The sequence below is a fragment of the Micromys minutus genome (assembly GCF_963924665.1).
Source record: "Micromys minutus genome assembly, chromosome: 5".
Classification (NCBI taxonomy): Eukaryota; Metazoa; Chordata; class Mammalia; order Rodentia; family Muridae; genus Micromys; species Micromys minutus.
In genome coordinates, this window is record NC_137974.1 from 26,682,147 (window position 1) to 26,754,235 (window position 72,089).

A 72,089-nucleotide genomic window follows, 5' to 3' on the forward strand; every position below is an offset into this window, starting at 1 on the left:
ACAGGTATAGTGGCTTCTGCCTACATAATCTCCGAGTTTGTGAAGCTAAAGCAGAATAATTCTGGGCTACAAGATTAACACCCATCCCTAAAATAAACAAAGTAGATTTAAAAAGAAGAATAGCATATAAGAGAGAGAAGTAAAGATTCAACTATATTCCAAAATTTGTTAATAAAATTTTGCTACCTATCTAAGAATTCAGAAGGAAAGGAGAAGAGAGAATTTTCTGATTTTGATTCAGATTTTGAGGTTCTGAGTTTATGTATTTAGGCTTTGTTTTCCTTCAGAATAGTATGGTGATGATGATGGAGATGGTGGTGGTGATTATACTGAGTAAAACATGTAAAGTCATTTTATACAGATACATAATGTACTTTGAAGCATATTTTCTGCCCCACACTCCTATGCTCTCCCCTTTCTCACTTCTTTGACACCCTGTTAATCCTGAGAACAACTGTTTCCCTGAGAAGTTTTAACTCTACTCTCAGATCATATATACATACAGAGTTTTGTGTAGCTATATAAAATTACACAATCTTTGTCTCCCTGAGACTGGTTTAATTTGCTTAAACTAATTATCTCTATTTGCATTATTTTTCCACAAGTAACATTAAGTCGCTTTTTCTTTATGCCCAGCCCCCAAGTTCCATTGTGTGTATAAACCACACTTTCTCAGATTCAACTTTTAGATATGTTCCAGTACTGTTGGCATCCACAACTGCTTCAGGATGCTTGAGCAGATTACTTTTCCATTAGATTTTTGTATGGGGGTGTGTGATCAGCATATCTCTAGGACTGTGGTGTCAGGTCACATGCCCACTCAGAGGACTCTGTTGCCTGTGTTCCCTCGTTCTATGTCACTTAAGTCCACAATGTGGCTCTTGTGACCAGCTCGCAGACTTTCTCAACATGGCTGGTAAGCAAAGCAAGAAACATTTTCAGCCCTGAGACGCACAGACTATTTCAGTTCATGCCCACTGTAATCTGATACATCCCAGTGAATCTGCTGTGTGTATTAGTAGATCCTCATACTGAACACTAGGCCTTCACCCTTGGATCCAAGAGAACACAGTATTCATATCTCAAGTTTCTACTTAAGGCATCTACCTCAGACCCAAACAAGGCTCTTTGGCAAATACACTGCTGAGACCCAGAATGAAAATACCTCCATGATCTCCAGCTTCATAAACAACAGGATGCTGGAACTTCCACCAGACTTCTCTGTTGGCATGGGACTCTAGAAGCCAAGAACATACTCATTCATTGGTTGGGTATATGCCATTAGCCTCGTCTTGGCTCAGTATTTTACAGACTTACCTCAACAGCTGAAAGGTGACTCTTCCACAGCACATGTCCTAGGATTGCCCAAACCTTTGCTATCATGATACATAGTCATCTAAAAAGTTCACACTGGAACAATGTTTGACTGAGTTACCAAAATACATGATTGCAAAAGTGTCTTGTTATAAGTAAATTTCCATCTTCCTTTGGAGTCATATTCATCCATCTCCTAAACCATGTGCAGTTTGCTTGGATATAGGCTTGTGTATAGCTGAGATACATGTAGTAGAATAGGTCTGTTAATATGCCAATAACTATATAACTATAAATAACATAGCCCTTACTTCATAAAAGCAGGGCAGCAGCAAGAAGAAGCCTACCATTTGCAGTTTCTGTATCCTTGTTAAGGACAATCATTTACAATTTGGAATTTCAAATAAGCTAAAACTTTGTAAGGGAGTAGATCTCCCCTAAACAGTAAGGCATCAAATTCCTCATTCCAAGACTTAAAAGAATCTGTTCCTTACATCGAGCTACTATATAGCAAATTAGCAAAAGCTGTGTCTCTTAATTATGGAGGAGCTAAGATGTAATGCATTTTTCATCATTACAAGGGAGCCAACTTAAAGAAAAACATGCTCTACACAGTCCAAAGGGATAAACATGAAAGTAATGATACAGATTAATAAGAAGTAAGCCTACACTCTTTATCTGCTATAGCATTTTTCTCCGGTAGGGACAATTTCATTTGCCTTTTAAATTAATACAAAAACAGCATTTTTCCTTGGCAAGAAAGAAATTGTTTTTGTATTATTTACCTAGACTGCATCTGTGTTTCTACAAAGAACAGTAAATACATTTCTGGAGCAAGACATGTTTCTGTGATAGTGTGAGTAATGCTTCTTAAACACTCTGGAGAGCCTTAGAATGTTTCCCAACTGCTGCTATTCAATGCAGGCAAGATTACTAAGGACACGGGATGAAGATAAAGGTGCTCTCAGCATCTGTCATTCGATTATCTGAGGTAGAATGTAACTGGATGTCTGCCAAAACAGCAGCCATGAGAAGGCAAGGAGCAGGACACTTCCTGGCATTTAGAGGACAGTCCGGCTCCGACCTATTCCTGCAAGATACATACTTTAGTCTGATTTCCTTAGGGATGCCCCCAGAATCGGCAACCCAGCTTGGATGACATGGTCACCAGCAACACTGGCTTAATTTTCATCTGCCCCAAAAAATTCTTACTAGAGCCATTACAGCAGCTGCTCAAATGATGTTCTGAACTACCTAACTGAACAATTGATAGGGCATTTCTTGCATGTATATTCTCCCTAGTCCAGCCAGATAAGAGAACTGCTTTTTAGCAAGTCTATGGTCTCTCAGACCCCCTTGAGCAACTGCACGGTGATCATAACACTCTTTCTTTAAATAACAACTTATTCATTCAATGCATATTTTCTGAGTTTGGCTGTGCCTGCCTGTAGTAGATATCCTTGTGTGAGAAGGAAAGAGACATGCCAATAAAAGGAAAATTACCAATATCATTTGATAATAGGCTATGAGAAAGTAGTTCCAGTTCCTCCCCAGGATCTCTTAGATGATTGGTATCATCAGTTTCACGCATCCATACATTATAAACTCTAAATATAACATACATTCACTTACACATACTTTATAACTTCTAAATACATTGTTGCTATTATTAATTTAAGCCATAGCTGTTAGAGAGCCAGGGACAAATGTGTAAAGAGCTTGCTGACCAAGCATGAGGTTCCTAGATGCCATTTAAATACACATGTGGTAGTACATTCCTGTTATTTCAGCACCAGGAAGTAAGGACGGGATCACAGAGGCTCAGTGGCCTACAGGTATAACACAGTGAGCACCAACTCTCAGGCAATGTCTCAAAACACAAGGTAGAGAGTAATAGAAAAAGACAGACATTTCATGTCAGAGACAACCTGCACCACAACAACAAATAATACAAATAAAAATTATTATTATTATTATTATTTTATATATTATATAAATTTTCTATATACACATTGATTATATATTTACATATTATAAACTTACATTTTGATAAATATGTAATAATATGAGTTATATATATAAATAAGTTTATATTATATTATATAATTATTTTATATTACATAATTAGGGTATAATATTTAATAATTGTGCTATTAGATTACCTACTGAAACCTACAGTGACAGTAAATAGCCCAATACACAACCTGATAGGTATAAACCTTCATGCTGAAGACTTAGGATTGAGGTTGGAATTATTAGATATATTGTAATTTTAATTGTTATGTAACATATAATTATTTATTTATAAAATATAGTAATATATTATTATTATTATTGGATAGATTATGTATTTACATTTTAAATGTTATCCACTTTCCTAGTTCCCTACTATTCCACCCTCCATACTCCTGCTTCTATGAAGATGCTCCCCCTATCACCCACCCACTCCCAACTTAACACCCGGGCATTCCCCTACACTGGGAAAATGAGTCTTCACAGGCCCAAGGACTTCTTCTATTGATGCCACAATGTCACCTCTGCTACATATGCAGCTGGAGCCACTGGTTGTCCTATGGGTGTTTTTTTGTTGGTGGTTTAGTGCCTGGGAACTCGGGGGCGGAGGGGGTTGGTTGGTTGATACTGTTCTTTTTATGGGGTTACAAACTCTTCAGTTCCTTCAGTCCTTTTTCTAACTCCTCCATTGGGGTCTATGTGCTCATTATGATGGTTAGCTGCAAGCATCTTAATCTATATCCATAAGGTTCTGGCAGAGCCTCTCAGAAGACATATACATTAGGCTCCTGTCAGCAAGCACTTCTTTGCATCAGCAATAGTGACTGGGTTTGGTGGCTGTATATGGGATGGGTGCCCAGGTGGGACAGTAATGGATAGCCTTTTCTTCAATCTCTGTTCTTCTCTTTGTCCCTATATTTCCTCACATGAGTGTTTTATTTCCCCTTCTAAGAAGGATAGAATCATTCATTTGATCTTCCTTCTTCTTGAGCTTCATATGGTCTGTGAATTATATTGTGAGGGTTCTGAGCTTTTGGGTTAATAACCATGTAACAGTGAGTGCATACCATATATATTCTTTTGTGTCTGGGTTACCTTACTCAGGATGATATTTCCTAGTTCCATTCATTTGCCTAAATATTTCATAAAGTCATAGTTTTAATAGTTGAATAGTACTCCATTGTGTAAATATATCACATTTTCTGTATTCATTCCTCTGTTGAAGGACATCTGGGTTCTTTCCAACTTCTCGCTATTATAAATAAGGCTGCTATGAACATACTGGAGCATATGCCCTTGTTATATGTTGGAGCACCTTTTGGACATATGCCCAGGACTGGTAAACCAGGGTCCAATTTCCAGGGGAACCACCAGACTGATTTTTAGAGTTGTTGTACCAGCTTGCAATCCCACCAACAATGGAGGAATGTTTCTCTTTCTCCCCATCCATGCCAACATCTGCTGTCACCTGAGTTTTTTTTTTTTTTTTTTTTTTTTTTTTTTTTTTTTTTTTTTTTTTTTTTTTTTAGCCATCTTGATTGGTATGAGGTAGAATATCAGGGTTGTTTGGATTTGTATTTCCCTGATAACTAAGGATGTTGAATATTTCTTTAGGTGCTTCTTGGTCATTCCTCAGCTGAGAATTCTGTTTAGCTCTGTACCCTATTTTTAATAGTATTATATGGTTCCCTGGAGTCTAACTTCCTGAGTTCTTTGCATTAGATATTAGCCTTCCATCAGGTGTAGGACTCCTAAACCTGATAAACAACTTCAGCAAAATAGCTAAAAATAAAATTAACTCAAACAAATCAGTAGCCTTCCTCTACTCAAAGGATACACAGGCTGAGAAAGAAATTAGGAAAACAACACTCTTGACAATAATCACAAACATTATGAAATACCTTGGTGTGACTCTAATCAAGCAAGTGAAGGATCTGTATGACAAGAATTTCAAGACTCAGAAAGAAGAAATTGAAAAACATCTCAGAAGATGGAAAGATCTCCTATGCTCATGGATTGGCAGGATTGATATAGTAAAACTGGTCATCTTGCTGAAAGCAATTTACAGATTCAATGGAATCCCCATCAGAATTCCAACTCAATTTTTCATGGAGTTAGAAAGAACAATTTGCAAATTCATTTGGAATATGAAAAAACCCAGGATAACAAAAACTATTCTCAACAATCAAAGAACCTTTGTGGGAAATCACCATCCCTGATTTCAAGCTGTATTACAGATCAATTGTGATAAAAAACTGCATGGTATTGGTGCAGAGAAAGGGAGGTAGATCAATGGAATAGAATCAAAGACCTACAAATGAACTGACACAACTTTGGTCACTTGATCTTGGACAAAGGACTTAAAACCATCCAGTGGGGGAAGAAATACAGCATTTTCAACAAATGATGCTAGTTCAACTGGCAATCAGCATATAGAAGAATGCAAATCGACCCATTCTTATCTCCTTGTACAAAACTCAAGTCAAAGTGAAACAAGGACCTCCACATAAAACCAGGTCCACTGAAACTAATAGAAGAGAAAGTGGGGACGAACCTGGAACACGTAGGCACATGGAAAAGTTTCCTGAACGAAACACCAATGGCTTATGCTCTAAGATCAAGAATTGACAAATGGAATGTTATGAAATTGCAAAGATTCTATAAGGCAAAGGACACTCTCAATGGGACAAAACAGCAACCAACAGATTGGGAAAAGATTTTTACCAATCCTATTATTATTATTATTATTATTATTATTATTATTATTATTATTACTAATAATGCAGATGCCACTTAAGCAAAATTGATTTATTTCTTGTTACTCTCTTGTTTCCACGAGAACTTCTTTATTGTACATTTACATCTATAAATCTTCATTTCTGAAAAAAAAAAAAAAACACGTTTCTTACACTGCATAGTCACTGGTGAAAGTCCTGTATTACTTCATATCATAGAGTGTTTTCACATCCTCCCTTCCTTCTATTCATAGATTTTTTTTCTTTGCCTTTGATAAGCTGGAAATGCATAGATCCTACTTAGTGTTCATGTGTTTAACTTCCACTTTGACATTCAAATATTTATCATGAACTTTGGAACCTTTCAGCCCCTGTCACTTCAAATACACACAACTATCCTGCCTCCCTGTTCTTCTCTGGTAATGCCATGCTGTGCACTGTCCTGAATGGATGTCCCACATTTCAGAGATACCCATTTCCTTTCTTTTTCATTTCTTTTACATCTTTGCATTTACATTTTAGAAGTTTCTATTGGTACAGTTTAAACATAGTACCGTTTCTCACAGGAATGTGCTCATGAGCCCTTCAAAACTCTTCCTTATTTTTGTTACTATTGCTAGAATTATTTTTTCTTACAATTTTCATCTCTCCATTTATTTTGCCCATCTGTTCTTGCATGGTGTTATCATTTTCCATTAGATCCCTTAGCTACTAATTCCTTATTTTACTTTTCTGACATGATAAATCCAAAACCTCTGCCACATATAAATTCAGTTCTGGGTTTTGTCTTTCAGAATATGATTCCTGACTTTCTTTATACTTTGATATTTCTGTTAAAAGCTAGACATGATATCTCAAGTGTCAGGAACTGGGGAGCTAAGTCTTAAGCATGAAGGTTTATACCTATCAAATAGTACATTGGGCTATTTGCTGTCTACTGCTACTGTAGGTGTCAGTGGCTAAACCACCTCTAGAGTAGTAATCAATTTTTAACCTGTGTGTCAGAACCATCAGAAAACACTTGTTTCCAATGGTCTTAGGAACTGAGACTCTGCTCAGTAGCAACAGTTATGAAGTAGCAACAAAGTAATTTTATAATTTGGGCACACCAGAACATGAGAAACTGTGTTTGAAAGGTCATGGTATTAAGGGACTTGCTCTCTCTCTTCTTTCTTGTGCTTTGGATTCCCTAGAAGGTGCTCCTTAAGTAGATTTGTGCTTTGCAGTTGTGTATAACTAGCATCCCATCTATGTGTGAGAGCTCTGTCCATGGGGTGCTGAGGTGTAGAGGTGAAGGGAGTTGGGCATTAGGCCTCAGTCTTTTAGTAAGCCTGGACCTTTCAGCTGAAGCTCTGAAGCTTTTTTCCTTTTTATTTTTATTTTTCTGTTTGTTTTCGTTGTCTTTCTTGGGCAAAACAAGGGGTCTAGTCTGAGATACAATTGGACACGTCCTCTCTCTTGTGGCTGGGTTAGTGTCTAAACTAAATCATGCTGGCTAAACACTGGTAAAGTGGTGTCTAATGGCAGGCCTTGTTAATAATATCACACTCTAGGTTTTAAAATGATTGCTTTTCACCTTCTTCATGTCAAAATCTGAGGGGATTTCCTTCAACCTGGACCCAGAGCTTCTTAGCAGCTCTTAGGGGTCAAATGCAAGACAGAAAAAAGTTTTTCCCTGAAGTCATAACTCCTGGAGGTTGGTTGGTTGGTTGGTTGGTTGGTTGGTTGGTTGGTTGGTTGGTTGGTTAGTTGGTTCGTTGGTTTGTTTGTAGAATCTCCTACATGAATATTGACCACATACCATTCTTACTCCTTTCCCTCCAACTTTCCCCATATCCTCTTCCAAGTTCATAATGACTTTTTAAATTATTAATGCATATTCTCTTCTGAGTCCATTTAACATTTCACATGTGTACATTTCCAGGCCTGTCCATATGGGATTGGGGTGCCAGAGCTCATCCCTAGAGGAGACTGCTCTCCCATCCTTCAGAAACCATTGTCTCCCTCTCTCCCAAACATACTCAACCACTCTTTCGTGTTTCTACAGGTGCTCCAATCTCTGATTCCTATTTGTCTCTCTAATTTTCACAGTAGTAGTTGTTCTGTGACAATGACTGTCTCATGAACTTAGGAAGAAGTCTTCCTTTTCATCTTAGCATCACTCTTGTAATGATGAGATTGGCAGCTTGCAAGTTTTTTGAATGTCAGTTGAGAAACATCTCTTTTGACCTCACGTATCTGAAGTAGCATGTGAGTCAAATAAACCCTAAAAACATTCCCAATAGTAAATGGGAGCTTTACCGATTAGTAAAAAAGAATTCAGTTATTATATAAATAGTTAAAATATTTTCCTTGTTAGTAGTAAATAAAATAATAATATTATATAAAAGTCAACCCTGTTTTTAATTTGGGAAATTGCTGTAGAGCACATAAATAGCTGTTGTGAAAAATACACTGAACATAGAAAAACAAGACTATAAGGAAGCAAAATATCTCAGAGAAAAAGACGGAATGATGACAGAGATACAGAGTGTATTAGAAGTAAGAGTGAGTTAGGTCCTGATACAAACTACATTCATGCAATGTCCTTTAGACTTTCATATTCATGACTATGGACAAAACAGGAGCTGAAGTTAATAATTTTGTTATCATTATACTACATTCCTCAAATGTATGTATGATAGGATTTTCCTTAACATAATGACATACCAGAAACCTATCTTCAGTGACAGGTGAAAAAAATTGAGGGTTTAATATCCTCAGCTAACTAATTATAGGTCATGAGATTACAGGTAATTTAGAGAAGCTACAAAATCCAACATCTCTATTTCCACTATCACCACGCACAGAAACCCCAGCGACAATGCTGTCATTCTCCTTTGTGAGACCAAGGCAGGATGGCAGGCACTAAATAATGCATAAGCTACCGACATTCATGCTCATATCCCTTTTCAAAAAATGGTGAAGTGTCTCTTTTATAGTCCACAAAGAATTGAAATCATATGGTGAATCCTGATAATTGCTTTCAGCAGGAGCTCTTGGCACCAGCTCCAGGTTCCTCAGCTCACTCATGTCAGGAATGGAGACTGTCCCTGAATATAGATGAGTCCAGCACCCAGGGAGCATCCCAGCTGCAGAGCTTTCCCAGGGCTGCAAGGATCCAGGCCAGCTAGAAATCCTGCCCCAACTTCTTTTTCAACAATTAACCTTTCCCCTACCACATCATGTCTTTCCTATGAAGTCAGATAATTTCCACAAGTCAATAGTATTCAGAAAAAAATGTGAGGCTCTTTCTTCTACCTCAGGATACATATCCCCAAATAGCTACATTGAAAACATAAGATAGAATCTAAGCCTACATCCATAGTAACTGTTAATTACTGGACCACACAGAGATACAGAGACGTTCTAATGTTATAAAGTCTGGTCATAAAGCTAATATGGAGGATATCTGATATGCAACCCCTAAAGGGATCTTGACTTACAGTTTGAGAAACACTGGTCTTAAACCAATGGTTGCAAGACTTATTTTTCATGTAAAGAAAAATTTATTTTCCTTATTCTTTTTTTTAAATTGAACAACTTTATTTTAAAAAACAAAGATAAATGTACAGTTTTAAGCATTTTTGCATAAAAGTATATGAGTACATTTTTGTCAGTACTTGATTTTTTAAAGGTTTGATAGTATGCATTAAAATCTTACTAGTTACAATAAGCATAAAGTACATGTAAAAAAAAGATGTAACCTGGAAATAGTCAAAGTTTTCTTGGTGTGTAAAGATTAAGCATCATGGTTTTTCATTTTCTTTCTTTTTTTTTTTTTTTTTTTTTGGCCTTTGTTTTTCTTGAACTTCATATAGTCTGTGAGTTGTTTCTGGGGTGTTAAGAGCTTTCTGGGGTTAGTATCCAATTATCAGTGACTGCATATTATGTCTGTTCTTTTGTGATTGGGTTACCTCACTCAGGATGATATTCTGTAGATGCATTCATTTTCTTACGAATTTCATAAAGTCATGGTTTCTGATAGCTGAGTAGTACTCCATTGTGTAAATATACCACAATTTTTTGTATCCATTCATCTACAGAAGGACTCACTGAAGACCTGTTGCTTGATTTCTGACAAGGTAGTTTTATAACAAAGGCAAAGTGTTTGAATCTCTGAAACACTGGCAATGGTGGTGAGTTGATGCTGAGAGTCAAGGATTTAAGAACCTGAGATCTACACCTAGCAGCATAAGATGAACACTCAAGATGTGTCTAGTATTACTGCCAAAACCTAGGAAGCACTTTTATTAAAAACCAGATAATGGAGCAAACAGGCATTCACAGGAGACATAGCCAAGACAAGTTCTGAAAAGGCAGAACACAGGTGGAGGGTCATCTCAGCCAAAGATGTCAGACTTTGGGAAGGAAGGATTGGTTTGTACATTTATATTTAGGCTGGGAAAACAAACCCTTCATCTTTAAAATGTCCTTTATAAAGAAATTTAACTGTTTTATATTAGACAGAATGGAAATGATTTACTTGTGCCTCTTCTTCCTCTTCACGTGTGACCTCTTCAACTGAAAGTGGTGAAATGTTAATGGCCAAAGGGTTGAGTGATTAACGTTAGAGGGAGTTGCCTGTGTTAATCTCTTGTGCATAGTTGAAGAAATGGGTATTTATCTGCTAAACTTTTCCAGATTTAGCCTTTACATGGGCTAAATACAATGGGCGTCAGAAAATCTCTGTAAACGTGTTTTATTTAACAGGGAACACATGGAAGCTGGAATGTTGGCTCTTCAATATGGAAATACTACAGAATATATAAAAATCATTTTAAAACAATGAAAGCGCGTAGTCAGTGGCAACAGGAGAAAAAGAACTGCCTGGAGATATTTTTTTTTTTAAATCTCTTTTGGAACATTATAGTAAGAGGGGAAAAAAAGCAATTATTGAACAAAATTATGTTTGAGATTTGGGGCCACACCTGTGCTCTATATTTATATGAATTCTCCCACTCAGCAAAAGTTTGAAGAAGCAATGATAACACAGACAAATGTTCCAGTGTATATCTCTTCATCTCTAAGACTAACTGACCAGTCCTCCAAACATCTTGCTTTTCTCAAATGGACCCTCATTTTCCATTTCTACTTCCTCAGTTCAGAGCCTGATTTTCTCACATCTGGATTATCTCAATCACTATTTAATTCTTCTGTGTCCTCTAGTGGTACATTTTTACACCTGTGTCCTCTAATATTATCCAGTCTTGCCAATCATTTGTCCACAAGGCACTGACTTTCACAGTATAAGATATAAAAATTGGAGATAGCCTTCCAACCAAGGCACCCATGGTCTTGCTGAACACATTCCAAACTGACTTTCTAATCTGTTACATTCATTTCTCACTTTCTATATTGAACAAGCATGGCTTTGGCAAAGCATGAACTTTTTGCTCTCTTTTCGCTCTCCATATTCACTGTCTAATTACTAATGCAGGCAAGTACTTCGTTATTTAGATAACAATTCTATAAGAATAACATCAGTTGATTCTCAAATGATCAGACTTACACACTAGCAAATTTGCATTTAACAGAAATGTAAACAGAGGTGTAGGTGCATTATTTATTGGTAAGAATAAAAATTTGGCTAAAATAATTATAAAGCAACACTGAGTACATAAAGAACATTATACAATGCTCCTGCATAGGACCTGAGTTCAGTTTTCACAACCCATATGGGACAGCTCACAACTGCTTGTAACTCCAAGTCTTTGAGATTATGTGCCTTCTTCTGGCCTATGACGATACACACATATTTGGCATTTATTTACACAGACAAGCACATATACACATCTAAAAATTAAGTAAAGTCAACCTGAATACAAATATATACACATGCATCTGCACATATATGCACACACAAACACACACACATACACATACTGTGGGGGGAAGAAGATTATTATAGCCTTGCATATTCTCATTCATAAGTCATAACAAGAAAGTTGCATACATCAAAATATTAATCTAAAAATATCTTGAGGGAAGGCGAATAAATTCAATGATAGTTAAACTAATGACAGGTTGTCATAAAATAAATTCCTATGTCCTAAAGATAGATTTTCTATGGAACTACCAAAAATTTCCATAGAAAAATTCACAACAAATTGGTTATTTATTAATTTCAAACCTAGGAAGTTTTACACTCCAATTAAATATAATTTCTTTTCATTTTCTTTTCATGATAAGTTACTATTCTCCAGGATTTTTATTCTCTTGTCATTCAAAGACATCTGTGACAATGATGCTTGTCTTCTTACAGTTTTAACACTCTTTAATAAAAGATGACCTCACTACACTAGAAGAGTTAGATGTTTTTAGACCTATATAATTTTTGAGATGTAATTTGATTACAGAATCATGTCAAAGCTATCTTGTACCTTGTTCACTGTGGCGATACCAATGAGAATCTTCGGATATTGGGCCTAGAGGGATCCTTTTTCAAGCACTTCACATGCTTCCCATGCCCTCTAGACTTGTAGAAATATCAGAAATCGTCCACTTACATCAACAACGGAGTACCATGAATGAAACCAAGTTCTCTCCATGATGGTAGACAACCATGAAGGAGACATGCCAGGCTGAAGAGATGGCTGAATGGTGAAGAGCTCCTGATGCTCTTCCAGAGGACATGGGTTCAATTCCCAGCACTCACAAATACCAGTCACTCCAGTTCCAGTAGCTCAAATGCTCTCATGGACAAATAACACATATGCAGTACAAAGACTTATATGTAGGCAAAACACCTATAAACATAAAGTAAATATATGAACCTAAAAGAGGTATGTAATACATAACACTAAACAGCATCTGAGACCAGCTAAGAAGTCCTAGACTGAAGGCAGTAACCACCAGAAGAGAAGCGGTGGACACTTATAGTAAGTCCCACTTACTATCATGGTTGCTGGCAACTTACACTCGAAGTAAACAATTCAACTTGAGAAATTCAAGCTTCAAAATGAAGTTTCATACAGTTTTTTTTTTTTTTTTTTTTTTGGAATTCAGAATTCTGAAGAGAACCAGGTACCAGGGGAACAAAATTCGGGTCAAATCAACAAAAGAGAAGAATGGCGGAGAAGTGAAAGTGAACTGGTGTGTCATGTGGCCTCTGCCAATGATATTGATGACAGGATAGAGCAAGAAATGGAAAACTGATAAACAAGAGAAAGAACAATTCTAGAAACACTTCTCCAGGAATTAAATTCAGCTTGCCTGACCACTGGCTGAATCAGGGTGAGTAGACTTTCTGTAACTGCCCGCCACAAAGAAGGAAGGTGACATTACCAAGACCTCTGAGGAAGTTTTCACACAGTGCTGTGAATGCAAACCCAAACTACCAGCTATTACAGGAAATACATGGATACAAGGGGAAATGAATAGCGGTTGCACAATCATTGACATAAACCAAAGGAGACATTCCAATCACTATTACTTGTGTGTTAAAACAGTTCAGTGCTACAGAGATAATCCAATGAATAAAGTGCTTGCTGCACAATCACAGGCCTGAGATTAGCTGCCCAGTGCCTGCATACAAGTATGGTGCAGAGAGGCACATCTGTAACCTCAGCACTAGGATGGGAAAGACAAGATGATCCCCCAGAGTTACTGATGCAGAGATATATTACTGTTCATCGTGCTGAGACGAGGCAATTTTGAATGCTCAGGCACAGGCGGATCAATCTCGATTAATCTCCCTCTACCTAGCCAAGGCTCAAGTAGCATAACAAGAGGGGCCAGAAAGAATGCAAGAGCCATAAAGTAGGAGTGCTCTGATATGGTGTCTTCTAGACATCTTATGCCATGTGCATAGGCACTCATACTGCCTATAATAACTTATATAAGACCTACACAAGAGCAAGCCAGTTAACAACTGTAACATGAAGAGGGGAATAGATCCCAAGGCCCCCAATTCTAGCTGAGCCACTTTTGGCAGTTGATACTGCGATACCAAACATTAACTTGTAAGACTCACCTGCCCAGGAACCTAAAAACTTCTTGGGATGCTGAGAATTTTGGTTTGTGGAAAATCACAAAAACTCACAGGAAGGTACAATGGCCTATAGGTTATAAACCCCATCAACACATGGTTCAAGCCATTCTCACCTGGGAAATTCCTGGGAATGGTTCTGACCAGAATCCATTTCTTATGCAGTATTTAATGTTTAATACAGCTCACTTTAAATTTGGGCCAAAATGTTGGAATTGGTTTTGCTCCAACAAATCTCAGAATTAACCATAATTGCTGGTGGGAAAAGAGCCACTTTTCTTTAAGGGTGTAGTCACAGATGTAGGTTGTTCATATCCTTGGGGATACTTCCACTCATTCACATATATTCAGCATTAATTAGACTCACTGGTTTAAATACGTAAATGAGATATGAATTTGTAAGGGAGATCTCGAGAGAATAGTGTGTGGAGTTAGTGGCAGGGAATGAGTATAAATCATGATATATAGTATATGTGGATGAAATTTTTAAAGAATACATTAAAATAAAAAAATAAAAATAGTCATTGTGGTGTTTAATGTTATCAACTTCATAAGTTCTGAGATCATCTAAGAGACAAGCCTTTGTCTTACAGAAGCTTTTCAATTTTATGAGGTCCCATTGTCAATTCTGGACCTTAGAGAATGAGGCACTGGTGTTCTGTTCAAAGAAATTTCCCCTGTGCCAATGTGTTTGAGGTTATTTTCTACTCTCTCTTCTACTTGATTCATCATATCTAGTTCTATGTGGAGGTTCTTGTTACTCTTAGACTTGAACTTTGTACAAGGAGATAAGAATGGGTCAATTTGCATTCTCCTACATGCTACATGCCAGTTGAGGAATAGGCCAACCCACCCACCTCAAAAATATTAATACACAATTCCTCATGTCAAGAGGAAATGCAGAGACAAAGAAGGAAGCAAAAATGAAGGAAAGGCCATCTAGAGACTGCCCCACATAGGGATCTATCCCATCTGCTGACACCTAACCCAGATATTATTGCTGATGCCAAGAAGTACTTACTGACAGGAGCCCAGTATAGCTTTCCCCTAAGAGGTTCTGCCACAGCCAGGCCAATATAGATGTGGATGTATACAGCCAAACATTAGACTTAGCACAGAGACCCTCATGGGGAAGTTAGGGTAAGGACTGTAGGAGCCTTATAGGAAGAACAACCAACCAGACCCCCCTCAAAGCTCCCAGGGACTAAACCCCCAACTGAAGAGTACACAAGGAGTACCCATGGCTCCAGATGGATATGTAGCAGAGGACTGCCTTATCTGACATCACTGGGAGGGGAACTCCTTGATCCTGTGGAGGCTTGATGACCCAGAATAAGGAAACACTAGGTTTTTGAGGCAGGAGTGAGTGGGCAGGTAGGGGAACATTATCATAGTGGCAGGGGGAGAGAGGAGAGGATATGGGGCTTGTAAAGAAGAAACTGGGAATGAAGATAACATTTGAAATGTAAACAAATAAAATGACCAATAAAAAAAGAAAAAAAGAAAAATTTAAAGCTTGAAATATATATATATTTACATTTTATAGTAAAAGAAAGACAAGCCTCTCTGCATAACCATAAGGAATTATTTACATTAGGCTAGTCTCCAGGAATCTTGATTGAGAAACTAAGGTGAAAACACTCACCCTAAATGTCACTATTCTCTAGCTTTGGGTCCAAGTCTACATAAAAGAAGAAAAGCTAACTGAGCACAAGTCTTCAGTACTCACTGCTTCCTGATTGAATGAAAAATGAAGCATCACCTCAATCAAGCTCCTGCAGCCATGCTGTCTTTATAGATTGTGCCCTCAAATTGTGAGCCAATAAACTGTCTTAGGTTTCTATTATAGTAAATACTAAAACCACAAGCCCCTTGGAGAAGGACAGGTTTTATTTCATTGTACAAAAGCTAATAACAATCCATCTCTGAGAGGATTCAGTGCAGGAAATTAAACAGAATCCTGGAGACAGGATTTGTAGAAGTCTATAGAAGGATGCTTCTTACTGCCTTGCTCTCCATGGTTTGCTCAAGTCTACTTTCTTACACAACCTAGGAACGACTGTCCAAGATTGACACTGCCTACTTTGGGCTAGACCCCATATATTGGTCATCAATCACAAAAATGCCCTCTCAGGATTGCATAACAACCAATCTAATAGACGCATTTTCTCAGTTGAAGTTCTCTCTTCCCAGATGACCCTGGTTTGTGCCCAGTTCACAAGAAAAGCTGACCAGAACAAGACCTTCCTTTCTTCAGTTTTTTTGTTCAGAGTATTTCACTACAGCAACAGGAACAGTAACTAAGATAGGTATTTACTTTAAGCTTTAAAAATAGTCTACTACTTAACTCTTTAAATAATTTCATGCCCACAGAAGAGTTTTCCCTATCAGCAAAGACTATTGTTCAGAAGCATTAACTACACATTTCATCGAGGCTCTTATAAATGTTCCCTATCATCACAGCTCTATCATTCCAGGCACTGGAACATTGTGAGCTGAGAGCAAAAATTAAAAACCAAACTAAGCAAACATAACTCTCCTTTTAGGTTTGTTTGTTATTCTCAGACAAGTGAGCCTTAAAACAGGAATTGCAGCAGATCTCTTAGCATAGGAATCCAATGGAAAGATGAAGTCATTTATATTTAAAATGGTATTTGAGCTCAATTTAATATGTGTTATCACATAGATTCTAATGTCTGTGGTTATTCTAAAATAATACCGAACTTTTATTTGTTCACATATGACTTGGAACCAAACTGAAGGCATCACAACCTTCAGCATTATTTATAAAGTATTTTCAAGCAGGTTTATTGTGTTAATTTATGTGTATTAAGTATAGTACATGTATGTACCATAAAAGTTTAAAGTGTACAATTTGATAAAATCTCATATAGACATAAACCCTTGTGAATAACATAAAATTCAAAATGACATATTCTTCATAACTCATTCACAACCATGTTAAGGAAACACCTTTACAGATTTCCGAATAGTGAGGTGTATATTATTCCTTCTGTTGCTCAACAATACTGCATTTTTAAGGATATACTACAGTTGTATCTATTCATCTGCTGATGGATGTCAACACTGTTTCCAATTTGAGCCTTACAGGAAAAGCTGCAATGGACAATTGTTTCACAGGTTTTTATTTATAAGCATGTAGAAGTGGACAAATAGAATCCCATAGTAAGTGGTGCTCACTGTTTTCTTTGATGATAAACTACTTTCAATGTGATTATGCCATTTTATATACTTAATAGGAATAAGGTTTTTGTGGGGTTTTCCGGTTTCTGAAGTTCAGGCCACAATCAACAAATTCCATAACTTAGGATGTGTGCCAAGTAAGGCTGTATATTACAGAAGTGAACCCCTGGCAGATCAAAGCAGTGTACCTCATGAGTAGCAATATGTACCTGTTCTTCACTCTTGCCTTGAGATTCACAGGCAGCAGTTTTTTGGCTAAGACTAGTTTCTCATGACCAGACTCTCTCGTGCCAGGACAGCTTATCTGTGTGGTTCTCTAGTTAGCATTACTTTCTCTGTGTTGGGGATAGTTCATGTCTTTAGTTCTACTACATATAAGTTCTGTGCATGTTACCCATTTCTTGTCTTTACAAACAAGAGAATGGGTCACCGATTGGTAAATCTCTCACACTTCTGTCCATGTAGGTCCTGAGTCACTAGCATCCATCTCTACCTTTATCCCTCCTGGACCTACACATATCTAGAAGAAGCTATCCATATTCTAATATAGCTAATTGCTTGATTTGTCTTCTGAATATTAAGCTGTCAGTCTCATGTGTGTTTTTCCTGTTGTTGAACAGATTCTGGGTACAAATAGAGAAATTTGACTAAACATTGATTAAAATGTGTATTTAGTTTTTCTCTTCATCATTACAAAAGAACAAGAGATTAGTGTACAGCACTTGAAGATCACACCCTGCCAGATCTCTGTGAGAATTATTCCAGGACCCCATGGTGAGTATTTCTGGAAGGTAGAGGCAGTTCTCTACTAAGAAATCTATCCTGGTACTGTAGGCCACCTCAGACAACTATCCCTCTTTAGATTGCTTCTTCTCTTTATGCAGCTTTACTTTCTCAAGTCGATAACTGATCTCTCTAGGTTATTTCCTTTTCCCACGGGTATCTATTTTTATTCCTTAAATCCTGCTGAGCTCAAGTTATGATGTTGGCTTAGGATATTGGAAGCCTGGAGAAATGAAGTAGGAACACAGAAAACTAGCACCTGCCAGTAAAGGTGACTCGATCTCAGTGTCCTCAGGACCAGATACGGCCCGATTCTCTGGTACCTTTTGCAAGGCATCAAGAGCTCATGTTCTGTCTATCAGTGAATGAAGACAGGTTCACCTGGAGTATTTGTAGCCCAATTTCTTCTTAGTTCTACCTGAATAAACAGTGTCTGCTTTTACCAGCCTAAACCTTGGCTGTTCCTTACCTCAATATGATAGATAGAAAGACCAATTTTCCTACAAGACCAACCTTTTGTCACATAGAAAGTTATCACTTAAGCCAATGTAACCAGAACAAAACTGTTGCAACATGCTATGATTTTATGTCCTCAGAAAAGATACAGTGAAGGGAACATGGGAGTATAGGTTAAGTGCCATTTAAGTAAGTCCATCTCAAACTCCCACCACAGATCAGCCCATTGTGACCTGGTCTCTCAGTCTTACTTAGCTTAGAATACAGAGACTTATCTCTTAAAAAATAGTCTCAGAGGACTCATAACCTACATGCAGAGAGCTGAGCACCCAGAGGAGCATCGGAAGTGCTCTTCCTCCTGAGCCTATGGGTAAGTACCCACTATCTCTCCACTAACTATCCTAGAAGAGAGCACCAGGAACTCTCTGGGCACGGGTATCTCAGTGCTGCTTGAGAACAAAATGTTCTGGCCTCCATCCGTGCCCAGAGACAGAACCAGCCCACTGCCATCAGGAGTCATGGACAACCCACAAAAACCTGAACATCCAAGAGCAATCTCCCTCTTGAACCCATGGGCCCACAGGCCCACAGGAGAGACAAGCTCCAGTCAGAAACAACAAGATAAACTAGCATCACATATAAGGAGATGGCAAGAGGCAAGCCCAAGAACCTAAGCAACAGAAAGCAAGAAAACCTGTCAACCTCAAAATCCAGTTATTCAACCATAGCAAGTACTAGATATCCCAACACATCAGAAAAAAAAAAAAAAAAACAAAACAAAACAAGATTTGGACTTAAATTCTTACCTGATGTTGATGATAGAGAGCCTCAAGAAGTGCATGAATAACTCCCTTAAAGAAATAGAGGAGAACCAGGAGACATAGGTAAACAAGTAAAATCCCTGGAAGAGGAATCACAAAAATCACTTAAAAAGCTACAGAAAACTATAATCAAATGGGTGAAGGAATTGAACAAAATCATCCAGGTTCTAAAATAAAATATATAAACAATTTTTTAAAAATCACAAAAGGAGACAAACCTGGAGATAGAAAACCTAGGAAAGGGATCAGGATTCATAGACACAAGCATCACCAACAGACTATGAGAGATGGAAGATAGAATTTCAGGGGTAGAAGATACCATAGAAATCATTGAAATAACAGTCAGAGTAAATGCAAAAATCAAAAAGCTCCTAACCCAAAACATCCAGAAAATCCAAGAAACAATGAGAAGACCAAAGCTAAGGATAATAGGTGTAGAAGAGGGCAAAGACTCCTAAATAAAAGGCCTAGTAAATATCTTCAACAAAGCTATAGAAGAAAACTTCCCTAACCTAAAGAAAGACATGACCATGAACATACAAGAAGCCTAGAAAACTCCAAATCGATTGGACCAGAAAAAAAAAATTCTCCTGACACATAATAGTCAAAATGCCAAAGGTACAAAACAAAATTAGAATAATAAAATCAGCAAGGAAAAATGATGAGTAACATATAAAGGTAGAATTATAAGAATTACACCAGACTTCACAACAGAGACTATGAAAGCTGTAAAATCATGGATATATGCCATACAGACCCTAAAAGAACAAAATTGCCAGCCCCTGTTACTATATCCAGCAAAACTCTCATTTACCATAGATGGAGAAACCAAGATATATCACGACAAAAACAGATGTACATAAGATATTTCCATAAACCCAGCCCAACAAAAGATAATAGATGGAAAACTAATGAGGGAAACTACACCTCAGAAAAAGCAAGAAAATAAAATTCTTGCAAAAACAAAAGAAAAAAGCACACAAACATAATTCTACCTCTAACAAAAAAAAATAACAGGTAACAAAAATCACTATTCCCTAATATCTCTTAACATCAATAAACTCAATTCACCCCCAGAAAAGGCATAGACTATCAGACTAGAAACATAAATAGGATCCAGATTTTTGCTACATACTGCAAACTCATCTCAGCAAAAATGACAGATGCTACCTCAAAGTAAAAGGCTGTAAAAAAGTCTTTCCAAGCAAATGGTCCCAAGAAACAAGTTGAAGTAGCCATTATAATATCAAATAAAGTAGATTTTCAACCAAAAGTTATCAAAAAAAAAGATAAAGAAGGAAAAATTTTATTCATTGAACAAAAAATCTATCAAGATGAACTCCCAATACTAAACATCTGTGCTCCAAATGCAAAGTCACCCAAATTCATAAAGGAAACTCAACTAAAGCTGAAAGGATATATTACATCACACACATTAATTGTGGGGAATTTCAACACCCTACTCTCAATGGACAGATCATAGAAGTAGAAATTGAACAGAGACACAGTGAAACTAACAGAAGTTATGAGCCAAATAAATTTAAAAGACATCTACAAAATATTTCATTCTAAAACAAAACAATATAAACTTTTCTCAGAACCTAGTGGTGCCTTCTTCAAAATTGACCATATAATCTGTATCAAATCAGGTGTCAACAGATACAAGAATATTGAATCTATCCCATGCATTCTATCTTACCATGGACTAAGGCTGGTCTTCAATAACAACAAAAACAACAAAAAGTGCACATACACATGAAATCTGAACGATGCACTACTGGATGATAACTTGGTCAATAAAAAAAAATAAAAACTTTTTTAAAGAGAAAAAAAAAAGTTAAAACTTTTTAGAAATTAAGAAAAATGAAGGTACGATATGCCCAAATATATGGAATACAATGAATGCAGTGCTAAGAGGAAAATTCATAGCTCTGAATGCCTCCAAAAAGAAACTGGAGACAGCATAAGCAAACAGATTGACAGTTTACCTGAAAGCTCTAGAACAAAATGAACTAGATACACCCAAGAGGAATAGACCGAACAAAATAATCAAACTCAGAGCTGAAATCAACTCTATACAAAGAAAAAAAAGAACAACTATACATAGAATCAGCAAAACCAGGAGCCGGTTCCTTAAGAAAATCAACATGATGGATAAGCCCTGAACCAGATTAACTATAGGAAGCAGAGAGAGTATCCAAATTAACAAAATCAAAAATGAATGAGAAAACATAACAACAGAAACTGAGATAATTCATGAAAAGAATCATTAGATACTACTACAAAAACCTATACTCAACAAAACTAGAAAACCTAGAGGTAAAGGAAAATTTTCTAGACAGATACAAGGTACCAAAATTAAATCAGGATCAGATAAACCATTTAAACCAATTTTCCTCATGAAAACTGATGCAAATATACTCAATAAAATTCTTACAAACTGAATCCAATAACACATCAAAATGATCATTCACCATGATCAAGTAGGCTTCATCCCAGGGATGCAAGGAAGATTGAATATACAGAAATCCATCAATGTCATCCACTATATAAAGAAACTCAAAAAATAAAAATCACATAATAATCTCTCTAGATGCTGAGAAAGCATTTGACAAAATTCATATCTATATGACTAGAACATCAAGTCCCTGAAGAAGGAAATTGAAGAAGATCTCAGAACATAGAAGGATCTTCCATGCTCATTGATTGGAAGAATCAATGTAGTAAAAATGGCCATCTTGCAAACAGCAATTTACAGATTCAGTGCCATCGCCATCAAAATTCCAACTCAATTCTTCATAGAGTTATAAAGGGCAATTTGCAAATTTATTTGGGATAACAAAAACAAAACAAACAAACAAAAAAACAACAGGATAGTGAAAACTATTCTCAAAAATAAAAGAACTTCTAGGGAAATCATGATCCCTGACTTCAAGCTGTATTCCACTGCAATCATGATAAAAACTGCATGGTATTGGTACAGAGACAGGGAGGTAAACCAATGGAATAGAACTGAAGACCCAGAAATGAACCCACACACCTATGATCACTTGATCTTTCACAAAGGAGCTAAAAACTTTCCATGGAAAAAAGGTCAGCCTCTTCAACAAATTGTATTGGTTCAACTGGGAGACAGCATGCTGAAGAATGCAAATCAATCCATTCTTATCTCCTTGTACAAAGCTCAAGTCCAAGTGGATCAAAGGCCTCCACATAAAACCAGATACACTGACACTGGTAGAAGAGAAAGAGGGTAAGAGACTTGAACACATAAGCACATGATTTCCAGAACAGAGCACCAGTGGCTTATGCTCTAAGATCAAGAATCTTAAATGGCACCTTAAGAAACTGCAAAGCTTCTGTAGGGCCAAGGACAAAAGAACAAAACAGCAACCAACACATTGGGAAAGGATCATTACCAATTCTACATCTGGCAGAGGCCTAGTATCCAACACATACAAAGAACTCAAGAAGTAGACTTCATAGAGTCAAATAATCCTATTTTTAAAAAATGGGGGACAAAGCTAAACGAAAAATTCTCAACTGAGCAATACCGAATGGCCAAAAAGCACCTAAAGAAATGCTCAACCTCCCTTGTCATCAGAAAAATGCAAATCAAAACAACCCTGAGATCCCACCTCACACCAGTCAGAATGGCTTAGATCATAGACTCAGGTGACAGCAGATACTGCCAAAGATGTGGAGAAAGAGAAACATTCCTCTGTTGTTGGTAAGATTGCAAGCTGGTACAACCACTCTGAAAATAAGTCTGGTGGTTCCTGAAAAAATTGAACATAGTACTACCTGAGAATCTAGATATATCACTCCTGGGCAAATACCCAGAAAATGCTCCAACATATAACAAAGACACATGCACAACCATGTTCATAGCAGCCTTATTTATAATAGCCAGAAGCTGGAAAGAACCCAGAGTTCCTTCAACAGAGGAATTGATACTAAAATTGTGGTACATTTACACAATGGAGTATAACTCAGCTGTTAGAAACAATGACTTCATGAAATTTCTAGGCAAATGGACTAGAAGCTATCATCATTAGTGATCTAACCCAGTCCAAAAGAACACACATGGTATGCACTCACTGATAAGCAGATACTGCCCCAAAAGCTCAGAATACCCAAGAAACAAATCACAGACCTTATGAAGTACAAAAGAAGAAAAACCAGAATTCAGATGCCTTAGTCCTTCTTAGAAGAGAGAACAAAACACTCACAGGAGGAAATACAGGGACAAATAGGGGGGCAGGGATTTAAGTAAAGGTCACTCAGAGACTGCCTCATATAGGGATCTACTCCATGATTAACCACCATACTCAAGCACTATTGCTTATGCCAAGAAGCGCTTACTGGCAGGAACCAGATATGAATGCCTCCTCAGAGGCTCTGACAGAGTCCTACTGACACAGTTGAGGATGCTTGTTGCTAACCATTGTACTGAACAAGGGGACCCCAATGAAGGAGCTAGAGAAAGGACTGAAGGAGCTGAAAGGTTTGCAACCCCATTGGAAGAGCAATATTATCAACCCACCAAACCCTCCAGAGCTCCAAGGGACTAAAACACCAACTAATGAGTATACCTGAAAAAACCCATGGCTCTAGTTGCGTATGTAGCAGAGAATAGCACTGTCTGGCATCAATGAGAGAAGAGGCCTTTGGTTCAATGAAGACAAGTATTTTCAGTTTAAGGCAATGCCAAGTCACAGAGTTGGAAAGGATGGTTGGGAAAGGGAGCACTGTGGTGGGAGCAAGGGGAGTGGGAAAGAAAATGGACAATAGGGGGAAAGAGGATAACATTACATTGAAATGTAAATATAGAGAATATCCAATAACAAAGAAAAACAATATAGTTTCAAGTAGAGGGTAGTCATATTTGCTTTTGGTTTGGAAAGAAGTTACAAAATACTTTCACTGCATTATTCTAATATATCCTGAACTGCACCCCTAAAATCTTCAGACTTACAACCTTCATTTTAATTAAATCATGAATTCTGTGCTTCCCAACATAAAATTAATTCATACTTGACTGAAAAAAAAATGATTATCAAATGTTTCCTCTTAAAACAAAGGAATGATAATACTTGTATTCAATTTCTTTGCCAACAGGCAGAAATTGTTTGCAACTCCCAAAATGAAAGTTTTCAACAGTTTAAAAAAATGAATGTCTTTTCCACTGACTATACATTTACAAATTATGTAAAATACTTTTAGACTTTAATATATTTTACAAATCAGTGTGTCTCCATCTCTGCTCCTGTGGGAAAATACTTAATAAAACATAAAAGTTAAAACTTTATATATTCTGCCAGAGGATTCTGATCTCCACAGAATTCTGCAGGATCACATCTTTCACCACTTTGCACATGGTATGCTATCATTGCAGCCTAAGGTATCTTTAGCATCCTTGTTAACCTCCTGAATCACTACTTAACTGCATAGTCATGTCAGTTGCATTAGAGGGTTTGTGTGTGTGTGCTTTGTCTTCATAGATTTTTGTAAGGTAACAAAATTATTAAAGTTAACATGTATTAAAGTTATTAACCTGTATTAAAGTTAACATGCTTTCCTCTATGGTTTGTTGTTACTGTTTCAACTTAAGTTGCTGGGTTTATATTTGGGTCTATCTAATTTTTCTCATTTTGTTCATTACCGATCAGCCCAAAGCCATGTGATTTGAACTGTGATGTGGTTGATATACAGGTGAGGGGAGACACACGATAAGACAAGGGCTATGATTAGCCAGTGAAAATGTAAGGCAGGGACAGAGTTCTTGGAAAGGAAAGAGAAGAAAAGAGAGAGGGAGAAGTCAAGAGAGAAGAGGAAGAAGATGATCCATCTCTGTGTGGCTTCAAATAGCGACAAGTAGCTATGAATATTTTATAAGGGATGGATTATTACAGGAGAATTTGTCTTATCTAGGTAGGTAGATTATATCATATAAATTGGATCTGAGTTTATTTGTGAATATTTTGTGGAGTGAGAATTTACTGATATAAATCTGATTGTTAAATTACAAGTTTGTATAGTTTTGATTTTTTTTCAAGCTAGTTGCAATTGTGACAATAATTACAGGGGGCAATTGCTAGGAATGTGAGCCAAGATTGCAGGAGAGAGTCACAGGAGGGTGGCCAACACTGGGACCAGAGAGTAACTGGCAGCAGACTGGGATAGAAATTAAGAACTTAGAGGGTCTACCAGTCGGGCTAACTGAGATGAAAATACCTGAAAATGCCATATGACTCTACCATGCCAGTGATAGCATGGGTTGGTAGTTCGATATTAACACCACCAGTATACTGTGATGCTATATCATTCACAAATATAATTCACTGAAATGTTTTAGCCAAACACAACCACAGATAGGAACCTACCTCATTCTACTAAACACCTTCACTTAAATATATTTTAACTGTTTCAGTAATGAGGTGAAAGCTCCGTGGGCTTCAGCCCACTGGAAATAGCCTCCTTGCTATCTACCTTTATGTGGTTTTATTGCAATTTCCACCACACTGAATTATTTTTTATTTATTACATTTATATTTTGTATGTGTGTGCGTATATGTATGAGTGTAAATGTGTAATGACACATGCAGAGATCAGAGAATAAATTATAAGTGTCAACTCTTTCTTTCTACCTGTGTGTCCTGGGGAATAAACTCAGGTCTCCAGGCTTGGCAGTCAAGTGGTTTTACGTGCAGAGCCATCTAACTGGTTTTTATACTGATATCTTCATATAAAATAATTGGTTTACTGCTACAGTATTGAAATTGTGGGTTGTCCCAGTCACAATGGGTTGCAAAACATCAAATATTTATTCTCTCATGGTTAATAGCATAATTTTTCTGAATGTTATCAAAACAAACAGGTTGGTATTTAGGTTTAAATAACATACACACACACACACACACACACACACACACACACACACACACACACACACACGAGAGAGAGAGAGAGAGAGAGAGAGAGAGAGAGAGAGAGATGCCTTTTTAGTTCTATCAACCTACTTTGAACATCAAATGCTGTTAAGATGGAAATAGCAATCTCTACAGCATTCTCTTCATCTACAGAATCTTATGGCATTATCCACAAAAGGAAAAGAAATTTGTTTTATCTCTGTTTTCTGAGTGTACTCCCCCAGTCCCTGGCGATCACTCTTCTTTCTTCCACAAGCCCTTTCTTCACTTATTAGTTAATTGTGAAATATGGCCATGAGAGGTGAGAACACCAAAGCCACCTGTTCCTAAACAGAAATGCCCATCAATTTTGGGGAGCTCTTCTAGGAGCTGCATGCTTATTTCTCCTTCCTACCAGAGAAAAGGATGGGGAAAGAGGGGAAGAAGCAGACAGAAGTAACTGGGGACTGGAACAGAAGAACCTAGGAGAAGAATCAAAGAGTTAATGGGAGTTTTGCCAAAGGCCCGAAATCTTGGCATTAAGCCAAAGTTCTTGCATCGTCGTTATAAGTAACAAGCAACAGGATGTAGCTCATTATGTTATTTGGAAACTTCCCCAGTAGTGAAACAGAAATGGTGCTTTTTTTCTTTTTTGTTCTACTTTCTTATTTCAGGTCATCCTTTCTCTCTGAGGTGACTGAGAGCTTACCAAATCTACCTGCATCTGCCTGTTGCTCTGCTCTAAGATGGCCCTTGCAGAGTCTCTCCTTACTCACGACCACCTACAGGAGCAACTGTGAAACTTCTAGCATGCACTCACAGTATTATTTCTTACCATGTCTTCCTGTGAGCCCAACATCCTAATCACAGCATCCAAGGGAGAGTGCAGTGTTTTCAGTACCTCCCTTTCTACCTCTGTTTCTTTATTTTTTTTTTAAATGGCATTTTATCTTCTCAGTGGGGTGCTTCCTAAGTGAGTCTTCAAAAATTATTAAATGCTTCTATTTTGTGTTCTCTCAATTCTCTGAGGCAGGACTTTTTCATAGGACTTTTTAAGGCTTAACATGGCTACTTCTATACATTTCACTGCCAGACAGTGAGCTCCCGGAGGGACCAATCATACTTCATCCAGCATTGCTATCCTGGGGCCTCCCACATGGCCCAGGCTGCGTAGTAGTTAATGAACAGTTAGTGAATAAGCGAACACATTCCAAACAGCCTGCTTCCTTCTTATAACCACAATATCTATCTTAAATTCAAGTCAGATTTTAATCATATTTATTTAATCCCTTCTGATGTGGTCAGATCATCTGCGATTTCTTTACCTCCAATTTGCCGAATCTCTAATAGCATCATTTGAAAGTCATTTTAAGCAGCTCTTTTCTTCTCGTTTTCCTCAAGTCAAATGAGAGGTAGATTGAGGCAAAGATGGCTATGCCTGGCTTTTACATCTGTCAACGCTGCTCTTCCCAGTGGCGTTATTTCTGCCTCACAGACATTCCCCTGCACACATGGCTGAATCCTCCCCTAGGGTCCCTTCTTGATCAGCCATGTGCCCATCACTGCACTTGTGACTGTCACTGCCAGCTCTCCCGTTGAATCCCGTTTGCTCATTCTCTACCTCATGCTTCTTTGTCTCACAAGCCTCAGGTCTCAGCAGCAGTCACATGAGGGGGACTGGAAGCACAAACCCCTAGAGCATAGCCCCAGCTCCGACAGCAACCAACAGAGTGACTTAAAATGAAGAGGGACATGTCCCTGCTGGTAGACAATGCTTACTTTTGCTCTTATTCTAACTGTCAAAACATCTGGCAGCTTATGTCACAATTTATCTGTTTAACAAGATAAATTGGGCTGAGGAGATGCTCAGTCAGTAAAGCTCTTGCTTGACAAGCACGAAGGTATCCATTTGATCCCCAAAGTCCATATTAAAATATTTAAGAGTTAGGTATGGGAGCGTGCTCATAATCTCAACACTGTGGAAACAGAGGATCCCAGATCCCGGAGGCTTCCTGTCCAGCCAGCCTAACCTTACAGTGAGTGCCTGCCTGGTAAGGGGTCACAAAACAGAGGAGAGAGATTAAAGAACAATGGCTGGGGGTGTCCTCTGGCTTGCACACACATACACATTCACACGTGCACCTGCAGACACGCTGCCCCACTCACAGACACATGCTCAGAATAACCTGTGTCTAAAGTGCTTTTCCCATAGTCCACACGGACCCCTAAAAGAAGCCACGCAGGTTCAATCAGAGAGACCGGTGCTCAAATCCTGATTTTTACCAATTTCTGAGCCTGTCTCTACTAAATGAGTCGTGTCGAATAACAGTTGTGTGCTTATTGGAAATGCACATCTGTGCAGGATGTATGTGACAGAGGAGTGGTTCCACATACAGATAAAATATATGGAGACAGACTTATGGCCAATGCTCAGTAAGTGGCTAAGCCCTACTGTGTAACAGTGACATCAGGTCTCTTATGAACTCGATATTCCTAGGACCACGACAACTCATTTCTCAGGTAAATTAATTCCTCCTCTAAGCAAGGGAATGAATGCAGTCGCCCCGTGATCCACAGAGACCTGGCTCCTCCTTTGCTCTTAATCGTTTCCTACAGCTTGTTGTTTAGCCTCTGACTTCAGCTCCTCAAGCCTGCTTGAGGTTTCAGTAACTGTCCTACATAAGGAAACCCCTGCTCAGGTTAACTGCCTAACACTCCTTCAACACTTCCAGTTCACACACATACACATACACATACACATACACATACACACACACATACACACACACACACATGCACACACACATATACACATGCACACACACACTCACACATACACACACACATACACACACATACACACACATGCACACACACATACACACACACACATGCACACACACACACACACATGCACACACACATACACACACACACATGCACACACACACACAAGCATGCACACTCAGCATTTGTGACCACAGACAGATGAAGGAAAAGTACTTTCCTGTTTCCCCAGGCACTTAATGACATCATGTCATTTATGTTTGGGTTCCCATTCATGAAGTCACCAGCCCGAACAAAACATGTTCCGCGTTCTGAAATTTGCTGGCTTGTTTTCTTGTGTAAAAATGATAATAATTATTAACAACAACAACAACCAATAAAAGTCCTCTATCTCCCAAATTCCTTCTGCTTACAGAAAATTGGATCTAACGTAAACTGTGCTTGGCTACTACGGACAGCAGGCTGAGTGCGTTTAAGCAGAAAGCCCTGTGAGTTCAGCAGGAGGCTCAGGATGCTCTGAGAACACACCAAGGTTGCCATACAACCTGAAACCCTGCATACATGAGTTCTGTAGCACATACTCGCTACATTGTCCATGCATGACTTAGGCACACACAAGTAAACTTGGGCAGATGTGAAGGCCATGTTTATATATTACTTTGGCAATATCCTATATTCAGAAAAACCATATTGATTTATAAAAATAAGAAATAAATAAAATTAAATAAATAAAATTTACAAGTCTGGAATAATTGATGCCAGGCCAAGCTGCAGAAACAAACTGAGTTACTATTTACAAAAAAGAAAAATCAGTTTCCTAAAATTTCAATGTATAAAGAGAAAAACGGTTGTTTTCTGTAGAGTATTAGTTGATTGGATTTTCTTGGATTTTTCTCCTTTCTGCTTATCTCTTGATTCAGAGCTTTAAGCCTAAAAGCAGTCACCTTTTATGGAATCTAAGGAATCACAGTACCAGAAAAGAGAAAGTGGCAGATCAAAGCCACTTGCCTCATAATTAGAAAGCATATCAGGAAAGAAAGAGGCTGGAGTCTCAGTGTGCCAGTTAAGGCCATGCCCCAGTGTCCAACAGGACCACAATAAGAGCTAAGTCCATGTTGGGCTTTGGGAGACATTTAATAACACAATTACAGTCCCTTCTTTAAATCTATGGAAACCAGAAGGAATGCAATAAAGCCGCTCCGAGAGAAACACGAACCTGTACAGCTGTACTTGTTCTTTCTGCTGTCCTTAACCTTTTCCCACCAGAGTCATCTCCTTAGCCTCACCTCTCACCCCCATCAAATCTCCTCCTGCTCCTGTAACCCCGCCCCTCACCCCACCAAATCTCTCCCGCCCCTCATCCCCCACCAAATCCCCTTCACCCCCACCCACAGACCTGCCCCTCCGATACCGACCTCCTTGGGCTATCCTTTTTTCTTTACCAGTCCATCCTCTTCATAATGAACCGGTGTCTTACTGATACCTTGACTCACTCTTTCCTTTTCTTCCTCGGAGGGCCATTCATCAATCCTGAGGCGTAGCCATTTCTCGGCTGGCCCCACTTGCTCTTTATAAATCAATGAAGCCTTCTCTGCTAACATCTCAATTTCCAAAGCTGAAATGAAAATTCTTTCTCTATATGCCCATAAAAATGAAAAGCCATAAAAGGGAGAATGAAAAGAAAAAGGGAACAGGGAACAGAATGCTTTCCTCCCTGATTTTCAGATGCATTACCAAGGCTTCCTAAGGTTCCCTCTTTTAACACCTCAAGCTATTGAAACTTGGCTGCAACACTTAGTTGTATAGTGCCTGGCGTTTGCTAAGTTTCCAGATAATAGCAGTTATAACAACAGATCTCTGCTACTCCATCTCTTACCACAGACAGCCATAACAATCATGTTCCAATGCAGAGGACGAATTTTATACTTCAGGTGTGTCCCAATATTTCTGCAGACACTGCCTTCCTTTTGAAACCCCCTGGCCTCTCCCCCCCCCCAAGACTTTCACAGAACTTTTCAATACCTGTTAAGTATGGCCTTCTCCTTGAAGCCCTTCTAGATCTCCTGTCAGAATCTTACTTGCTCTAGTCAACAGAATACACTGTTGCTTCCATAAAATAATTGCTTTATGTCTTGACATTGAAAAGAAAAGAAAAAAAAAAAGTAAAATGAAAAGAAGCTACTTGGACTTTCTCAGATATATTTTCCAAACGCGTTGCAGGAAACTTCAGATTCTAAAGCAGGCTACAGTGGCCAAGATATTTTCATTTATCAATGTAGGGGCACAGTTGAAAATTCAGGGTGGTCTAAAAGTTCACATACATGTTGGCGCTCTCTCTCTCTCTCTCCCTCTATCCCTCCCTCCCTCCCTCCCTCTCTCTCTCTCTCTCTCTCTCTCTCTCTCTCTCTCTCTCTCTCTCTCCCCCTCCCTCCCTCCCTCCCTCCCCCTTCCTTCACTCCCTCCCTCCCTCCCTCCCCCCTCCCTCCCTCCCTCCCTCCCTCCCCCTCCTTCCCTCCCTCCCTCCCTCCCTCCCTCCCTCCCTCCCTCCCTCCCTCCCTCCCTCCCTCTCTCTCTCTCTCTCTCTCTCTCTCTCTCTCTCTCTCTCTCTCCTGTTTCCATCCTCTTCCCTAGGGAAAGCTGCTGTCAAACATTATTTCTGAGTTTTCATCACAGATTCTACATGAGGTACATATAACCTCTCCTTCCTCTTCATCAGGTTCCAGTCCACTTGGTAAACTGCGACTGTGAAAACTTAGGATTATTTTTCCCCATTCCATCTTATTCAATTTTTATGCTCTAGCTTCTTCTGGGCACACTGTTCTGAGCCCTAGCCCTTCTTCTAAGCTGTACTGGCTTTGCCACTCTGGGCTTGTGACACAAAGCAATAATTATGCTGCAATTTTGAACCCAGTTATTAATGATACACACACACACACACACACACACACACACACATATATATATATATATATATATGTGTGTGTGTGTGTGTGTGTTTAAGCAATTTCTTTAGAAAGAGTACTTCAAAGGTAACTTACAAACCTTTGTGTATTTTTTGTGGGGTTGGAGAGAGATGGATCAGAGCTAAGAGCACTAGGATCAATTGCCAGAACCTACTTACAATCTAACTTACAATCTCCTGTGGTCCAGTGCTATCTTTTGGCCTTTGGGGACATCAGACATGCATATGGCAGACAGACACAGGCATATAAAACAGCCGAAGCACATTAAAAATAACAGAAATCATAATAACAAAAAGTTATACTACATATATTTTAATATCATTATTTGCTTATTATTCTGTTATTTTTCACGTATTGGATTTGTGCAATATTCTAGCTCTTTTTCCTTTTAATAGTATGATATGTTGCTAGGTGACATGATTTTTAAAGGACTTTTTAAAACTAAGATTTGTGACATTTTTTTAAAACGACTTTATTTTACAAAACAAAGATAAATGTACAGATTTTAAAAATTTTTTTGCTTAAAATTATACATTTTTGTCACTACTGTTTTTTCAGATTTTAACATAATTTTTACATAAAACTATATGAATATATTTTTAGTCAGTACTTGATTTTTTTCGAGGGCTTGACAGTATGTATTGAAAACCTAACAGTTACCATGAGTGTAAAGTACATGCAAAACAAAACGCAACATGGAAATAGTCAAAGTCTTCTTGTTTTGTGAATATATGTATATTTTTGTTTTCTTTATTTCTTGGACTTCATACAGTCTGTTAGTTGTTTCTGGGGAAGTGCAAGCCTCTGGAGTTAGCATCCCACTATCAGTGACTGCATATTATGTCTGTTCTTTTGTGACTGGGTTATCTCACTCAGGATGATATTCTCTAGATGCAGCCAATTTCTTAAGAATTTGGTTAAGTCATTGTTTCTGGGGGCTGAATAGTATTCCATTGTGTAAATGTACCACAATTTTTGTATCCATTCATCTTCTGAAGGACATCTGGGTTCCTTCCAGCTTCTGGCTATTATAAATAGAGCTGCTATGAACATTGTGGTGCATATATCTTTGTTGTGTATTAAAGTGTCTCTGGGGTATATGCCCAGAAGTGGAATAGCTGGGTCTTCAGGTAGTGCTATATCCAATTTTCTGAGGTATCGCCAGACTGATTTCCAGAGTGGTTGTATTAGTTTGCAACCCCACCAACAGTGGAGAAGTGTTCCTCTTTCTCTGCAACCTCGCCAGCATCTACTGTCATCTGATTTTTGGATCTTGGCCAATCTGACTGGTGTGAGGTGGAATCTCAGGGTTGTTTTGATTTGCATTTCCCAGATGGCTAAGGATGTCTACCACTTCCTCAGATGTTTCTCGGCCATTCGGTGTTCCTCAACTGAGAACGTTTTGTTTAGCTCTGTACCCCATTTTTTAATAGGGTTATTTGATTCTCTGGTGTCTAGCTTTTTGAGTTCCTTGTATATCTTGGATATTAGGCCTCTATCTGATGTGGTGTTGGTAAAGATCTTTTCCCATTCTGTTGGTTGCCGTTTTGTTTTCTTGACGATGTCTTTAGCCTTACAGAAACTTTGCAATCTCATTAAGTCCCATTTATTAATCTTTGCCCTTAGAGCTTGAGCCATTGGAGTTTTGTTTAGGAAATTTTATCCTGTGCCTATGTGTTCTAAGGTTTTCCCTACTTTCTCATCTAATAGTTTCAGTGTATCTGGTTTAATGTGGAGATCTTTGATCCACTTACACTTGAGCTTTGTACAAGGAGATAAGAAAGGGTCTATTTTCATTCTTTTGCATGTTGAGTGCCAGTTGGACCAGCACCATTTGTTGAATAGGCTGTCCTTTTTCCATTGAATGTTTACTGCTCCTTTGTCAAATATCAGGTGACCATATACATAAGGGCTCATTTCTGCATCTTCTATTCTATTCCATTGATCCACATGCCTATTTCTGTACCAGTACCATGCAGTTTTCAGCATAATTGTCTTGTAATATAGTTTGAGGTCAGGGATAGTGATTCCCGAAGATGTTTTTTTGTTGTTGAGGATGGATTTAGCTATTCTAAGTCTTTTGTTATTCCATATGAAATTGCACATTGATCTTTCCAGTTCCATGAAGAACTGGGTTGGAATTTTGATGGGGATTGCATTGAATCTGTATATTGCTTTTGGTAGGATGGCCATTTTTAAGATGTTGATCTTTCCAATCCATGAGCATGGGAGATCTTTCCATTTTCTGAGATCCTCCTCAGTTTCTTTCTTTAGAAATTTGAAGTTCTTGTCGTACAGGTTCTTCATTTGCTTAGTTAGAGTCACACCAAGGTATTTCATAGTTTTTGTGACCATTGTGAAGGGTACCTTTTCCATAATTTCTTTCTCCACATGTTTGTCCTTTGAGTATAGGAAGGCTACTGATTTGTTCGAGTTAATTTTGTATCCAACCACTTTGCTGAACTTGTTTATCAGCTGTATAAGTTCTCTGGTGGAATTTTTGGGGTCACTCAAGTACACTATCATGTCATTGGCAAAGAGTTATGTTTTTATCTCTTCCTTTCCGATTTGTATCCCCTTGATCTATCCTTTAACAGAGCATTGTTTAGTTTCTATGTGTATGTGAGCTTTCTGTTGTCTTTGTTGTTGTTAAAGACCAGCCATAGACCATGGTGATCTAAGAGGATGCATGGGAGAATTTCAATCTTCTTATATTGATGGAGGCTCGCTCTGTTTCCAATTATGTGGTCAATTTTCGAGAAGGTGCCATGGGGTGGTGAGAAGAAGGTGTATTCTTTTACTTTAGGATAGTATGTTCTGTATATATCTATTAATTCTAGTTGGTTCAAAGTCTCTGCTAGTTTTGCAGTGTCCTTGTTCAGTTTCTGTTTCCATGATCTGTCCATTGGTGAGAGTGGGGTATTAAAGTCTCCCACTATTATTGTGTGGGCTGAAATGTATTTTTTGAGCTTTAGTAAGGTTTCTTTTATGAATGTGGGTGATTTTTTATTTGGAGCATATATGTTAAGGATTGAGAGTTTCTCCTGACCGGTTTCCCCGGTAATGAGTAAAAAGTGTCCTTCCTTATCTTTTTTGATATCTTTTGGTTGGAAATTTACTTTATTCGATATTAGAATAGCCACTCCAGCTTGCTTCTTTGAGCTGTTTGCTTGGAAGTTTTTTTCCCACCCTATAACTCTGAGATAGTGTCTGTCTTTGTCTCTGAGATGAGTTTCCTGTATGCAGCAAAATGCTGGATTTTGTTTATGTGTCCAGTCTGATAGCCTATGTCTCTTTATTGGGGAGTTGAGTCCATTTATGTTAATAGATATTAAGGAATAGTTGTTTCTGTTTCTTGCCATTATTGCTTTTGTGGGTTGAGTTGTGTCTGTGTCTTTTTCTTCTTTTAGTTTTCTTGTTTTTACTAGGCTGTATTTTCCCTCATTGTATTGGGTTTTCCACCTATAATTCGTTGTAGTGCTGGGTTTGTGGTTAGATATTGTGTAAATTTTGATTTGTCTTGAAATATCTTCATCTCTCCACCGATGGTGATTGATAGTTTTGCTGGGTATAGCAGCTTGGGCTGGCACTTGTGTTCTCTTAAGGGTGTGAATGATGTCTGTCCAGGCTCTTCTAGCTTTCATAGTCTCTGTTGAGAAATCGGGTGTGAGTCTGATTGGTCTGCCTTTATATGTTACCTGTCCTTTTTCCCTTACTGCTTTTAGTATTCTTTCTTTGCTTTGGGCACTTGATGTTTTGACTATTATGTGTCGGGAGGTATTTCTTTTCTGGTCCAACCAATTTGGAGTTCTGAAGGCTTCTTTTATTCTCATGGTCATCTCATTCTTGAGGGTAGGGAAGTTTTCTTCTACGATTTTGTTGAAGATATTTACTGTGCCTCTTAGTTGATACTCTTCTCCCTCTTCTATTCCTATTATCCTTAGGTTCGCTCTTCTCATTGTGTCCTGAATTTCCTGGACATTTTGGGTTAGGAACTTTTTGTTTTTTGCATCTTCTCTAGCTGTTTTGTCTATGTTTGCAATGTTGTCTTCTGCCCCCGAGATTCTCTTTCGATCTCTTGTAATCTATTGGAAATGCTTGCTTCTGTGATTCCTGACTTCTTTTTTAGGTGTTCTACCTCTAGGGTTATCTCTTTTTGTGTTTTCTTTATTGTGTCAATTTCCATTTTCAATTCCCTCTTCCATTCCTTCATCTCTTTGATTCTGTTTTCCTCTAGTTCTTTGAGTTCTTTGAGTGTTTTTCTTGTTTCCTCTTTAAAAGCTTCTGAATCTTTTTGCTTTTCCTCCCGTTCTTGTTTAAGTATCTCTATCAGCATCTTGAGGTATGATTTCAGGTCTGTGTCTTCCTTTTCTGGAGTGTTTGAAATTCCGATGTTTTCTGTTATGGGAGAGCTGGGTTCTGGTGTTGCCAGGTTGTCTTGGTTTCCTTGGGATATACTCTTTTGCTTTCCTCTTGCCATTTTGTTGTCAGTGATATGTTCTTGCCTTTCTCTTGTATCTGGTCTGTGTCCCTGGATCTCCACTGGTCCAGGTGGCAGATGGGTCGAGCCCTGTTCTATGCCTGAGACTCGCTGGGTGGGAACAGAAGTTCCAAAGTTCTATTCCTGGTCACTGGATCAGACAGGGCGGGGCAGGTTAAGGAAGAGGATTCACTTTTCGTGTGCACTCCGCAGAGATCTCTCTGCTCCCTGGCAGCCCGGGTCTCCCACCCACCAGTTGCTCAGCCTCTATGAGCCGCCTTTTCGGGTGGCAGAAGGGCCAGGCTCCGCTCTGTGTCCTGAAGTCGCCTACGGGTGGAAACAGAAGTTCCTAAGTTCTGTTCCAGGTCACAGTTGTTCAGCCTTTACGAGCTGCGGTTCCTGTGGCAGATGGGCCAGGCTCAGCTCCGTGTCCTGAAGTCGCCACCGGGTGGAAACAGAAGTTCGACATTTCTGTTCCTGGTCGCTGGATCTAGCAGGGCAGGGCAGGGCAAGGGAGGGGTGCACTTTCCGTGTGCACTCCACAGAGATCTCTCTGCTCCCTGGCAGCCCAGGTCTCCCACCCACCAGTTGCTCAGCCTCAACGAGCCGCTGTCGATTTGTGACATTTTAATATGGCTTACTCCAATCCCCCTCTCAGCTAATGTGTCTGTAAAATACTTAGAACGCAATTCTATGTTCACGGATTATTTGACATTATGATGGTAATATTGTAAAAAAATAATTACAGGATACCTGTTTAAGACCCAGAAGTCCTTATAACCCTTTATAAGATAGTACAAAACTCACTATGAGAAACACAGAATAGTTATAACAACTTTGACATTTTAAAAAGGGGGTGGGGGACTTTTCTATTTCAAAACCTCTAAGTTCTAGAAATCCATGCGATGTCATAAGATGGGAAGTGGCCAACAAAGCCCAACTGATCTAGAACTCATGTCCCTCTGATCTCCCGAAGAGAGCCTAGGCATTGTAACTGGCAGGGAAAATACTCTTTTCACAACATACATCAGGACAAGAGCATTTCTACCACTCTACAACCAAAGCAAGCAGAACAAAGAAAACTTGAATACCTGCCTTTTTCAGCACACATAAGAGTGTTGAAATGGATTGATGAATGAACAGAAAATGAAACCAGAAACTAAGAAGTCATATTTGGTTATTCAGTATTAGTCACTGCTAACTATGCTAACTGTTAACTATGACACCAAACCGAGAAAGAACATAAGTTTGTGTTATTGAAATTTAATTTTTTTGATTTTCGGAATACATCAATAACAAACTAAAAAAAATAAATCTAATGAGAGAAAATATCTATATGTTGTATCTCTGTTAAGGGAACAATATTCAGAATATTAAAAAAAAAACTCAAGATTCAAAAATAAAAAATGCATGAATTAATGGGCAGAATTGAATAAGTCATTAACTAAAAAAGATACATAATGCTCAATAAGAGCATGAAAATGTGTGTAGCCTCTTAGTTCCCAGAGAAAACACAGGATGGGTTACAATTTGCCTATAATAAATAATAAACATATAAAGTACCTAAGATGATATGGTGAAATTGAGTCCTTATCACACTTACATGTAATACAAAACAACACAGCCACATTAAAAATAGCTAAGGAGTGTTTACAATCTTAAATATAGAGTTACCACATGATCAAACATTTCTACTCTTAGATGTATACTGAAGACAACCCAGAACATACGTTCATACCAAAGAGTGCACATAAATGCACACAGGGAAAGTGCGCATAACATAAATTTTTAAATGTGATAACTCCAAATGAAATGCAACTATGAAACTAAATAGATTCCAGCACGTGTGGATGAGCCTTATCAATACCCTAAGTGAACAAAACCAGGGGTGACAGGGAGTGACCACAGAATGCCATTTCACTTATACCAAATATCCACAGAGGCAAATGCAGATGGACAGATCCAGCTGCCTCCTCACTGGTCTTGGTCTCAAGAAATTTTAAGAGTGACAAAAAGTAGTGCAACTGTGTTCAGACTTTTTTTCTGGGTTGATGAAAGTGTGCTGAGCTTAAATTATAGTGAACGTATTTAAACACTGAAGGGGACTGAGTACTGGACCCAGTAGTTAAGAGCATTTGTTCTTGCAGGGAACCTAGGTTTGGTACCCAGCACCTACAGGGTGCCTCAAAACCATCTGTGATAATTTAAATATGCATGGCCCAGGGAGTGACACTATTAGGAGGAGTGCCCTAGTTGAAGAAAGTATGTCACTGTGGCAGTGGGCTTTGAGACCCTCCTCCAAACCATATGAGAGCCAGTCTTCTCTTAGTGGCTTTCAGATATAGAACTCTCAGCTCTTCCTACACTATGCCTGCCTGGATGCTGATATGCTCCCGCCATGATAATAGACTGAACTTCTTAACCTGTAATCCAGCTCCAATTGAAAGTTGCCTTGGTCATACTGTGTGTTCACAGCACTAAAACCCTAACTAAGACACCATCCATAACTATTTCCACGAAAACTACATTCTGATCTCCATCGACAGTGCATGTACATACATATATACAGACAAAACACTCAAACTTGTAAGATAAATTAGATGAATTAAAACATAATAAAACCACTGAAAGTCATGGTTTAAGGGAGTTATAACATATAAATCATATGTTTAATTTATTTTTTCTAATGTTCAAAACTTGTTATAACTTCATGATGTAATGAGAGTTTTCTTAACACTTGTCAGAAGAACAATTTTTGCCCACCACCCCTGTTTCTTTCCATCTGGAGAAAGTTACCTTTGTGTCACTCTTAGATTGTTATTGGTCACTTAGTCACTGTACCATAGGTTAAGTGATCCAACCATTGAGACCTATACTCCTTGGTTTCTCTTTGGTTGGTTTGCATTGCCAAACATAGTTCTACCTTCTCAGCTTTCTGCTTTCTTAGTTAACTTTTCCTAGCATCCTGTCTTTGCCTGCTTCCAGATACTATACCATTACATAGAAAATCAAACAACTGCAATATGTTTTCAAGTCCCATGTCATTGTACACGGTTGTCCATGACTTACCAGTCTCTAAGCTCAGCTGCAATGAGTATATGTGTATACATGTGTGTGTATTGCATGCGTGTATATGTGTATGTATATGACTTATATATGTGTGTGCATGAATAGGGGTGTGTATGTCTGTATGTCTAGGTATGAGTATGTGTTTGTGTGTATATGTATGTATATGTATGTGTCTGTGTGTCTGTGTGCATATGTGTATATGTGTGTATAGGTGTGTCTCTGTGTGTGTATGAGTGCTGTATTTTTGTGTATTTATGAATATGTGTGTGTATGTACATGTGTGTTTGTATATGTGTGTATGTGTTTGTATGTGTGTGTACATGTGTGTACATGTGTGTGCAACACAAAATACATTTTAGATAAAATCTCTGTCCAACATGAAGAGTCATTCCTTTACCTGCTATCTTTGCATGATGTCATCATTCTCAATAATATATTAATTTATATAAACTTGTCACTTTTAAAATTTTGTGATTAGACTAAAAAATTGTTTATTAGATAGCATTCTTCTAAATATTTACTAAACAATAGCTCCATTACAGATATGAAACACAATGCTCCCTGAGATGTTCTTCATCTCCAGAGAAAGCAGAGGGTGTTGTCACTTAACCTCAGTTGAGTTGTCACTTAACCTTATAGTTCTAGACAGACTTTAGCCACTCTGGGGAAAAAATATGTCACATATATTATTCTAAAACATTTGGCAGGTATTTCATAATGGCAGTGATTGCAAAGTGATCTTCACCTTTATTTCTGCTGTAAAACTCATCGCCAAAATCTTCAGAGGCGACTGTGACTGATGCTTTTTAAACAGAAGCTATTTCTTATATTATCATAGTTAGTGGTCACACTGCTCTTTTCTCCAAATAAGTGGTAAATAAGTCAACAATAGAGCATTCTTTGTCTATAACTCCAGTATTCAGCAAAGAGCTTGGCACCCAAATATTTAATAAGTATATATTAGTTGGAGTTGTTTGAAGATTTCTTGAGACAACTAATGGATCCTGGCATTTAATTATATATTTTATCCAAAGACTTTTAATTTCCCTAGAATGAAAACAACTGGGACACAACATATCTCATCTAGCCTATTCATATGTGGATGTCAAATCCACTATGCGTACACTTACCACCTGTTCTGGTGAAAAATGAATCAGAACTGTTTACAAGATATAAATAAAATCCAACACATAACATATTCAAATACATAGCAACCATTAATGGTGAATTACACTCAAGTTAATTGTCTGTTTTAAAAAAAAAACTACAAAAAAATGTAGTTTCTAGTGCTATGTTTTAGTGTATCTCCAGTATTATAGTTCATACAATTGCATAAGGATTTCACAAATAACAATAAATTTGCATCTTTCTCTAAAGTAATGCATTCTGCTTTATCCAAATAGATACTGAGACCCAAAGATTGAGTGAGAAGATCGAGGTCACAAATATAGTCACAAAGTAGAGTTGATGGTGACACAAAATCAAACAAGGATTCTCAGAACCTAACAAGGGAGGCCACAATTACTAGGAAAATAGTACTGACATGGGGGTTAGATGGATAAAGCTGCCATGCCTCATCCTAAACAACAAAACCCTGAACAGGGAAAACAACCTAAAGAACTTGGAAGCAAGATCTGAAGTTACCCTATGGTAACTGTTAACTGAGGTTTTCAAACTCAGGTGGTCCCTGCATGCAACTTAGCAAGCATTGGGACCTAAGATCAAATCCCTATCACCCATATACAAAGGAGATTCAAGGTTTCCTGCCTGTTCTCCAGCACAGGGAATAGAATAGAGAATGATCCTAAGATCTTACTGGCCAAGCAGAGTGATAGAAGAACTTCAACATCCCGCTATGGCCTCTACTTGTGTCTTCTTTGTACATACCCCACAGACAAATCGATCAATCAATCCATTCATCAATAGGAATCTTAAAGACATCACCCAAAGTACATGTTCCCAGCAGGCTTTCTCAATGCTCATCGGGAAGTAGTGCCTAGACCTCCTCAGGGCAATCAATATCACATCAGTGAAAAGCAGTCTGCTTGGCTGCTTTGAAGGTACCATTTGTTTCTGAGCACTGAGCTGGTTTGTCCTACTAAAGCTACAGTCTTATGGGTGTCAACCTACCATCTTTTAACAGGAAATTGCAGATTTAAAACATTTTCTTAAATGGCATGATCTGGTTCTTCTTTCTTGATGTTTGTGTTTCTCTCCCTCTTCTGTGCTATGTTAATTCTCCCGAGAGGCATTTCTGTCCTAGGAATGGACTTGGATTTCTAACTCTCCTTGCTTTCTGCTTTCCTAGGACCTAGCCAGCGACATCACATCACTCTGGTGGTGCAATCCTTTTCAGCCCTAGCTTCGAGTGGGGCTTGGGGGATGACTTCTCATTTTCAACCAACTCAAAAACCTCCAGGAAATCCCACTGTTAAAGACTCACCTTGAGTTTGTTATAATGGCCACACATCAAGAGGGTTCAGTGCATCTTCAAGAGTTGTTCTCTCCACCCTGGAAGTGGAAAGAAAAAAAACATTATTTGAGTTATTTCTTATAGAACCATACAGAAGCAGTCTCCAGAAGCAACCCCTATAGAGTACTAGCTAAATATAAAAATGAGTGAGAGGCACTGCCTTTGATATTTCTTTTTAGAAAGTCATGCCCTCCTAGACCACTTATGGTCAGCAATGCCAGTGTTCAATGTGTGCCAGGAGGAAAATATGAGCAGAGCTTGGGTTGAATTTTGAGACAAAGGATAACCTTCAGATTGTGATGGACATAAAGAGTCGCATAACAGCATTTACCTCTATATAGTCTCTGCATGTGTAAACCCCATGACTTGAAGAGCTGAAGCTTACTCCTAAGTCATATTTATTTGATTCCTGTTTGTCTTGATAAAGCGATATGCCTGTCTTTTTTGCCTATCGTTCATCTCTCTTTATTAACCTTTGAGCCTCTCCCATCTCATCCTATGTAGATCTCTGTACATATATGAATCAACCCACAGTAGACATATTCTAAGCACTCCCAGATGTCATGTACACGATGATGATTTCACTTGTATATCTTCTTTCAGTCTCCATAATTCAAACAACATAGTATTTGCTCTTCACTGTTCACATATCTTACATCTTATAAGATATGAAATCCTCTGAGGTGCCCAGCAGGAGGAGTCAGCTCCAATTCAAAGTTAAAGACCATCTCCAAAGTATTAGCATTCATTTCAGGTTTTGCCGAACAGTTACCTAGCCAGGTAGACCTGGCTTATAATACAAAGGACTGTTTGGCCCCTTCTAGCTCTCTCTGCCACTCCTCTCTCTCACTCTCTTCTCTCATTGATCCCTTTCTTCCTCTCTTCCCTTACTCCTCCTCCCCTCTCTCCAAGTGTTCTTGACCAGGCTTACCTCTCTCTCTCTCTCTCTCTCTCTCTCTCTCTCTCTCTCAACATTCTCAACTGTATTTTATACTATATACATCATATGACTGCTACCTCAAGGGGAAGGGAAGCCTCAGGATAAGCCCACCAAGGCACTCCTCCCACCCCACCAAACTGCACTGAATAAAAACTGTGCTCTACTGTCTTAAAAAAAACAAAAACAACACAGAACCCCTTAAAAGTTTCTGTGATTTCAAGTGGTCATGAGTTTGTGGGGCTGTACAGGAAAGCTTTCCCTCTAACAGAACATGATTAGAGCACTTTGGTATCAGGACACTTACTTCTCTACAAACAGTGTCACAAAGTGATAGTATGTAAACTTGATGCATCTGAAGAACACTTGCTTTTAGGATGCCAACACTCCTGGGAGGCTTGTTTCACCTGAAATTCAAATTGCTCAGCCTTCACCAGAACAAATCCAAGTTTTGGTGAAGAATTAGAATGAATTTTACATCCTGCAAGAAGAAGGACCTCTAAATGACTGTTAATAAAATAAAGACCTTGGAAAGTCAATATCTGAGTTGTTTCTGGGGTGTTCAGAGATTTCTGGGGTTAGTATCCAATTATCAGTCATTGCATATTATGTCTGTTCTTTACTGACTGGGTTACCTCACTCAGGATGATATTCCCTACATGCATCCATTTTCTTAAGAATTTCATAAAATCAGTGTTTCTGATAGCAGAGTAGTAGTACATTGTGTAAATATACCACAATTTTTGTATCCATTTATCTACTGAAGGACATCTGGGTTCTTTCCAGCTTCTGGCTAAGAACATTGTGGTGCATGTGTCTTTGTTGTATGTTGGAGCATCTCTGGGATATATGCCCAGAAGTAAAATAACTGGGTCTTCAGGTATTGCTATGTCCAATTTTCTGAGGAACTGCCAGACTGATTTTCAAAGTGGTTGTACAAGTTTACAACCCCACTAACAGTGGAGAAGTATTCCTCTTTCTCCACATCCTTCCCAGCATCTGCTGTCATCTGAAATTTTGATCATAGACACTCTGACTGGTGTAAGGTGGAATCTCAGGGTTGTTTTGATTTGCATTTCCCTGATGACTAAGTATGTCAAGCACTTCCTTATATGCTTCTCAGCCATTCAATATTCCTCAATTGACAACTTTTAGATTACCTCTGTACCCCATTTTTAATAGGATTGTTTGATTCTCTAGTGTCTAACTTTTTGAGTTCTTTGTATACCTTGGATATTAGGCTTCTATCAGATGTGGGGTTGGTAAAAATCTTTTCCCAATCTGTTGGCTACTGTTTTGTTTTCTTGACAGTGTCCTTAGCCTTACAGAATCTTTGCAATCTTATTAAGTCACATTTGTCTATATTTGACCTTAGAGCATGAGCCATTGGTTCAGGAAAATTTCTCCAGTGCCTATGTATTCTAAGGTTTTTCCTACTTTCTCTTCTAGTAGTTTCAGTGTACCTGGTTTAATGTGGAGATCGTTGATTCACTTGCACTTCAGCTTTGTACAAGGAGATAAGAAAGGATCTATTTTCATTCTTCTAGATAATTAGTGCCAGTTGGTCCAACACCATTTGTTGAAAAGGATTTCCTTTTTCCATCAAATGTTTACAGCACCTTTGTCAAAAATCAAGTGACCATATATGAGAGGGCTCATTTCTGGATCTTCAATTCTATTCCATTGATCCACGTGCCTATCTCTGTACTGGTACCATGCAGTTTTTTAACACAATTGCCTTGTAATATAGCTTGAGGTCAGGGATAGTGATTCCCGAAGATGTTTTTTTGTTGTTGGGGATGGATTTCGCTATTCTAGGTCTTTTGTTATTCCATATGAAATTGCACATTGATCTTTCCAATTCCATGAAGAACTGGGTTGGAATTTTGATGGGGATTGCATTGAATCTGTAGATTGCTTTTGGTAGGATGGCCATTTTTAAGATGTTGATCTTTCCAATCCATGAGCATGGGAGATCTTTCCACTTTCTGAGATCTTCCTTAATTTCTTTCTAGAGAGACTTGAAGTTCTTGTCATACAGGTCCTTCACTTGCTTAGTTAGAGGCACACCAAGGTATTTCATATTGTTTGTGACTCTTTTGAAGGGTATCTTTTCAATAATTTCTTACTCCACATGTTTGTCCTTTGAGTAGAGGAAGGCTACTGAATTGTTTGAATTAATTTTATATCCAGCCACTTTGCAGAACTTGTTTATCAGCTGTAGAAGTACTCTGGTGGAATTTTTGGGTTCACTTACATACACTATCATGTCATCTGCAGACAGTGGTATTTTTACTTCTTCCTTGCCAATTTGTATCCCTTTGATTTTCTTTTGCTAATTGCTCCAGCCAAGACTTCCAATACTATGTTGAATAGATAGGGAGAGAGTGGGTAGCCTTGTATAGTCCCTGATTTTAATGAGACTGCTTCAAGTTTCTCACTGTTAAGTTTGATGTTGGCTATTGGTTTGCTATATATTGTTTTTGTTTCTATTTGTCAATTTCTGTTCTGAGTTTGATTATTTCTTGCCATCTACTCCACTTGGGTGTATCTGCTTCATTTATTCTAGAGCATTCAACTGTGCTGTCATGTTGTTAGTGTATGCTCTTTCCAGTTTCCTTTTGGAAGCACTCAGAGCTATGACTTTTCCTCCCGGTGCTGCTCTCATTGCATCCCATAGTTTTGGGTATGTTGTGTTTTCAGTTTCATTAAATTCTAGAAAATTCTTAATTTCTTTTTTTTATTTATTTTTTGACCATGCTATTGTTTAATAGAGCATTGTTTAATTTACATGCATATATGGGCTTTTGTTGTCTTTGCTGTTATTAAAGACCAGCCTTAAACCATAGTGAACTGATAGGATGCATGGGAGTATTTCAAACTTCTTATATCTATTGAGGCTTGTTTTGTGGCCGATTATATGGTCAATTTTGGAGAAGGTGCCAATATGTGCTGAGAAGAAGATATATATATATATATTTTTTTTGTTTTAGGAGGAAATTTTCTGTAGATGTCTACTAATTACAATTGGCTCATAACCTCTGCTAGTTTCACTGCGTCCTTGTTCAGTTTTTGTTTCCATGATCTGTCCATTGATGAGAGTGTGGTATTGAGGTCTCTCACTTGTATTATGTGGGGTGCAGTGTATTGTTTTAGCTTTACTAGGGTTTCTTTTATGAATATGGGTTCTCCTGTATTTGGAGCATATATGTTAAGGATTGAGAGTTCCTCCTGACAAATTGTCTCTGTCATGAATAAAGTGTCCTTCCTTATCTTTTTTTGATAACTTTGGTTTTAAATCTAATTTATTTGATATTAGAATGGCTACACCAGTTTGTTTCTTAGGGCCCTTTGCTTGTAAGGTATTTTTTCCAACCTTTTCCTCTGAGATTGTGTCTGTCCTGGTCTCTGAGCTGAGTCTCCTGTATGCAGAAAAGTGCTGGATTCTGTTTATGTATCCAGTCTGATATCCTATGTCTTTTTATTGGGGAATTAAGTCCACTTTTGTTAACAGATATTAAGGAATAGTGGTTGCTGTTTCCTGCTATTTTTGCTTTTAGAGGTAGAATTATATCTGTGTGTCTTTCTTCTTTTGGTTTTCTTCCCCTCTTCTATTTCTATTATCCTTAGTTATTAGCTTCTCATTGTGTCTTGGATCTCCTGGACATTTTGGGTAGGAGTTTTTTGACTTTTACATCTTCTCTGACTATATTTCCAATGTTGTGTTCTGCCCCTGAAATTTTTTCTTCCATCTCTTGTAGTCTGTTGGAGATACTTGAATCTGTGACTCCTGATTTCTTTTTTAGGTTTTCTATCTCCAGGGTTGTCTCTTTCAGTGTTTTTTATATCATTTCCATTTCCATTTTAAATTCCTTCTTCCATTACTTCATCTCTTTGGTTCTGTTCTCCTCTAGTTCTGTGATTTTTTTTTTTGAGTGTTTTTCGTGTTTCCTCTTTAAAAACTTCTATTTCTTTTTGCTTTTCCTCCCATTCTTGTTTAAGAATCCTCATCATCATCTTGAGGAATGATTTCAGGTTTGAGTCTTCTTTTTCTGGACTCTTTGGCATTCTGTTGTTTTCTGTGATGAGAGAGCTGGGTTCTGATGTTGCCAGGTTGTCTTGGTTTCCATTGGGTAAGTTCTTTAGCTTTCTTCTTGCCATCTTGTTTTCTGTGATTATACATGGTCTTGTTGTCAGTGATTGGTTCCCATCTCTCCCATGTACCTGGCCTGTGTCCCTGGATCTCCACTGTGGCAAATGGCTTCAGTGTTTGGTCTGCACACAATGTCTTTCCGGGTGGACCTGAGCCTCTACAACAGAGTTTCTGCTCCCCTGGACCAATCTAAGCACCATACCTATCACGCACTAGGCCTAGCCCTCTCTGTGCCCTGACTACTCGAAGTGCAGTCTCACCAGGCCTCTGTCCCTGGATCTCTGCTGTTCCTGATGGCAAATGGCCTGAGTGTTTGGTCAGCACACTAGGGTCTTCTGGGTGGAAACCAAGTCCCTATGACAGATTTACTGCTTCCCTGAACCAACTGGGGGGCTGCACTTTTACCATGCTACTTGCAGACCTCTGTGCCACAGTTACTCACAGTGCAGTCTCACCAGACCTGTGTCCCTGGACACTTTTTATTTTTAAAGTCCTTTGTAAAGTATAATCAATTTAACATGGGCAAAAATAACAAAACCTTGAAGATGTTGGAGTATATTTTCTTTGTTGTATTTTTGCAGTTATATATAATTTTTACTCACAGAGAATCACTATATTCTATGTGTTGGGCACAGTGAATATTTTCAGCACCTGTATGTAATTTGTAGCAACCAACTCAGGGTTCTTTGTCCTTCAGTAACATGTTCATCTCTTCCGAATAAGACTACAGACATGGGTCATAGACTCAGAGCCCTGTCTTCCAATTACTCACCAGTCATAGGACCAGAGTTAAATTATGGAATCATAAAAATGCCTGTGTCTCAGATTGGAGATGATGATTCTTGACCTAATACATGCAAAGCAGACAAAGAAAAGGGCCTGATAAAAGTCAAGTGCAGATGGCTTTACTGTGAAACGTGTCTTAGTTCTTCAATTGCTTCACAGTTTAAAATAGAAACTTCACTGATTTTAAAAACTAGTTTTCTGATTAATGTAACAAAAAAAGTCAGAAGATTAAACCCCAAAAGAAATTACCTTTTAGTAAAGTCTTGAGTAGTATAAAGCACATTATTTTAATACTAGTATTTTTCTTTAAGCGTGAAACTATTCTTAGGAGAGTAGGGGACGTATGGTCTAAAAGACTGAATATTTTTAATTTGACATAGGCTTTTAGACATCAAAGAAATTAAATGTTTTTTTTTTTTCTTTAGACATTGAAGAAATTCTGCTATCGAAATTAAAGTTGATTGACTTCCAGGAGTCTACAACCTTTGTCCTTTGAAAACAAGATCATTCTTTAGCATCATTCCTTGACACTTCAGTGTGTGGTTAAATGCTTCTCCTCTAATGACAGAAGATCTGAGAAGTAGTATTTAAAGCAGTAATCTCTGATTTAGCAGTCATCAAGGTTGTGCCAGAAATGTGTGCACAATGACAAGCAGATAAACAACTGCAAGGATGTATTTCACAAATGACATTTTCCATACCATTTTCATGCAGAGCATGTAATATGTTCTTTATTTGGAAATAAATTTTTCTAACAAAAATTAGATTATTTCTCTAATTGCTTTTCTGGTAATCATTAAATATTTAAAAGATAATATGGAGGTGAAAAGACAAGGAAAGGGATACTTATCTAAGTGGAAAGTTCAAGACAGGTCTGACTCTAAATAACCTTTGTTCCCTGTTCCCATGTCATTTCAGAAATAGGCAGAATTATTGATTATAATGGGCAAGGCACAAAACCCTGTGCTTCTGCTTTTTTGAATGAATTCATTTGCTGCTAAATTTTATAGGCTTTTGAAATTTCCTTTTAAATAAAGGCTGTCAATAACTGGGAAAAAACATTATTTGTAACTGTAAAGTCTGCTTAGAATTTTACTAGGCAAAGTCCAATCAACTTAAAGACATGACACCCATCATGGGGTTTTCCTTTTTAAGCTCATTGCAACCTTATTATTCACACAATGCATTGCTCTTAAATTATAGTCTGATATTTTTAACAGGTAGTTCACAATTTGGTTGACAATTTCTTTATTGTCATTGTAACTCATGGATGACCCTTTGGAATTGTAAGTAAAAGTGACTTTGAAAATCTGGAGAGTTAGTTCCAGGACAAACATCTATACATATCATTAACACAACATCCAACCCACCAACTGATATAAAAATCCAACAGTGTTTTAAAAGGTATGACATTCACATTCAGCCTATGTACAACTATGTATTCCTTTAGAATTATCTCTATAGTACTTATTTTTAATGCAACATAAATGCAATCAAAATGTTTCTGTTTCTAGTAAATATTCTAGAGGATTATGGCAAGAACAAAAATTCTGTGATGACAGTAGTTTGGCAAGTTTAGAAATAAGAGGCCTAGGAAGAAACACATGAAGCAAGTAATAATACAAGTGAGTAGAATTACAGATTGACCAATATATGTCTCAACCAGGATCTCCAATGCTCAAGAAGTTGCCTAGAAAATATCTTCAGAATTTCTGAGTGAGAAACATTCTATAAAACGATGGTCAATCATGAGCTATTGAATCCAATTGCCCTTAAAACATAATGAAACTTAGTTCATATGGCATTAATACACCCATAGATATGTACATGAATAAACACCCAATTCCCTAGTTACATTTAACTCTTACCCTGAGCATTCATGTTACAAAGTGAAAAAAAAAATCGTCTTTGCTTCTAAGACTGCAGCCTAAAGGCTGTAAATGTTAACCACCATTTGTTTTATGTTTTGCTTTGGTTTGGTTTTTTTTTTTTTTTTTTTTTTTTTTTTTTGGTTTTTTTTTTTTTCCACTTCAGACTTAGACTGGACATACTTAGGACCATGCATGTACTGACCAGGAAGTTTTCTCTGAATTGAAGCCCTAATTTATTCTGCAGACATCCTGTCTGGAAACATCAATAATTGGTTGGCTTGGTAACCAAGAAACTGTAATTGGTTAGAAAGGTCTACAACAGGTTTTTTTCACTGATGTTCCCCTGCCACAGTAGGTGGTTGGCCCGGCAGTTCTGCTACCCTGAATTGAAGCCATAAATTGAGATGCCAGGCCACAGCCTGTGCCTATGGACAGTAATGATGTGATCTACAGCCTCAACCAGGAACTGATTTTTATACCCTAGCATCTTGAGCCTTTTTCAAGGAAGGGGGGAAAAGGTGGCATCAAGAAATCTGTCACTGAGCTACGTTCTACTGAAAGGGTAGTGGCAGATGTGTCACATCAGTCAACAGAACAACTGGTTCACCCTGCCACCACTTCTCCACTACACAGGGAAAGACTCAACAGGAACATGGGACAATTGCAGGGACTCTAAACCAACTTCAATTTCTTCCTAAAAAACAGAAAGGAGCCAAGCGATGCTGCTCACCAATCTTTTGATGGATTTTCTCTTGTTTCCGTTAGTGAAAGATAGTATTTAAAAGAAAAGGAACAGTCAGACAGTTACCATATATGGTAGCCAAGAGTAGGTATTCTCCTTAACACCATAGCAAAATAAAACTGAGGTTATCTGCAAGAGACAGCACACGCATGAATACTGCACTCTGCACCATTGATTGGGGTGGCAGGGTGCCAGCTTCTCTAAAGGATGCCACTCGACTTTGGAGATAACTGTAGGTAGATCAGGAATGCATAACAACCCAAAGTTTAATTTCTCATGTTATAATTTATTTTGTCCTAGATTTGTATTGTATCTTAAAAGCATTTTATTTAATTTAATAAGCACATAGCATTTATGTTCCTAGGCATACTTGTAAGGACTTTATAAATTTCGCTCATTTTCTCCTTATAATAACCTTAATCCAATTTTAGGGCTGAGCAAATTGGCCATGGTGCGAGCTCCATACCATGAAAACATTTTTTAAAATCGTGAAGTAAAGACACTTGAGCAGACTCTAACTTATTTTAAAATAGTGTTTTAATACAGAAACATCAGCAAACAGCTTTCTGGTCAACCCTGAACAATCCTAGGAATCAGGGGATAAAGATAAGGCATCTTTGTCTTTATAAAAACAGCAGCTGCAATAAACAATTTTACAGATCCAGAGTGATTATTTGATGGTTTTAGTTTAGGCGATTTTATTTTATTTCACCTAAAATATAGGCAAGGAAGAGTCTGATGGTTTTCCATTTCCTGACCAGGACTCTCTCTCTTTCTGTCTCTCTATCCCTATGTCTCTCTGTCTGTGTGTGTGTGTGTCTCTGTCTCATTGTCTCTCTCTCTGTCTCTCTATCCCTGTCTCTCTGTCTCTGTCTGTCTTTCTCTGTCTCTCTGTCTCTGTCTCTCTCTGTCTTTCTCTCTGTCTCTGTCTCTCTCTCTCTCTCTCTCTCTCTCTCTGTGTGTGTGTGTGTGTGTGTGTGTGTGTGTCTTTGTTCTCTTCTCCATGTTTCTCTCTTCTCACCCCCTCAAAGAACCAATTATCAGAGGGCTCTCCTTCCTCCTACAAGCAAGGGGAGCTAATGAAGGGATTGGTGAGAAAGAGAGCCTAATAAGGAAGGATCTACTTCAAAGGCAGAGCACATCAAAGTGGAGTGCCAGGGAGCACAGAGATCTTGCTGAGCCAGGCTGCCTTGGCTCCCTTCACCCCTTACCTTATGACTCAAAGCACTACAGAGACAGGGCTCAGCAGAGAGTTTTGAGAGCTCTAGACAGGCTACCTCCAGCTGCACCAGCTGGGACAAGTGATGGATACATACCAGGTGTTACATCGTTTGTTTTGATTAGGTAAATGCTCTCAATAGATATCACTGAATAATATTATCACCTAATTCTCCTGTTTTTTTCCCCCCTGCTTGAAGTATTTGACAGCAGTTTTTCAAATTAGGTAGCATAAATGCAAGGCGAGGAGGATTGGCGTCAGCGTCAGCGTAGCTTCTGTACTGAGTGCTGTAGGACTTAAGGATGAAGGATGCCGGATGTCATCAGAAGTGTATTATTTGAGCTCCAACACCACCAGTTACCGGAGAGGAAATGAATGAACTCGAAAGGACTTATCAAGCTACAAAAACCCAGTGAAGGTTTTTTTTTTTTTTCTTCAAAAACGAGGAAGTGTCAACAATGCAAATGCCCAGATGGAAACAAAGATTCTGATTGTCAGCCCATCTATTTGAACATATGGGTTCATGTTATCATAAAACATGAAGCACTTGGGTGTTTTGTCACTTTCCATCCACATCTTTTCTGCACTGTGACAGTCTCTCTTCTTCCTTAGTATCAGTGCTGGTTCTTAGTATCACACGTCCCTCTCTGCTGTCATTACTTACCAGCCGGAGACCTATCCAGAAGAGAGTGCCCACTACCTGAAAGGGCATTGAAGAACTTTTAAAAAATGCAAATGAAGTTCTTTGTGTGTAACTCCCATGGTTTGCAGTTGATCTGGAAAACATTGAAGACTCTGTACATGCTCCTCATAATTGTCTCTGGCCATTGTTACCTCTTACCTTTCTGAGAATTTGAACATGAAGGCAGTTAATGAAGAGAGAAGTCTATACAGTGTGCCAATTCTGTGATCCTGTGGGACAAGCAGGAAATAGAACTGGAGCTGGGGAAAAATATCTTTTTCATCCCTTTCAAAATCAAAACATATAGTCTATAGCCAATGTTGTATTTAAGAGACTAGAAATAATTCAATATTAGACTTATAATGCTGTCAACCCCATATTACCTACTCCTAAAACCCATGATTTTTCTGAACCACCTAGAGTTTTGGGCTTACAGGGCTATCTACAATAGAGATTTGCTTTCTAATGTGCACAGAAATTGTTATAAACCACTGCTATCATACCTAAAATGTTCAGCAGCAGGAACAAGCTGCTTCTCTTCTGTCACCTTCCACCTTCAGAGAAACTACAAGGTGAAAGGCATTGGGACTGTATGCTCCACAGAGACATCCACTTCAACAATAGTAGGTTAGACATGGTGCTTCCCATAGGAATGGGAAGAGAATGTCACCATTAGCAAAATTGCTCACATGTCCAAGCTAATCTACTTGCTCAAACTACTACACTCTAAACATGAAGAAAAATTATATGGGGTGCTTTGTTTTTGTACCACCAAAATATAGCAAAAAAAAAATTATGGGTTTCCCCCCATCTCATCTTTTAACTTTTGAATGTTCTAAAGTATATGTTTATAACTCTAAGCTTATTTCAGCCCCTGTCTATAAGTTTCTCATTTTTAGTGAAAAGGAGTTCTCAAATAGTGTGTGAGATTTAGAGATATGGTCTTTCAGATCAAAAAGAAAACGTACTATCATTTCACAATATATAGAAATTATTTGAGCAATTTAACAGTCATTTATGATCAAAAACAACTCAAAATATAGTTTCAAAGAGCTTCCTCAATCTAAAAAACTAAATGTATACTAAATATACATTTTACACATAATTGTATATTTTAGATATAATGGTGAAATATCACCATCATTCTCTTCAAAAGAAATAGGGAAAGATGGTCTAACTGTTACAAAATGTAATGCAGTAACAAGGTACTTTTGTTTGCCGCATGTTAAAATGCACCTTGAGTAATTACACCATACAACAGACCTAGTGAGAAAGAGGTTTATTGGGTGAGGAGAGAGGGGTGAGGGCCTAGGGAAGGGATAGAGGCAGGCAAGTAAGCATGTAGAGAGGCAGACAGATGGGGGCAGAGCCATGAGTACAAAGAAAATGAGGAACAGGGGGAGAAAAGGAGGACACCAAAGACAGAGAAAAAGAGAGAAAATACCAGGAGCTGGGGTAGCAGGTGATCCTTTTAGTGCCCACTCATACCTGTCACGGCAGCCAGCTGTGGCAGGTCATGACTTAAGTAATTGCTACATCCCTGATGTAGAATCTCTTGTATGTTAATACTAATATTATCACTTCCTGTTAACATTATGTGTAAGATTCTAGATGTTTTATCAAGGGTAAAAAAAAATGCAAGAACTGTAAGGATGCCACAATGCTGTCTTTATTCCCTTATATTATTTTGAAAAAGACACATAAAAACTATTAGAAGTTGTTAAAGTCATTTAGCAAAATGTTCAGATTTGTGACTTATGGGGTTGAGTATTTTGCTCAGTGGTAGAGGGCTTGCCAAGCAAGCACAAAGCCCTGGGTTCGATCCTCAGCTCTGAAAAAAAGAAGATTTGTGACTGATGTACAAAAAAATAATTATTTAATATACATTAGAATGTCATTAAACAAAACTAATGGGTATACTAAGAAAGTATGAATTCTTTTGGAGATACATTTAACATTAGGAAATATTTATATGTAGTTACATAAAAAGAAATACTGACTTCATGGAAGTAAGAACTCAATATTTAAAAGATGCCAATTCTTCAAAATTTGGTTTACAGATTTGATTCAAACTCTGGTGGGTTAAAGAATAATACCAGATACTAAAACTTATATGAAAAAAAACCTGAAGATTAGGCAAATCCTGCTGATGAACAATACAATGAAGATTTGATGAACGTGATCTCAAAGCATATTATGAAAGAGGTATCATTAAAACAGGTGGTGTGAGCTAGTGAGTAGAGAGATCAGTCACCACAATAAAACAGAAATAGACCCGACCCACCGAGGTAGGATGGCAGAGTGAACCTCCTGGGAATGGAACCACGGGGAGAAGGCAGCTTGCATATTATATGGCAGACTAGCAGCGGGTTCTGCAGCTGCCATGTGGTCCTAAGGGTACAGGCACTAACGTGGGATAAACTGTTACTATTTTCTTAATATTTACCGCAACAAAATATATTCTAAGTACTAAAGAGATAAGTTGTGATGAGCAAATTAAATAAATTTTGATTTGTAACAAATATTTTGAAGCCAAAAGCCAAAAAATGACAATTGGAAGAACACACAGAAGGAACACACAGGCCTAGTGATGTCTCAGTTCCTAAGTTCTACATGGAGACACAGTGCCCGTGTTATCTTGCTTTGTTCCCATATATGAAGCATAACTTTTCTACATATAAATCAAACATTCACAACCATTTTGCTAAGATTGTAAGTAAGATCTCTAAAAAATAACAATAGGAAGAAAGACAGACATGTAAGCCAAGTACTCTAGTAACAACCAAGTAGAACGTGCTTCAGTGCAATGTAAACACACAAAACTCTAGTTTTGCCATTTAGTGATTCTTTCAGCCAGAATGTCTTTCCAACCCTGGGAAGCTTAAGCATGGGCTCATAAATTTGAAGGGGTATTACCATATTTAGTCTCTTTGTCTGTAAATAGCAAATAACCAGCAAACTTTAAGACTGCATTGTGAACTACATCATAACAACTACTCAAGGAGAATATATTTATTTGGTTCAGTCCATAGTAGCTAAACATTTCTTGATGACTTTCACAAATTGACTAGTACTTTGAGGTACCAAGCCCTAAAAAATGCTCAGGTTCTAAGAAAGCATCATATTTTCACCACCAGGGAGCTATGTTGAGGGGAACATGGCCTGCTGTGCCTTATTGTGCATTATCAGCCCCAACTCAGTACCCAAACATTTATAGGTACTAAAGCAATCATGATGACAGCACAGTCTAGTTCATTTTTGCAGGGAAAAAAAAGTCTAATTCCTTTGACCAAAATAATGTTTCAGTAAGTAAGCAAGATTAGGATCCGTCTAAGGCTCTGAAGTCCATTTTCCTCTCCTTTCTCCAAATCTTTACAAAGAACAATTCCAAAGCCCTCTTTCATAATTTAATATAAATTGTTTTCTGTTGTTGCATCTGCCCCCAACCAGCTCCGATTTTCGTTCTAGAGGTCTGGGTCATTCACACTCCATCCTCAGAGAACTCTAAATTGCCACCTTTAGCTCCTTAGAACTGTTAATGACTTCCCAGAACAAGATTTTTACTTCTTTCTTTTTGTGACATTTGAATTCATTTCTGGGAGCTATAGAGAAAGAGATGCAAATACTCTTAGCAGACTCTGCCAATATGGAATCGTATTAAACTTCTCAATCCAGCATAAGAAAAATGCTCAAGTGGGGATATTAGCATGGATAAACCTCCAGTCTTGATCACAAAAAACCTTGTAAGTATCATCAGGTTGCAGAAGACACTGAGGAACTCCAGGGGAAGTGCAGTCTAAGGAAGAAGAACAGCATCCAATGATTCCAAATTGTAATGGCTTATGAATCTTACAGTACAGCTGGCAGAGACCTGCTCAAACTAGTGAATCAGCTTCTTTATCTACGCGTGAGAGCTTCTGTGTGTACTCTCATCTCCTAATGGACTGCTCGTGCCTTTTTAAATGCATTAGTGATTTTTAAACTCCCTATTTGTTCTACATCCCATGCTTTGAAATAGTTCCCACTAGAATGATTGTCAGGTGTTCCTATGAAATGTCCTAGTCTGATCTTTTTTCTGTTGCTTTGATAAAACACTGATCAAAAACAACCTGTGAAGGGAAAAGTCTATTTTGCTCTCAGTCCATTATCAAGAGAAGTTAAACAGAAATGTCTGCTTACTAGCTCACTTCCGGAGGCTTGCTCATCTCCTCTTCATATATGGCTCAGGCCTGCCTGCTAGGGGATGGTACTGCCCACAGGAGATTGGGCCTTCTAACATCAATCAGCACTCAAGAAAATGCTTCACAGGCCTGAATACAAACCAGTCAGAGGGAGGCAGTTCCTCAGCTGAGGCTCACTCTTTTCAGTTGACTCTATTCTACTTTGTGTCAAGTTGACAAAAGCTAACCATAAGCTGGTGAAGAGAATAGTTAGTGTATGTAAAGGTCACCATGAACTTCTGTTGCTCTTGCTTCCAAATTCCTGAGTACTAGAATGTCAAATTTTACTACCACACCAGTTTTATGCAGTGCTGAGGAAGAGAACCAGGGCTTTGAACATACTAACCAATCACTCTACCAACTAAACTAAATTGCACCTACCCACTTTTCAGTAGTAAATTGCTTTAGTGAGGTAATTGAATTAATCCGTGTGCGTGTGTGTGTGTGTGTGTGTGTGTGTGTGTGTGTGTGTGTGTGTGTGTGTGTCCCAAGTCTCAATTCCTCTGGAGAGGGCTGGAAATCCCTAGCACACAGTGAGAACTCAGACAGAACCTGGCCTTTCCTGTTTCTGGTGTTCTATAGCTCAATGCTAGTACACCAAGGGGTTCCAGAGAATTACAGAAAATTGGGAAAATTGGGGAGAGATGTGAAGACAGAGAGACACAGTTGTACCTTCTTTGATACTTTACATCCTTGCAGAGCTCTTTCCCCTATATGTGATGTAACTGTATCTCTGAGAAAATGTAGGTATTTGGTGTAAATTTTAGTTCTTCAAGAGCATGAGTAAACAAAAATTAGCCCAACTCACCTGATAATTTATGGTAGTTTATTTCACGCCTACAAGGAAAAGTTCATTTGGCCTGAACTTTTTATCACACCCTGCTGAGTTGGCTATTGATTTAGCAAACACTCTTCTGGAATACAAACCCACAAAAGCCATAACATAAGAAAAGCTAATTATGGTAATAAGAATATAGTGTGCACAATCCCATTCAAAGGACTTAGTCACTGCTTTTCCTATATCAGGAGGACACTTTTAACAACCCTTCTGTTCATTAGGAGAAAATTACCATTTAGTGTTAAGTAGACTATAAATGTACTCTTTATGTTGAAAGTGGAAGAAAGTTAATATCACGTTTTGTACCTAAATGATTGTTGCTCTTGGTGTCCCTGACTGTACTATTCAAATGAGTGTAAATAAAAGTGCATTTTGCAATATTTTGCCCATTGCCATTAGGGAAAAGAATCCCCTTCACTGGGTTTACAGGTGTATACACTGGTCTAGGCTTAAGTAGCCTATTGAAAGTTCCTTTACTGGCTCTTGTTTCCTACAAGAGTTAGCTGTTTGCAAACTATATTAAACTATGGACACTTTTTTTTCTTCTAGGGAAAAAGAAAAAAAATATAGTAAAATTTTTGCACAAAGAATCAAAGGAGATATCTGGCCCCAGGATTAAAATGAAGAGAGCCATTTTAATTTAATTCCTCCAACTGCCAAGGAATGAAGCCAACTCCAAAGATGTAGCCCCCAACATCAAGTCTACTGCCTCAAGAAAGACTAGAGAAAGGGGATAACCTAATTACTGGTGGATAGTCCTGCTGGATAACATTACTGGTCGGACCGATCATTGCCATTTTTAGCTGTAGAAGACATTTAGAGCCAGGTAGTATGAATTTAGTATTTTAAGAGAATTACAAACGTTAAATAAAATCTTGTTACCTCTCATGCAGGGTAAGATTTCATTATGAATTGTAAAAGTATAGACTATTTTCTACATTTTTTTTTGAAAAGACACAAATTAGTAAGAACAAAATGTGTCTTCATCTTTAAAATGTACAAATACTTGTGTCCTGCTGAGGAGCAGTGGGGGGAAAAATCTCTTATCATGTCAATGGTTGTGAATGGGTGACATGTTTTTTTATCATGTCTTTCTTTGGGGGACAGGTTTGTGTATGTTCAAGTGTCTGCAGTTGCATATGCATTTGCAAATGCACATAAGCATGTTTGTGTATGAGGGCCACATTGACTTGGGTGACTGAACAGTGACCAGCAGGGAGCTGTCTGTCTCTACCACACAATCCCTGAGATTTTAAGTGTGTGCCACCACACCCAGCTTGTACACAGGTTCTGGAAATAGAACCTGAGTTCCAATATATGTATGGACAGTACTTACAGGATGAGCTGTGTAAAGTACTATCACACTTCAAGTGTACTAATTTTTGCAAAAAGTATCAAAAAATTTTTAAAAGCCTACCTTTAAACCTCATGTTTCTTTTCAATAAATGCATTCTACATGTAAATTATGGACAAAATATTTATTAAATTCTGATTATCAAATTAGAATCCACGAAAACAACATTTGCTCTAATCTTTCTTAATTAAGGGGAGTATTAAGGGTTTCTCAAAAATGAAGGTCAGTTTACAGTGAATGCCCAAAACATGCCTGTCAGCTGTTCTAAATGCTAGTTTTATGGAATTAATCACAGCAAGTCATAAATTCATAGAATAAATAAGATATCCCAAATGGCCATTAAAGACTATTTTTTCCAAACTAGAAATCTATGAAATTCTGTCTTCTTACAGCAAATGACTACTTCCATTTTTATCATTTAATCTACTCTGTCCTTGGAAAGCTCTGATATCACCTTACAACAAAATGAGCAGCTTAGACATTCTCCACATCATCATTGCCTTTGTAGTTTAAATGCCCTTTAACCTTTCAATATACCGTACCCTGCTATTTTAGCAGATTCATACAACTGTAGATAAATGGGTTATTGCTTCAAAATGTGCTACCTTCTTATTTGCTCATACTATACGTTTCATTTTTATTTTATTCATTATTTAACCTTTGCAAAAAGTGATTTACATTTTTTAATGATGTATGATTTCTTTCCAATCTGCAAGACAAAAAGAAGATGATTATTGGATTGAATTTGGAGTCGCAATACGTGGAACCCAGTTTTAAGTTTATGGTTGAAAGTAATTTAATTGTACACAACCTTTTTGTTTCAGTTGCACTAGGTAAATGCTATTAAATGTGGTGGAAGATGTGTAATAATCACTTCTCCTAGCTCCTTTATGGGAAACATTACAGAAACATGAATTTATAGATGACTTAATTAAAATGGGAATTTCAAAAGAGGAAATTATGTTTGTTGAGTATTAGGAACACAGTGTTCTTTCATCAAGTAACCTGTATGAATTAAAATGCCCACATGTGACTTTAAAAGCAATGTAAGTAAAATGGAGCTTAAAATCAATACTAGCAGAACCAAAGGGACTGGAAATTGTGACTCTGTAATAGTGACTAGATTTGTAATAACCTGGAGGGAAAAATAGGCATTTCTTCATAGGAGGGAGAAAAGAAATATGACAGAAAAGCCAGTGGCTATGCTGAGCCAGTGAAATTGTCCATTATTTAAACTGCAGGTGGTGACACTCACATAAACTGGTATAGCAAGCAACCCAAGGAAGGAGCATGGGTGGATTTAGTGTGAAGCCCACCACAGGAGTCTTGTCTTCTGGGGAAGATAGAGCTAGGCTGTACACTAAGAAGACGTCTTGTATTGAAAATTGAAATTCTAACCTTGGAAGATGACATAGCCATGGTTCAGAAGATTGGAGATGTATTTTCAAACCTATTTTCATCTTGGTCAAAAGTATGGGTAGTTAAGATCCTTAATATGGAAATAGAAGAAACAGCTGGCTGAAATAAAAGACAATTAGATGTGGTAGGGTGGAAACATAAACGTAAGAGGAGATAAAGAAGCCATGAACAGAGGCGGGGAAAGAACTCCTAGGAAAAAAAATACAATACACGCATATTGAAAAACTGTGATTATTTGGCCAAATGAGACTACTACTGCCCGTCTAAATAGTTTTATAGGGGCACAGATACATCTTTTTGCTTATACATTGTTTATGGCTGTTGTTTTAAGATTTTATTTTACTTTTAATTGTGCACATGCATCTAGCTATGGGCATTTAAGCTCAGGTGCCTTTAGAATCCAAAATAGGACAGGATATTCCCTGAAACTGAGTTACAGACAGTTGTGATGTACTTGGTATGGATGCTAGGGGCTTAGGTCTTTTGAAAGAGCAACAGTCCTCCTAACCATCCTAGTTCTTTATCCAGCCCATCTAATGTTTTTTGATAGCCCCAAACTGTATTCATATTCACAAGGAGTACACCCCAAGACTATGGAGAGGAGAGTGATTCATTAGATGGACCTAAAAGGTAAGAGCCAGCAGTAATAATGCTGGGATTACCACAACTGAAACATACAAAGAGGTCTTCCTGCTTCCAGACCAATCTGGTGTTCCTTTTGCCTACTCCAAGCTGTATCTGTCAATGGCACAGTGGCAAATGTACTTAGCCCTTGCAATGTCTAAATTCTGTTGTGTTAGATTAAAAAGAACTGTCATAGACAATGTATAGGCAAAAAGATGCAGTTGTGTTTTAATAAAGCTTTATTTAAACAAACAGGTACTAGGCCAAATCTAGCCAAATGTCCATAGTTTTCCAAAAGAACTGTTATAGACAATGTATAGGCAAAAAGATGCAGTTGTGTTTCAATAAAGCTTTATTTAAACAAACAGGTACTGGCCAAATATAGCCAAATGTCCATAGTTTTCCACTGTTAACTATGTTGCATTGCTCTTTTTAACACTCCGCATTGCCATTCTGTCACCCACAACACCACGGTTTTCCATACCAACCTTGTTTTCAAAGTCTCTAATATCATTTCTAATGCCTGATCTTGGTTGTCAACTCAACTACATTTGTGATTAACTAAAGCCCAAGCTGCTTGGTGCAAATGAATTTTTCTTGAATGAATCATGGAAGTGTAAAGAGCCACACTAAGTCAGTAGTTGAGGTTAGAAGATCCATCATAACTATAGGTCATCTGAGGTCAGATAATACAACCAAAATCTAGGTCACTTAAGGTAAATACACATACCCTAAGTCTGGACCGTACCTTCTGGAATCTCCTAATATAAAATGACTTGTAAAAAGGAAGCTTTTGTTTTTTATCCTTTTGTCATTAGTTTTCTCTGGTAAGTTCATCCATCCAAATTCTAAGGCATTCCTTCTATCTTATTAGAACCTCCATCTTTGGATTTCCAACACAGTCTAAGGACACCTAAGACATGTAGCCTCATGGATTGAACAACTACCAGATTCCTGGTCTTTTAGTCAGGAGGCAGACCATGTTGGATTAGCAGGCCACAGCCTGTAAGCCACTCCAATAAGTCCCACTCTGACACCTACTGTTTCCTTTTTTACCAGATTATGATACTGATTTTGGTGATTGTAATAGAGTAATGGAGAAAAGAAAATACACTAAATCTGGCCTCAGAGCTGTGTAGTCTAATGAAGAGCACAGGGCTAAATTCAAATAGCCCTAAACAATCACAACAAAAAAGCTCCATTTGGTTTGTGTATGTGTGTGTGTAGATAGATGATAGATATATAGATATATAGATATATAGATATATAGATATAGAGATATATAGATAGATGATAGATAGATAGATAGATAGATAGATAGATAGATAGATAGATAGATTTGTTTGATCAGTTCTATTCTTCTAAAGATCCTAGACTAAAACACTATAGAGTCTCATATTGAAGTTCACTCAATGTTTCTTCATCCTACCACCAGCTTCCACATAAAGTTTTTCTGCTTAAAGGTTCAAAGAAGGGAAATACTGTCTAGAGTGTATGAAAAATTTCTTTTTCACTGCCAAGTAGACCTAGACTTATGTTTGACTTATATCCAAAGACTATTTAATTTTTCACTTAGTCATTCAAGTTGTGAGTATATATGATGCAATTTTATCAAAAAACAAAAAAAAAGCTTACCATAAAATGATTGACCTTAAGTGACTCAGTACTGTCAGGATGGAGGTCAGATATGTCCATGACCCTCCTATGTGGGCCTCACTATTACGAAGCCATTGTGATATCCATTTTGGAAAAGAAAGGATAGAATAAGAAAAGACTAATGGAAAGATTTGCATACCAACTGCTAATGAGCTAGCATGAATTCTACTATGAGTGTGTCATTTCTGGGACAGGATAGTTAGTGGAAACTAAAAACCTCTGTCCCAATGATAGAAGAATGAAAAGAAAGGTTCATTCAGCCGAAACCTTTATTTCCTCCTTTTTCATTACTAAGATTCTACCAGTTTGGAAATGTCGATTTGTCTCTCTTTCCTTTCATGCCTTTTAGTCATTTTCTCCACTGTCTTCTGCACTTTAAATTGTGTCTTAGAGTTTGCTTCCCAGAAGACTGAAACCAACAGAGATAGTAGTTAAAGTAGTTAAAGAAAACATAGTTACAACCTTATGGCTGTGAGCTTGGACCATTCACCCTTTGCCTGAAAAAGATCCCATCTTAAATGGCCTTAAGAGTCTGTGGCACTGAAAATAGTGAAATTGCTGAAGAATTCTTTTTTAGTAACCTGAAAAATACTCTCGGTGGTTAGAAAAACTCTAAAAAGTGTGAAGATACTATTGTTAACTATTCCTCACTAGATATAAAACTAAATTGTATGCACAGATACACAAACACATACCACATAGATTCACACATGCATGCCACCCACTTATATGTACATATAAACACACACACACATATATATACAAATTCAAAACAACTCAAATATCATCAATAATAGAACAAAAATTATTCTGATAAATTTATATATTACAGTACTATAAAGCACATACTAGTGTTTTATTGTAACAAAATCTCAAAAAGAAAAAATGTACAATTGCATTGAAAAATCCAATCCCATCACCAGAAAAGGTAGCCAGAAACAAAAAAAAAAAAAAAAAAAAAAAAAAAAACTCAGCATTTTATACAAAATCTTCATGTTTACTAAACATCAAAAACAAGCAAAGCATATTTATGCAATTCAAATTTTACAGTACTGGTGGCCATTAGCAAACAGAGGCACCTTCAAGGAAGGGGTATGATGGCTGTCTGGAGGGAGGTTATTTTGTTTTGCTTTGTTTGGTTTTGTTTTGTTGGGCTATTTTCTGGTTGGTCTGAATGGGTGTCTTTGTGTGCACTATAAAGCTCATGTTAGATACTTCCAAGTCATGCATATGTGCACATTCATGTGTACATGAATGTAGTGCCCAAATATGACAATTCTAAAAACGAAAAATACTTAGCATAAATTCTACTAAACAATACCTTTTAATTATCATTTGTAAAATATTGTCCAGTCATGCAAGAGTTTCTGATTTGAAAGCTTTCCCCAAATCAGTATTTACCAATGCCACAAATTGTGGCACTTTCTCAGAACCACACTTGCCAAGGAAAATACTATTTAATCAAATGTTTAGCTTTAAAATGCAACCAATAGTCTATATAAATACAGAGAAGTAGCTGCCTCTTACCTAAGCTTGGAGATCACTTTGCCAAACGAAATTGGTACAGTTTCTTATTAGTTGAGAGGTTTTTCCTGAATGAAAATGAGTAATTTGAATTTAATACGATTTCAACATAACCTACATATACTGTGTGTACATTTTTCTTTCGGTTCTATTTATCACATAAGATAAGCTACAAACCAATTTAATGTAGCTGTTTTATATGCAAATAAGAGGTTATTTTTGCCTCTTGACGGTTTTATAGTAACCAGGCAAGAGAATTTCAAATAATGTCACTTTCTACCACAGTTGAAAAATTGAATTTTCTGTTCACTTCACCCTGTTTTCTAAAGGCATCTTTATTTCTTTGACATCAGCAAGAAAAGATTTAATCATAAAATTTTGAGTACAATTTTATAAATGTATCATTTCAATGTGGAACATGTTCATGTTAGCTTTGGCACCTAACTGTTAATGATCATGAACTCTCATCCCACTATGGATAATTGCTGGGGTTCTCACAAGTATAGTGATGAAAGACTTCTATGACAGTGAACTCAGCTCCATGATAGAACCTGCATTTGTCCTCATAGGATGAATTATGAGAAAGTCCTACTGGCCAGGACCAGGGTAATAACAGAATTAAAAACACTTTGACATAGACAAACTTCAGATACTAATACAAGAGTTTTTAATATTTGGAGAGATGGCTATATCTGAAAGGACTTGTCAGCCTGACAGAGTTAATATAGAAAATACAATGATAATGCAGAGATGCTCCAGCAGGAATAAGATGTGCCTTAGCAAGTGGTACACTATAGGATCCAATAACCATTAGAGCTGAATCCCAGGTAAACAGGTGGCTTTGTTGTTGCTGCTGTTTTTATGAATGCCTAGTGGTGGACAAGGCAAAGTATGGTCCTTGAGGGGAAAAAAGGCAATCGGCCCAAAGACAACTGGTTGTCATTTGGGCAGGCAGTTCAGGTGGAAGTATAGAGAAGAATGGGGGAGAAAGTAACTTAGCAAAGCCTCTATCATGAACTTTTGATTATTCCCTTCTTCTCAAAAATGCTAAGATTTTAGGCATGCTCCACTACATCTGGTATATGTCGTGCTAGTGATTGAAAACAGGACTTCTCCATGCTAATCAGTCACTCCACCGATTGAGCTACATCCCCAACTCATTGTCTTAACTTCTTTCTGCATTACTCCACTTAATTGTCTTCAACATTCAACGTGACTAGTGGCATCAATTTATCTTACAGCTACAGACACTGAAAAACAAAAAGTCGCTTGACATGCTCAAGGTTACATATCAACTAGTAACAGGACTAGAACCCAGGTATGAAGTGCAGAACAATGGCCCATTAAACATAGCACCATATTTCTCTATGGGATAAAAAAAAAGAAAGTTATGGAAGACACAAAAACTGATCCAATAGATTCCTATCTAGAACACCAATGACAGGCCACACTGGAGCATGGAGAGAAAGTAGTCAAACTGTTCCAGCACATTTTTTAATATAGAGTGGATTCTAGGAACCATTTTCCAGATTGCTTCTGGCATAAAACTCTGTCATCACATGCATGGCATAGCAAGGAGTTTAAGGCCAGACACTTCATGTAATCATCATGAGCAATGCTGCCATCTGGTCAGCCTTGCTGCTGAATGTAGCCCTGGGTGGTGCTTAGATACAACTAGTCCCTTTATTCTTCTGATCTGTGAGTCACAAGGATGGCCAACATCTTTGTATTCAATACTAGTATAAGCTACCCACAGAAACTTTCTGTATCAACTTATGCCCCCAAGGAATGGGAAAATTGAATATGGATTCCAAAGGCGTCTGTTTAAAAATATTTTCTATGATAATTCATAAAGCAAAAAGTAGAAGGGGAAACGGAGCTTGCTGACACAGACAGTGTATTGTGGTGTGCTTGGAACACTTTGATATGATTCTTGTCCGTTTTTCATAAGGACATGTTCCTTATAGGAAAATTAAAACAATGCTTTAAAATATTATCATGAAGAGGTGATCGTTATATATGCTTTATTATTTGACCTTCTAAATATTATCCTTACTACTCATTTAAGCTTTAAAACAAATAGAAATCCACTTAGCATCGTTACAGTGTACTGTGTAACTGCTTTCCTACTTATCAATATCATTAACATCATTCTCCATTCCATATAGTACTCCATATTTTAGAGATTTACCTTTTACCTATATGTGTATGTGACTTTATGCCATTTGTCCACAGATGGCCACAGAGGCCAGAAGATGGCTCTAGGTTTCCTGGAACTGAAGCTACAGGATGTTGTGACCCTCTAAGTATGGTTGGTGGGAACAGAACTTGGGTCCTTTGGAAAAGAAGTAAGCACACCTAACCACTGAGCCATCTTTTCAGCCCTATAGTGCTATATTTTAAATGTTTGTTTAGATTTTTTTTAATTTTATTAATTTACACAATTCATTTAATCAGCCCTATTGTTAGTTATCTTAGCTCTTATGGCCGGGACTTATTAGCATGATCTTCCTGCCTCAGTGTTTTGCAAGCTAGACTAGCAACACGACAACACAAGCCACCACATTGGGCCTAGTTTATAACTGTTGTGTAGTTATATCACATATGCAACTCAACTGTGAATTTATCATTCAGCACTATGTTTTAAAGAGAAAAGACCTTTAAAAATCAGTCCTGGGAATTACAGAAATACTTGTGGAAACATCCCTCTGCTAGTCCTAAGGCATGACACTAGCTTTACTATGTATCTAGCTCTAGCAAACAACTAGCTCTAAAACTATGTTATAATCGACAACCATAGTAAGATTACAGCTATAAAGTAGCAGTGGGAATAATTTTATGTTTGAAGGCCATTACAAAATGAGGAACTGTACTTAAGTGCTCACAACATTAGGAAGGTTGAGAATCACTGGTCTATGGAGTTTGTTGTGTTCTTTTATTATTATTTAATGCTTTTCTTTCATTGTATTGGATATTTTCTTTACATTTCAAATATTATACTCCTGCCCTGTTTCCCCTCCAGAAACCTCCATCCCATGCCCCTTCACCCTACTTTTATGAGGGTGCTCTCCAACCCACCCATTCATTGCCTCCTGCCTCTCTGCCCTGATATTCCCCTACACTGGGGTATCAATCCTTTACAAGACCAAGTGTCGCTCCTCCCACTGATGCCACACAAAGCCATCCTCTGATACATACAAAGCTGGAGCCATGGGTCCCTCCTTGTGTACTTTTTGGTTAGTTGTTTAGTCCTTGGGAGCTCTGGGGCTTCTGGTTGGTTGATATTGTTGTTCTTCCTATGGGGTTGCAAACCCCATCAGTTCCTTCAGTCCTTTCTCTAACTCCTCCATTAGGAGATTCCTGTTCTCCGTTCAATGACTGGCTGTGAGTATCACCTCTGTATTTGTCAGGCTCTGGCAGAGCCTCTCAGGAGACAGCTATATCAGACTCCTGTCAGCATTCAAACTGTACTCATAATCTTGATAAATAAGATATTTAAAACTGACAGTTTGTTCCTAAAACAGTACAGAGATAAATCTGTATTGTTGGGGGAAGCCCCTGTAGAATAAAAAATAATAATAATAAGGTAGTATACATCTGAGTTTTGTTTATAAAAGAAAGGGATAAGTTTACCTTTCCTTCAACGTTGATGTGAGTATACTACATAGAAACACAGAAATGTGACCTCCAGAATTGACTCCAAACTGGACTACCTTTCTTTAGCAATGCATTCCCTTCCTTCCATAGATGTTAGCATTGGCTTCGGTCCCAGGTGGAGAAGATGATTCTGCATCTTCCAGGCACCTCACTCTGGTTTAGAACTAACCATCTCCCTGGCCTCATATGCTTCTTTATTGAGCCCCTTGGTGAAAAAGAGAAAAATATATGCTTCAGCTGCTACTAGTGCCAATTTGCAAAGCATGTAATTTGACTACAGAGAGCCAAAGGTTTTTTTTTTCTTTTTTTTTAATAGCAGCTAAAAATCTGACATGTTCTGCACAAATTACAAGGCCTTAACAAGATGCTACATGTCTTATTCCTTTGCTGACTTTATTTCTAATGCATTTTTTGAGGTCACACAATGCCTTCACGATTAAACATTAATAACTTTAATATCTATTCATTATTCCATGGCCACCTTTTATCGGTTTCTGTCAGTGATAGCACCAGCCTCTGGTTTCAGATGTTTTTCCCCTTGGAAGAATCTGTTCATGACAGTACTTCACAGCCACTCAGTTAGCAAAAAGCCCTGAGACAAGATAGCGGACAAGTTAATAGCGTAACAAATCGGTTGTTAAGCTAAATGGTCAGTTTGCACAGTACGCTATTATTGCTTTATTGAACCCAACTTAGAGATTTACAGCAGTTACATTTTATTCCAGGTACAAGATGCACAAATCAAATACAGAGGTGTACAGGTTTGTCTTAGGCAGCTTTCATTAAGAACTCAATTGCACGGCAAAGTCAGTTAGAATATATCTCGTTCCATGTGACAGCCAATTTTCCACCAAGATTGGAAACTCTGGGAGCTTTTTAATCCTTGATCTCACTCTGAGAGCGCAAGAGATGGGAGTTGGAGCATTTTTAAAATTGTTTAAACCAAAGCTTCAGTGGTAACGAGCTCTTGTCCCCAACTGCTGAACAATGGAACTATCTGAAAGAATGGAACATGGTCGTGATGCTGTATTCCCTTTGATGAGAAAACTGTTTGGGAAATACTTACTGCTAAAAATAGAATGGTACTTTTCTTTAATCTGGTGATTTGTTTTTTAGAGAAAATATATAGTGTTATAAATGTGTTTGTTACCAAAATAACTTTTGACAAAAGAAGTCTGGCCAGTTTAGCACACACAGCTGATAATATCATGACCCACTTAACAGGGATAGTTTGTTTGGATTTTGCTTTGGGGTTGAGGTTTGTTTTATGGTTTGTCTGCTATGTTGCAAACAATTTCAAATCTTTCTCTAGGCAACAGCAAGAACCAGTCCTTCTGGACTTCCTATGCCTGTAAAGAAGACAGATTTTTTTAAAACAGTACCTATATGAGGTAAGACGCTCACCAGTAATAGAAAAATGTTTCAATAAAGTTGCTCAAGAAGATTGGCACTGTGGACTCACTATTGTAAAGGATTGGTAGTTTGTTGTTTGGAGAATTGTCAAAAATCAATCAGGGCTTTCCTAAGTGGAATAAAAACCAAGTACTTCACCGAACACATATGAAACACCTTCTGTAAACTATCATAGAGCCGCTTGTAACTCTTTAGTTTCTCTTCGTTTCGCTCCCTATTAGGAAGAACTAGAACAGATCAAAGCCTAAGGTTCAGCCATCGTGGACTTAGCTTACTCAGTTTCCTCACTGTACAACACACTTTTTGGAGGATGAGAAAGGTCAGAAGAGCTGGGGTTGGAAATAATTGCTTGGTGCAGATCTATAAAAAGCTATTAAGTCGGTCCTTGGAGGACGCTGTGTTTTGCTGTGAAGTTCTGGTTCTCGGCTCACTAGAGTTTGATATATTTATGTCTACGGTTACAGAACTGCAAACTGGCTTTTAATTTCTTTAGTGGCACTAACCACAATTGTGTTTGTTGGTGACTGAGTGAGTGAGTGTGTGTGTGTGTGTGTGTGTGTGTGTGTGTGTGTGTGTGTGTGTGTGAAAGAGAGAGAGGAGAGGTGGAGAGAAACTGTGTATAATGGCATTTAAATATTGAGCTGATGACTTACAAGCCAGCAATGATACGAGAGAAAGGTGTACTCTGTATATCTGATATCTGCTATAGGACTTTTTCCTGTTATAAAATAAAGATGGGATTTAAAGCCAGCACAAATGTCCAGATTTCAGTGTAATAGTGAAGAAAAACAAAAAACAAACAAAAAACTGCCCTTAAACGTCTTAGACCCTTGGGAAAATTGTTGAATGGGCAAGTAAAAGTAAAGCAGAAAGAAAAACAATGACAATTTCTTCTGCTAAAAGGGCAGTCACTCTGATGTGCCCTTAACATGTTAGTCGTGAAACTCCCACCATCCACCATGACAAAAGATTCCTTAGTATCTCTACGTGGACTCTAAGATTTTTGGAGGGAGACATTTTCTTCCTTAGCTATAGGCATAAACTCTCTGACATCATGTTGGGAAAATCTGTATTGTGTGTTGGAAGAGATAATACCAGAAAGTTTCAATAGGGAAGAGTCACCAAACAGTGTATTTATCATCTAAAGTCACACTGCAAGAAAGACAACCATAACTCGTGTGAACGTTTATTAGTATAAAAAGCTAAGTATCAGAAATTTAAAGAATGACAGTGGTTATCTGTCACCCTCTACAAGGGGACTGACTCCATGACGCTTTGGGCTTACCAACTTATTCAGGCTTTAGAGTCTTTTTTGTAAAATGATGTGAAATTTGTAAAGAAACTGTATATCCATTCCTGTATACTTTCATGTCATAAAAAGATTATTTATAATATGTAATACAAGGTAAATGCTACATAAACAGTTGCTATACTGTTTCTTAGAGAGTGAAAAAAGGAACACCAGATAAACTGTTTCAAGTATTTTTAATTGATAGATGACTGCATATGTTCATGTGGATGCTGTGATTACCAAGGGCCAACTTCATGCATCATAATTTATTATAGAGAGTAGCTGTTAAGGCTTGAAAGTGAAATATCCCCCCCCCCCCAGAGAATTGAACAACTGCTCTCCAGCTCTTGGTACTCTTTGAAAAAGTTGTGGTACCACTGGAACAGTTGCCTAGGTAGAAAAAATGGGTTTCTGTCGGGAGGCCTTGAAGGTCAGAACCACTCTGATGTGGCAACTGTGATGTGTTGATATGTGAGATGCATCAACCAAATGCTTTCCTCTGCTGGCCATGTCTTCTACAACACAGGGGACAGACATGGCCTGGAAACAAAACCTTGCAAGTTTCTTTTATCAGATATTTGGCTATAACCATATGAAAACTAGCTGATACAGAAGGAAATGATGAAACTTTTTTTAATCTCAACACCAATTAAACTTTATGAAATGTGTCTCCGTAGAAGCATAGAAAATTATGATTTAAAGCTGCACAGAAATGAACATATAATAAGCAATTTAGCCTATAAAACAATGATTAAAAGTGTTTAATCAGTAGAGAGCCACATGACCGTGACTTTTATTTTTTTTTAAATTAATGATAGCTTAACGTTTTATACAGAGGCTGTAACTACAAAAGGTCCTTCTGAGCAGAGCCTAAATAAAGAGTGACATCATCCCAGCCTTGTTCTGAGCCACTATAGAACAAAGGGCATTCAGCTGCCATGCAAAGACATGTCACTTCGTTTCTTCAGCATTCACCTTAATTGCCCACCTCATGTTTTTCAATGGCACTTACATGCAGTACTTCATTCCTCTACAGACACAGGCCACTTTTCAGAGCTGTGGTGACCACCTTGTGTATGTGACACATACATATGCATAAGACCATATCAGAAATACCTTTGCTCCCACTCGAGGTCTGCTTTACAGGACACTAAAAGCCCCATGGGCAGTGTCTCTTCCTTATTCACAGTCCCTGATATTTTCCCTCCAAAACCACAATATACAGTTGCCCAACATGCTCACAGATTCCATGCCCAGAACTGTTAAGAAAGCAACTGTACTTGTTCCTAAGTAGCTTCAAACACACGGAGGACACAGGTGAGCCTTCTGTCGCCCAAAACCCTGGTGGGTTCGAGAATAGTATTTGACTAGTACAATCATGACATCTATATTTTTAACAATTTTATTTATTTATTATACATAAGTACACTGTAGCTGTCTTCAGACACACCAGAAGAGGACATCAGATCTCATCACAGATGGTTGTGAGCCACCATATGGTTGCTGGGATTTGAACTCAGGACCTCTGGAAGAACAGTCAGTGCTCTTAACCCCTGAGCCATCTCTCCAGCCCTGGCATCTGCATTTTTAGCAGTGGAAATTGTTATTGTATAAATTACTCACTCCTTAATTGGCCCACTGTACAATGTTCCCAGATATCCAAGG